Below are 70,140 nucleotides of genomic sequence, written 5' to 3'. Positions count from 1 at the left end.
TCACTGCTGAGAGCAGCGTCGTACAGTAGAGGTGGCGAGTTGGAGTAGGGCAAACCAGGAAAGTGCACGTTTGTCTTCTGGTTCTGTTGCTATGTGCAGTAGGTTGAACTTGAAGGGGTTTCTGTGCACTTGTGTTGGATAATGTGTTTTGGTGGTGTCTTTTCAAATCTTCAGAGAGTGATTCATTGGTGGGGAATGGCGTGTGACTAGGGAGGAGCGCCTTACTCCTTTCAATTATGGTAACCAAATACTAGTATAGCACAGTAGTAAGAGACTTGTTTTGTTTGTGTCACCATAACCGATAATATTTGTGGGAGGGGATTACATGACTGTCACCTGGGAAAGTCAAGGTGACTTTGATCCATTCTTGTCCGTTCGATCAATCATGTGGCTATACATGACTGTCACGTGGGAAAGTCAAGGTGACTTTGATCCATTCTTGTCCGTTCGATCAATCATGTGGCAATTCGTTGCTCCATTATAGTGTGGGTATGGTTTGATCCGTCGGATTTAGATCATCTGCAACTATCGTTATACCGACAAAAATTCGAGTTCAATCTACATTGCCGAATTTCACATGAATAGTCGTGGTCAATTAAAGCGCAAAAATTATGTTTTTAAACTACATAAAATCTTTACCGAAAGACAAACGGATAGGCCTAATATTTTAAAAATATTGTTAAAAATAGGTAGCGGATGCGTAAAAATAGGGCGCGAGAAACTCGTATGTAGCGGATGAGTAAAAATAGGGCGCGAGAAACTCGTAGGTAGCGGATGAGTAAAAATATGACACACGAAAAACTCGTAAGTAGCGGATGCGTAAAAATAGGGCGCGAGAAACTCGTAGGTAGCGGATGAGTAAAAATAGGGCGCGAGAAACTCGTAGGTAGCGGATGAGTAAAAATAGGGCGCGCGAGAAACTCGTACGTAGTGGATGAATAAAAATAGGGCGCACGAGAAACTCGTACGTAGCGGGATGAGTAATAATAGTGCGCGCGAGAAATTCGTAGGTAGCGGGTGAGTAAAAATATGACACGCGAGAAACTCGTAGGTAGTGGATGAATTTGAGCACTAGAAATAAAAAAAAATAAAAATATAAATAAGAATAAAATAAATCGGCCCGGACTGAAAGCCCGACTACCCGTACCGGGTTCGGACACTAATTTTGATATAAATAGGAGCCGCTATTATAGCTTTTATACCCTTATAAAGTAGGGCATATCTAGTGTTTGGCCTTTAAAGTGGTGAGAATTATGACTTGTGTCTAACAAGTCAAATTGTACTAGTGCATATTGTGACAAATAGTAACAAGTCCATTTTAAAGTACAAGTACTTTCTAGTTCCAAAAGTAACTGGTGTGCAGTACCTGTGACCTGTACCACCAGTTTGTGTGAAAGTGAAATCGTTTTTGGTGATGGGTCCCACCCCAAACTTCCTTAACCTTTCACCTACTTCGTAAATGTGCATAGGAAGTGGATGGTTTGCCTGACTGCTGTCCTCTAACTTTATTGCGGGACTGCACCTGCCTTTCAATTGTTTCAGTCCATCCGATTAATCCAACCATTGATATCATGTCACATATCCTTTTTATTTCTTTTTTAAAATTTAAAATAAAAATAAAAATGGAAACATGGTGCTGGTTGAACCACACAATTGATCCAATGGTCCATAACAATTGAAGTGTGTGCGGGGGAGACCAAACCTTTTTTAAAATAAAAAAACATTTTTTGTCAAAAAATAGTATTACTTTTAGTTAATTAAGCCTTCGAATGTTTATTTAACTTAATTAACCATTCTGAAAAAGAAAAAAACAGTAATTAATTAATGAGATAATGAGATTAGGAGAACAATTTCAAACACTTAACAAATACACACTTAACACTAAGTCCAAACACTTACAAACACAGTTACAAACACTTACACAAATACACAATTACAAACACTAAGTACACAATTACAAACACTTATAACAGTTCACATAAACTGGCAATTACAATGACTAAAACACTTAATACTAGCAGTTCATTAGAAACACAACATTCATTAACATAGACAACACCAATAAAGTCACTACAATTTTGACCGTCATCCTCTGATCATTAAATTTCTTTTCAACTTCTTCAGTTTTCTTCCTTCCATCTTCAATAACCCCTAAAAAAAACTTTGACAGTGCATCAATTCTGCCATCGTCAACTTCATCAACATCAAAGATCTCATCTTCTTCATCAACCCAAATAAACATATTACATGTGGTTGGCATCTAGCAACAATAATCCATAACATAAAAGTATTGAGAAAAAATTAAAATAAAAAATCGCACAAAAGTTAATTTAATTGTAAATTACTACCATCCAAAATGGACACCTCCAGAACTGTCTCCCTGCATGAATACCCTTTTTTGCAGTCAAAAGTATAGTATGAAAGCCGCAACGACACAATCTTCCCCGGCGAGAAACTGACGACGAAGGTACAGACATGGAAGAATGAGATTGGGAATTATTGCTTTCGTTTCTGCTACCGCCGCATCTTCGATTGTTGATTCGATTACCTTCCATAAGTCACAAATTCTGGAGCACGAAAGCTTTTATGAGGAGAGCGGAGAGAAAAAATTAGAGGAAGAAGACGATTAAAAGGGAGAGGGTCTGAAGAAGTGGAATAAATTTAGGGTTTTGACTTTAAAAGATATGTCACATAATAACTGGGCCGGGTATGTAACTGGGCCGGGTATATAACTGGGCCGCTGCTGATATTTTAACCTTATATTTGCATCATTTTTTATTAAAAAATTATTAATTAATAATAATGCTAAACATGAGGAGTCTAATAAAAATTATTTTTTAGATACATTGGTAGATTGATATATCTAGAGTGTATCTAATAATTATTCAACATATAAGTCTACAACCTGATTTCAAAATAATTTTTCTCATTTTTTCTTCATCTTGTTTGTTCTTCTTTTGGTTCCACCCATTCTTCATCTTCCTCAGATTTGCAAATCATACCTTATAAAACTTCAATGACAACAACAAAATCTATAATAGGGTATATATTTTACACAAGTGATGAAGAACTCGTAAATTACTACTTGAAACACAAATAATTTTGTGATGATTTTATGGTCGACAACATAGCTCATATTCATCTTCTCAACTTTGCACCATCAGAATTACCAGGTATATGTCATTAATTTTCTACAACATTTTTTTTTCTTGTTTAATGGGGTTATATATGAAATGGTGTTTTTTTATCTTTTATTTTTCTCATTCTTGTGTTTATATAAATGTGATATGTTACAGCAAAGTTGAAGATGAAATCAGATGAGAAAGAAGGATTTTTCTTTACTTGTCTTGATTTGATGAAGATGAACAAAATTACAAGGTGTGATGGAAAAGCAACGGGTGGTTATTGGAAGATTAGCGGCAAAGGCTGTATAATCAATAAAAAAGACACACTAACAATGTTATTTGTAGAAAAAATACTGTTCTTTTCTATACTTCTCTTCATGAAAAAAACAACTGGGTTATTCACGAATACCATGCAATTGAAGCAATTTGTCCTCACAACAAGGTATATGGTTTTCATGTTGTTTGTGTTGAAATGAAAAAACCTTTCACCCATCCTCGACATCTTCAGGCCTTCCCCTAACCCATATAGGTCTTCCTCTCACATTTCAGCCATCCTCGACATCTTCAGGCCTTCCCCTAACCCATAGAGGTCTTCCTCTCACCTTTCAGCCATCCTCGACATCTTCAGGCCTTCCCATAACCCATAGAGGTCTTCCTCTCACCTTTCAGCCATCCTCGACATCTTCAGGCCTTTCCCTAACCCATATAGGTCTTCCTCTCACATTTTAGCCATCCTCGACATCTTCAGGCCTTCCCCTAACCCATAGAGGTCTTCCTCTCACCTTTCAGCCATCCTCGACATCTTCAGGCCTTCCCCTAACCCATAGAGGTCTTCCTCTCACATTTCAGCCATCCTCGACATCTTCAGGCCTTCCCCTAACCCATAGAGGTCTTCCTCTCACCTTTCAGACATCCTCGACATCTTCAGGCCTTCCCATAACCCATAGAGGTCTTCCTCTCACCTTTCAGCCATCCTCGACATCTTCAGGCCTTCCCCTAACCCATATAGGTCTTCCTCTCACATTTCAGCCATCCTCGACATCTTCAGGCCTTCCCATAACCCATAGAGGTCTTCCTCTCACCTTTCAGCCATCCTCGACATCTTCAGGCCTTTCCCTAACCCATATAGGTCTTCCTCTCACATTTCAGCCATCCTCGACATCTTCAGGCCTTCCCCTAACCCATAGAGATCTTCCTCTCACCTTTCAGCCATCCTCGACATCTTCAGGCCTTCCCCTAACCCATATAGGTCTTCCTCTCACATTTCAGCCATCCTCGACATCTTCAGGCCTTCCCATAACCCATAGAGGTCTTCCTCTCACCTTTCACCCATCCTCGACATCTTCAGGCCTTCCCCTAACCCATATAGGTCTTCCTCTCACATTTCAGCCATCCTCGACATCTTCAGGCCTTCCCCTAACCCATAGAGGTCTTCCTCTCACCTTTCAGCCATCCTCGACATCTTCAGGCCTTTCCATAACCCATATAGGTCTTCCTCTCACATTTCAGCCATCCTCGACATCTTCAGGCCTTCCCCTAACCCATAGAGGTCTTCCTCTCACCTTTCAGCCATCCTCGACATCTTCAGGCCTTCCCCTAACCCATAAAGGTCTTCCTCTCACATTTCAGCCATCCTCGACATCTTCAGGCCTTCCCCTAACCAATAGAGGTCTTCCTCTCACCTTTCAGCCATCCTCGACATCTTCAGGCCTTCCCATAACCCATAGAGGTCTTCCTCTCACCTTTCAGCCATCCTCGACATCTTCAGGCCTTCCCCTAACCCATATAGGTCTTCCTCTCACATTTCAGCCATCCTCGACATCTTCAGGCCTTCCCATAACCCATAGAGGTCTTCCTCTCACCTTTCAGCCATCCTCGACATCTTCAGGCCTTCCCATAACCCATAGAGGTCTTGCTCTCACCTTTCAGTCATCCTCGACATCTTCAAGCCTTCCCCTAACCCATAGAGGTCTTCCTCTCACCTTTCAGCCATCCTCGACATCTTCAGACCTTCCCCTAACCCATAGAGGTCTTCCTCTCACCTTTCAGCCATCCTCGACATCTTCAGACCTTCCCCTAACCCATAGAGGTCTTCCTCTCACCTTTCAGCCATCCTCGACATCTTCAGGCCTTCCCATAACCCATAGAGGTCTTCCTCTCACCTTTCAGCCATCCTCGACATCTTCAGGCCTTCCCCTAACCCATAGAGGTCTTCCTCTCACATTTCAGTCATCCTCGACATCTTCAGGCCTTCCCCTAACCCATAGAGGTCTTCCTCTCACCTTTCAGCCATCCTCGACATCTTCAGGCCTTCCCATAACCCATAGAGGTCTTCCTCTCACCTTTCAGTCATCCTCGACATCTTCAGGACTTCCCCTAACCCATAGAGGTCTTCCTCTCACCTTTCCTCATTTTTTCTTCATCTTGTTTGTTCTTCTTTTGGTTCCACCCATTCTTCATCTTCCTTAGATTTGCAAATCATACCTTATAAAACTTCAATGACAACAACAAAATCTATAATAGGGTATATATTTTACACAAGTGATGAAGAACTCGTAAATTACTACTTGAAACACAAATAATTTTGTGATGATTTTATGGTCGACAACATAGCTCATATTCATCTTCTCAACTTTGCACCATCAGAATTACCAGGTATATGTCATTAATTTTCTACAACATTTTTTTTCTTGTTTAATGGGGTTATATATGAAATGGTGGTTTTTTTATCTTTTATTTTTCTCATTCTTGTGTTTATATAAATGTGATATGTTACAGCAAAGTTGAAGATGAAATCAGATGAGAAAGAAGGATTTTTCTTTACTTGTCTTGATTTGATGAAGATGAACAAAATTACAAGGTGTGATGGAAAAGCAACGGGTGGTTATTGGAAGATTAGCGGCAAAGGCTGTATAATCAATAAAAAAGACACACTAACAATGTTATTTGTAGAAAAAATACTGTTCTTTTCTATACTTCTCTTCATGAAAAAAACAACTGGGTTATTCACGAATACCATGCAAATGAAGCAATTTGTCCTCACAACAAGGTATATGGTTTTTATGTTGTTTGTGTTGAAATGAAAAAACCTTTCACCCATCCTCGACATCTTCAGGCCTTCCCCTAACCCATAGAGGTCTTCCTCTCACCTTTCCTCATTTTTTCTTCATCTTGTTTGTTCTTCCTTAGGTACGACGTCGGTGCGTACCGGGGGAGTACCATACGCGTACCGGTACCCGGTACGTATCCGGTACCGGTACTCGGTCTAAAATGGAGTACCCATGCAACATAGGTGTGCACTGTTTATTCCAGCTTGAAGACAAACCAAGCAGTTAGAGCTAGTAGTTATATGCAAGTGGAAAAGTAAAAAATTGGAAAAGTAATGGTATTTGTGTCCCACTGGAGAGAACCCTTTCCCTTTGACCAAGTAGTTAGTCACTTGTCCTACTTGTTCACGTGCCCCCTCTCTCTCTCTCTCTCTCTCTCTCTCCAGTATCTGGTTACTGTCTACCAGTCTTTCAATTGCTCTGACTGAGTTGCCGTCACTGCGCACTGCTTTCGCAGTTCAATCATTCTAACGTCAGTATTAGAATAGTGCAAAAGCATCATAACGTCAGTAACAGTAAGAGCAGCATTATCGGTGCATGTGGCACCGTTTCCAAACTGAACAAAAACGGGACCAATATATTCTCTAATTTTAGCCCATTAAAGGTAGGTGACTTTCAATGCTTATGAGCCCTTAGATCAATCATGTGCCACGTGTCATTAATGCTTATGAGCCCTTATGACCGATTTGGGCTACTTTGCGTCAAAAGCAATTCAATTTATTTATTTATATATTTATTTATTCTCATAGTATATTTACTGATGTTCTTCTTTTTTTATTATATGTGTAGGCTAGTGAGATCCATGGGGAGTACAAATCAAACAAGAGTCGCATGAAGTTTGTTATCTTTGTATGCATAATGTTATTTGTAATCTGTACAATGCTTATGTCTGCATGAACTTTACCATAGTTTATGGTATGTGTTGAGAAACATAATGTGACCATAGTTTATTTGCTTGAAAAATTATGCTCAATGTTGTCTTTGAAAAAAATTGTCTCTAAGCTGACCTAACAAAGGTAGCTGGGTACCAAAACAATATCCCAGTAACAATTTGACCAGATCAATATTTCAAAGAAATTAACGAAAGCTTTGTATTTTTAAAAAACTGTTTAACAATATTGTTAAGAGATCGGACAAATTCGAAGTTTGGCATTGCTAATGAATCTTATCTTGATGTAGTTAAAGCTTCTTATGATAATCCAACTACTTAAAAAACTCTCCTGCAAAATAAGGAGAAGAAAGAATAACAAAGAGCGAAGAGTAATATCGACGGTTGCAGTTGTCACGGGTAATATCGATCAAATATAACTTTAAAAGTAAATATATCAATGGATACACAATATGTTAAGCAAGCCAAAAAGTAGTAAATTTCACATTAGAAAAAACAAGTATTTTTTATTTTTTTTTAAATTTTAAAAAGTTAATTATACAATTTACTTATTTACCATTTTAGTTTTCGGTCTTGCTAACGATTTTCCAATGCGTCGACTTTATAAATTTCTATAAAAATTATATTAATATTTACTATTTAAGATCTTAAATAGTGTCCGGGGCACTAGCATTTGCCATTAGTTTTTTAACTAAAACTAATGACATGGACTAAAAAATATATAAAGTATGTACTCAGTACTTGTGTAGTGAATGGATGGAAATGAACACAACTTTTAGATTCATGTAACAACTTTTTCATGGATGATACATGAATGTGATCTAGGCTATCTAGCCATATATACTATAAATTTTTTTTCCAAACCTTTGTGCAGGCCGGTGCCCCCATTCTCCTCCAAGTGCCTCCGTCCCTGGTTACCGGAACACTTTGGAAAAAAGTATTCTGATATATAATTTTTTTTTACCTGAACACTTTGAAAAAAAGTGTGTAGGGATGTTTAGAAAAGTGTGTTTAAAAAAAAGAAAAAATTTATATACCTGAACATTTTTTTCCAAAGTGTTCCGGTAACAAAAAAAAAAAAACGAAAAATGCTTAATTGCACTACAGTGTTTGTCGTGAAATGTTTGGACCTATCATTGATAACCATATACATTATTACTCCTCGGTCCTACATTTTACATGCAATATCTCTACTAACTAAGTAACTATAATCACGGGGACAATTTTTTTATTTTAAAAAGTATATTTAACTTGGACGAATATTTTGTTTGAAATATTTGATGGTAAACTAACAATTATCAATTTATCACGTTAACACTTACTACGGATTATATAATAATATAATACTTTCATACAACAGTATATGAAAAAATAATAACGGAACTAGCGTGTCATGCAAATCCAACGACAGTGCAAGTCGTGCCATTTAGCATTGCCGAAAAAAATTTACATATCAGAACATTTTTTTCCAAGATGAGTGTTAGTGACTGCACCTCCCTGCAATCTGGAGTGCAGCTAATCATAACCCTTCACCAAACCATAGTTTCACTATTCTGCATTAAATACAAGCAGCAACATGTACCCCCCTTTTATGCAGCAAAGGACAGCGCCCAGCAAAATCCTGTCTTGCAACATGTCTACATTGAGGAATTGTAAATCCCTACTAAGATACTTTGCATTAAATGCAAAGTTGGTAAAGTGTTATCATATGCTATCAAACTAAAATAAGAATAAACCAAGTCAAACTAATACCATTTCAATTAAACTGATTACATTACCATCTAATGCCATATAATCCAACTAAACTAATACGTACCATAATCCAACTAAACTAATACGTACCATCTAACTATGCTACTCTAAATTACATAACTACATTACAACCTCAATTTACATTATTTACATACACTAACCGAGCACTAACTGCAGTTAGCCATTAGGCATAAACTAAGGTTGAAGTGAGATGAAATGATATATAAATCACACCCACAAGTGACCATACTTGTCTTAAAATCACATCCTCCTACCAAGTAACAGTCACCTTGATCAAACTTGCAATGTATTCTTCGGATGGCCAATCAGCTACTTCACCCCTCCAAAATAAGACGATATACTCACCCCATGATCCTCTAGTTTCACAAAGCAAATCAAACCTACATGAAACATTTAACGACTCAGACGACGAGGCAGTTGCCGCAACCCCAACTCCGCCAAAAGCAAAGAAATCATTTACATTTCAAGAAGCTGGAACAGCAACAAATCCAGTGAACGTATCATCCAGGTACACATCATATTAATATGTTTTACAGGTTCTTACCTATCTTTCTACAGGGAAAAAACCAGTGTGCATTCAGGGTTGTCTTGCATTACAATACTGACTATTTACATGTATATAAATGGAATACACAGCGGACAAAAACAGTTAAATCAAGTCAACGAATGTCATGGAAAAGATGAGGAATGGTTGCACACCAGAATATACAAGAAACATGTATGAAATTTAATATACTTTGTAATCATTTTAGACAATCTTACAATTTAAATGACACCCTAAACATGGATAGGGTAAATTTCTGGATGAATTTGCAAACCAATTTTAACAATATTATACTATTTTTCCTATCAACCATTTAGTTAATCAATCTTACAAGGTAAATGTCATGGAAAACAGGGTACAAGTAAAGATAGCGAGGCGGTGGCCAGCAAATGGACCGATGATAAAAAACAGAAGAAAGAATCCGGAAAACACCGTGTATGAAATTTACGATCCTTTGTCTAACGATTTTTTGTAGCCGTTTTAGACAAACTTATATTATAAGTTAAAAATCTTACAAGTTAAATGACATGGAAAACAGCGTACAAGTAAAGATAGCGAGGCGGTGGCCAGCAAATGGACCGATGATAAAAAACAGAAGAAAGAATCCGGAAAACACTATGTATGAAATTTACGATCCTTTGTCTAACGATTTTTTGTAGCCGTTTTAGACAAACTTATATTATAAGTTAAAAATCTTACAAGTTAAATGACATGGAAAACAGGGTACAAGTAAAGATAGTGAGGCGGTGGCCAACAAATGGGCTGATGACAAAAAACACTGTGTATGAAATTTACGATTTGTTTGACGAATCTTTGTAGCGATTTTTGACAATTTTATAAGTTAAACGACACTGTGAACAGGGTTTAAAATATCAAGAAGATGAGATGCCATCAGATGACCAGAGTAATGACACGGAACAGGAAAACAAAGCAACAACATACCAGGTATGAATATTCTTGATGAACTGTGCACACGAATCTTAGGAAATTAATGTTGGTGCCATTAATGTTTCTGCTAGTAAAATTATGTTAATCTTATCTTATAAGTTAAACGACACGATGAATAGGGTCGAAGACTAGGGGACACGATATGGATTAATCACAGAAAACGCATAAAAGAGACAAAAACACGCGTTGGGGTAAATTTCCAGATGAACTCTACATATGCTGTTCTATGCTGTTGTTCATCCTTATGTTACTGCCGGCAACCATTTTGTTGATCTAATAAGTTAAAATTCACGTAACAAGATCCAAGGTGTCCGGTTAATGAAAAGGAATCTGTTGATTGGAGCGCTCTCATAGAAAAGAATAAAGATTCAAAAAAGAGCAATGTATGACATTTCTGGATGAACTTTGTACATGAATTTAAACAATATCACAATTCATTACATGTAACCATTTAGCTAATGCCTTAAGTGCAATTACACATCTAAACAGGATTTGAGGGGAAGGATAGATGTTTTGGAGCATGGATTTGAAAGTATGAAAGAAACGATGAAAGAATCGTTTACGGAGCTGAAAGAAACCATACTCCAAACCGCGGCGCAGAACAACGCAAAGGAAGTCTCAGGAACAGGAAAAAAGAAAAGGAAGGCTAAGGAGGTAATGAAACCAGAAGAAGAGGCAGGGAACAATGGAAGCAAACTGTTCGGAGCGCCAGCTAATTGCAAAAAAAACAGAGGGCCCGTAAAGGCAACATGCACGCGAACTGGGTTTAACATAAACCCGTCAAAAAAGCATGGCAATGTCATCTCTTTCGGGAAAACCCATGTGCCCCCAGTAAGTCAACAACTTGTAGCTGAAACTATTGTGCTCATAGTAAGTCAACAATGCGTAACTAATTGTGCCAATGTTTTTTATACAGTGGCTGGGTAATACATTTAAGCTGACCAACGACATGTACCTGACTGAGGAAGAGACCCAAATAGCAACCTACATGTTCCACCGAAGAAAAAGCCAACACATTAGCGAGTGAGTGATGTTTTTGAACGACCGAATGGAAATATTCATTTTGAATTTAATTTAAATGGGATCGAATTATTGTTTCATATTCATTAGTAACATAACATAAGTTTGCTATACAGGAATGATGTTTTTATCAGTCCCGAGAATGGGTACTGTCAAGCAACCAGGCAAAAGATGAACTGTTTGATCCCCAAGCAACTGGTTGATGACGAGGTAATATTATTAACTAAATGTCATTACCGAGAATATTATTATTATTATTATTATTATTATTATTATTATTATTTGTTCAGATTCTAACCGAGAATATTATGCTGCAGATCATCAGTCTGGCAGCGTGCATGATGACGCACACGGCCAGACAATCAATGTCAAATGCAAATTGCTGGTATCTCCCAACAACGTTTTCGGTATACTACTAACATTCTCAGTAAAACTTATAAATTAGATTTTAAAAGCAAAATATAGCTTTTGTTTTGCTTTTCGCGTTAGTTTATCGGTGCTGTCCACTTTATATTGCCTGGATGTTTCCTGGTATTTCTATTGTGGTCTTTCTATACTCGTACATTAATGCCCTTTTTAATAATTTTTTTGCTGATTTTAAAAAATAACTGTAATGCGTCACAGCAATATATTCTGTCCTGGGAGTGCTCCCACACAACAGTGGCCAAGAAGCACTTTAAGGCATTCATGGGAAAGGCCGACAAACTGTCAAAGGTAATACACTAACACACAAACTTACAAAGAGCATTTGTATGGGATAATACCCATCAATTCATCATTGTTTTTTATAATATGTTTTGTATTTATTATAAAGGTTTTCATACCTTTCCACGACTCAACGTGTGGCCCACACTGGATGCTGTTAGTCATTGATTTTGAGAAGGAGAAATTGACCTACCTTGACTCTTTCCCCATGACAAAGTCTTCCCACAACATAACGCGGAGCATAAAAACTATGGTGAAATTCGGTCACTTGTCTCCAACTGTATATTAGTACTATGATAATATACGAATTATACAAATTAATAGTGTTGTAAGAAATTATTTTGGCCAGGCGCTGTTTATGGAGGGAATGCTGCAAAGTGGCATATTTTACGACAATCCGAGCACACCTAGGCCACTGGTGTCGCATTTTCACATGTCTTTCCCCAGTGCCGCTGGTTCACAGGGCATTAACTCGTAAGCGGTTATATAAACTACATTTTTATAAAAGTACATCCATTCAAGACTCTAAATACGAAGATATATTGTAGGAATGACTGTGCAGTCTTCGTCATCCTTTGGATGACATCTGCAAAGGAGGAGGAAGGATACAAAGTGGAGGTACGAAACATTACACAGTAGATTCTGAATTTAGAGTTTTGTATATTGTAGAGTTTTAAGTTTTTATCGGTTTGTATAGGTGGACAATGGATCCAGACTGCAGATTGCGATTGATTTGGTGTTGGCGCCATATAATAAACACAAGTCAATCGTAATGCAGAATGCTGAAGATTTCAATGCGCGCAAGAAAAGATCATCATTGCGTAAAGGGGTGTAATTTGTATGATTTGTACAATGTATGATTTGGACAATGGTCGGATTATGTATTATGGGACAACTTGAAAGGTTATGTTTTTTGGTATGTATTATGGTACAATTTATGGTACTGATTTTGCAGTGGGTTAGCTGTGGGTTTTGTATGATTTGGACAATGGTCGGATTATGTATTATGGTACAATTTATGGTACTAATGTTGCAGTGGGTTAGCTGTGGGTTTTGGTACTGATGTTGCTGCTGTATTATTTATTATGGTACAATTTGAATCTCTATGTATTATGGTACAATTAGAATGTTCTAATTTTATGGTTACAATTTGAATGTTATATTTTGCTGGTTAGTTGTGGGTTCTGGTACTGATGTGTGGTGTCTAGTGTATACTTGCTTCTATGCGATATATATAGGCCTCTGGGAGTGACAGTTTTGCCTCTGAAGTCCCTATTCTCCACGTTCTATGGTAATGGAGTGGTGGGATCGTGCGTGTGGTTCTTTTTTTCCGCCAATATTTATAAATTTAAAAATGTATTATATTGTATCTTAATTGTGTAATTTTATAAGATTTTTGTTTTCATGGGCCCGGGTAGCAGGCGGATAATGTTGTCCCTTACTGTGCTTTATGCAAGTTGGGCCTTTACTTTATCCCCCGATAAGCAACGGTGAAATTGTTTTCAAAACAAAGTCAGGTTGAGCGCAATTATCAACTCCTATTCATTAAGCATCTGGAATTCAATTTGGAAAAGCTTCCTAATTATTTTCAGTCTTGCTTAATGTATTAGCACATCTTAGCATATATAAAAAATAAACAGGTGTACATGGCAGCATGTTTCTATGTATATTCGCGTGTATTACAACTTATTCAACAACTATAATGATTAGAACTAGACCCTATAATTGCATTTTAGCTAAGACTTTAAAATGGCCTTATAAAATAATAACTACATGTACCTGGTATTTTGACGATTGCCCTACTCATTCTCTAAAGCTCTACGCTGGCACAACCTGTGAAAATAGAAATACACAAGCCATGATGGTAACTACCACACAGTATGCATAAGTATATAGAAGGAACCAAAAAACCAGGTAAAATGAATGACAGCAACTGCCGATTGAAAATAAAAAGAACAGTTTTAAGGGATTGCAAACAGAGGGAGTAATACACAAATCATGTCAAAGTGAACTTAATTAAAATATTAAATCCAATGTGAACTTAACCACCTTACATCAAAGTGAACATAACCAGGTAAAGTCAACAACACCCTTCAAAAACGGGCTGAATGAACGACAAAAACCAGGTAAAATGAACGACAACAACTGCAGATTGAAAATAAAAAAGAACAGTTTTAAGGGATTGCAAAAAGAGGGAGTAATACACAAATCATGTCAAAGTGAACTTAATTAAAATATTAAATCCAATGTGAACTTAACCACCTTACATCAAAGTGAATTAAGCTACCAGTGCCCACGACCCCAACATAATATTCTTGTACAAATTTAGTACAAATTTAGTGCGATTTTAAGGGATTGGCTTAACGACCTTAAAATTCATGTAACCTGTACGAGACACTTTGTTCTTTGGTTTTAGGTTGACTGACAGAGAATATTACATAAGATTGAAGGTGTGTTGGGATAAAAATAAGATTGAAATATTTAAAATAAATTAACATAAATCTTTAAAATAAATTAACATAAAAATAAGACTGAAGATTAATAATAAATTATTGTAAATTACATAAGGTGGCCAAAAGTCCTAAGCTTATCCCACGCTTCCTGTAATCACAAGTACTTGTGGTGCATGATTTCTTCTAGTTTACTAATTTTAAGCTTGTAAACTTACAGGTCATCCATCTTCCCTTCAAAACAGCCTAAGATGCAACTTCGGTCTTGAAGTCTCACCAAAGCATCTGCAATAGCCCCTTGGACTTCTGCCATCCGTTTCTTAAGAGGATGCAATTGATTCATCACATCCCGTATATCATTGTCCAAATTCCTCTTCTCTCTTTCTTTTCCAAAGAGAGGACAACTTTTCCAAAATTTGTTCAGATTTTTATCAAGTGACCGCTCCTCTTCGCGGTAAACTTTGTACGTGGAACTCCACACTTTGACATTCTCCCGAGCAGTCTTTGTTTTGTCGATCAAAATAAGCCACTCGTTTTGGATTTCATCATTTTCAGACCAAACAGCAAGAAACAAGGGTTTATCGGAAGCAAGCAGAGAATAAAACATCTCTGCCATGTGCAAGAAAGATTTTTGATCTGTTGATAGATCAGTAATCTCTTTAATTTCACTAATTAAAGAGCGAAAGCGATCGATCATACCTGGGGTTTCTAAAAGAAACAAGAAATCCTCTTCAACTAGCAAACTTTTCATGGACAAGGAGAAGAATGAGAAGAAGAACCCATGATATTAAAATGAGAGTAAGGTAGGATATAGTAGAATAAAAGAAAGAAAGATTTTTTCGCGTAAACAAGAATGAGTGAAATTAGCCTAAGTGTATGTGGGTTTTATATACGCATGAAATGAATTTGAAAGTTTGTCAACAATAACTTCTCACTGACCAGTATTTCCTTCCCACTAATTTTTTTTCACTTCCCAGTTCCCACTAGTATTTACTTCCCTTAAACCACTCAAGTTCCCACTAACTGGTTTTTAATTTACACTAACCTCTCAAGTGCACCGTTTATTGTCTTGGTGCATATTTATTCCCCACTCAACCATATTAATTGGATTTGAACAACAACCGACCACAAATTATTCAGGAAAATTATATGTAGAAAATTTCGTTTTTAAACACGCGACTTTTTAAATAATTCGTTTTTAATCTATTCATAGTGTAATCTTTCATTTGAACTCACCAAATATCTCCAGTATTACGATAAAGTAAAACGGCACAAGTGCGGAAAATCAAACCCAAACTAACAAATTATATAGAGATATTGCAGAAATTACTCTTATAGATAGATCCGTAACAGTGAAACAAATAAAACAAACCTGTAATAGCGAGAGATCCGTAACCGAGGAACCGAGCTCGAAAATGCTGGGGTTGAAGAAGAAGCAGATCCACGAAGCTGGGTTTGAATTTGAAGAACTTTTGATTGTGTCGTGAAGGAGATGAGCAAAGTCGAAACAGATCCACGAAGCAAGCTCCTATTTTTTTTTGTAAATAAATTAGAGGGAAGGTGATAATTTAAGGGGAGGTGATTAATTAGAGGGAAGGTTAATCAGAAGTTGCAAAGTAAGTAAGGGGGCGTTTTGGTAAAATCCACCCAAGGCTCATTGGTGGGGTCGAAAGGCATAAAAGCAACACATCCACATGGCAATTTGTCATTTGTGCGTACCGGTGCAGCAAAAAACCCATCCTGCACCGGAGAATTTGCCATTTAATTTACCCAACCCAAACTAAAACACGTCAAACCGGATGTGTCTTTCTGGCTTCTCTCAATCTCTCGCTTTCAAATTCACACAAACCCACGGCTCGTTTAAACTTTAAAGTCCAAAAACCCTATTTTCTGCAATTTCTGTTCACTCTCACCTTGTTTCAATTCATTCTCTTCATTTTGTTGCTCATTTTCCAACTTCTTAACCAAATTCATCTTTCGCTTCTTCGTTTCGCACTCGTTGCTCGTTTCTCTAACCCTAGTTAACAAACTTCAATTCATAGATTATGTAATTCGTTCATCAATTCTATTCGATTCACTTTCGTATTTGGGATTGGGAACCGACAAAGCACTTGGAAATATAGAGAATAACCAGAATTGCAATGTATCTCGAAATCTCTGTCTTCTTAGACGCTAATTGTTTGATCTTTTCTTGAAAAATCAATTGTTGAAAATCGATTAAATATATAACTTAGTTTCATGGTTTCTGAATTGCAATCCCTTGCGGTAAACCTCGATATTGAGATAGTTTTCTGGTTGATGCGGCAGTAATTGTGGTTGGTTATGATACCGTTGCCAATATATGAACTACGCTTTGCGTTATCTTTGAATCTAAATTCACTTTCAAGTTAATATTGAAAAACATTATGCTATTAGGATTCTTTATACTAACCATGTTTAATATTTTTCTTGTATGCAGAAAGATAATGTAAGGAACCGGCCCAAAAAATATTGGCCCAATTTTTTTTTTGTTTGAGCGGTGATCTAGAAAGTGGCTTTCCATTCCAGGGATAGAATTTTGTTCTTCACTGTTTGTACATCTTAAATAGATTTGCAATTTTTATTCATATTATGTATTCGTTGGTTCCTTTAATTGTTTGTGTATGGATCTGACTTTCAATGCATGAGCAAGACTGCAAAACTAGCGTTATGTTTGCTTATAGGATCAGAGAGCTTCATACATTTAAGTTGTTTGTTTTTTGATGCATAAAAAGCGTTTAGTTTTACTTTGAAATTGGAAATTACTAAAAGTTGTGAGAATTTGTCACCCATTTGGTAGGTTATGGTTTGTTACATGCAAGAGGCCTGTTCATCCTTTGAGTTCTTCTTTATAGGCCCACTCTTGTATGTGATAATTATATGTGCGATCAGTACATGATTGCAGTAAATAGACGAGAAAACAATCAATGAAGTCTTGAAGGTGCTAGATAACTATATCAAGTGATACCTGTGAATTCGTTTTGCATACTTGAACTGTCTCTTGCTTTGAACTAGTTTTCTCTTTGAGTTTGCTTGATAAGGTTTTTGTTCCCTGCAGTTTAGAGGCAATTAACTGTGATAGGAAGCTTATTTTGGTTTCTCTGTATTTTCTTATTTGGGGTGAAGCTGTCCGGTTTCTCTCTGAGTGCATTTGCTATATATTCTACCATGTAAGCTTTTTATTATACTGTTTGACTTATGGGTTATCTCTGCCTTTGTTAGCGCTGTTTCCTCAAATAATTGAGATAAACTTGATAATTTTTCTTTCTTTCATAAAATGGATATTTTGCCTCATATATACTGAGGTTACTCTCGTGCTCTCTGTTTTGATGGGTTTAAAATAGCCTTTGCGAAGCAGATATTTAGTCACCTGTGTCATTCAATTGGAACAAATATAAAATGACTATCTGTTTTTTTTTTTTTTTTAATATTTCAAGTGATTACTGAACATGGACAAATATTAGACTCTAATTGATTAGGGCTTCACAAGGAAGGTATTAAACCTGCCTGTTTTGAAGATTAGTAGTTGGACTGTTCTGGTAAGATTTTATTTTAAGTTTTACATACATTTTGATCGTATCTGGTAGCTGTCTGTATACTTTGAATTCGAAAGTTTAGACACAGAAAAAATAGAAATAAAAAAATTCAATCATAAAATAGAGATTTTATTTTGATTGTTTTTTATCAATAAGTTTTCAAAAAATTTGTTTCTTTTTCAGTTAAAAGAACAAAGTGTGGTTTTGTGGGATGGTTATATGTTGCCTTGATGACCGTTAAGGTCCAATAATTTTTGAGATGGTTAAATGTTGCCTCAATATCTCCAATAAATGTTGGCTCCATGACCTTTAAGTGCAATTGATATTTTGATATGTTTATGGTTGCCTCGACGACGCTTAAGTCCAATTGATATTGGCTATGTAAATTATCCTGAGATGGTTGAATAATGCCTCGGTGACTTTTAAATCCCATTGATATCGGTAAATAAATTGGGGATGGTTATATGTTGCTTCGATGATGTTTAAAGTCCAATAAATTCTAAGATGGTTAAATGTTGCCTCGATATGTCTAATAAATTTTGGGATGGTACCTGTAAGTGCAATCTCTATTTTGAAATGGTTATGGTTGCCTCGATGAAGCTTAAGTCCAATTGCTAATTACTATGTAAATGATCTTGAGATGATTAAATGTTGCCTCGATGAGTTTAAGTCTAATTGGTATTGGCTAAAGTATGAGATGGTTAATTGTTGTCTTCAGGACTATTAAGTTAAATTTCTATTCGATATATAAACTGAGATGGTGAAATAGTATCTCGAGGGCAGTTTATTCCGCTTATCAAGGCAAGTTCACTTCCTTTTTGTTTCCGTTTTTGATTTTTTTTTTCAATTTTAAATGTTAACGTGTACTAATCTGAGTTGTTTTTGAACAGGTTGCATTGAGAATTAAACTTGATACGAATGAGGAAAATTGCATAATTAGCATTGGTGTCTTTTGCTTAATAAAAGGTACCATTTTTTTTATTATTAAAGTATTTTCAATCTTCAACCCCCATGAATTCGAAAGGTTAGACACAGAAAAACTAGAAATAAAAAACATTCAATCATAAAATAAAGATTTTAGTTTAATTGAATGTTTTTTATCAATAAGTTTTCAAAAAACATTTGTTTCTTCTTCAGTTGAAAGAACAAAGTGTGGTTTTTTGCTTGAATGTTACTTAGGTTATGTCCCTTTTTCTTAATGCTAAATATTTGACGTGTATGATGAAGCTTGTAATCTGGGATGGATCCAGTCACAGTATTATGGATAAAAGTCTTGTAAACATTAAGGCACTGGTTATATAACTTTCTTCGTTAAAATGTTCAGGGAGTGTGGTCCCTGCCACCACTTCGATCCAACCTGTTGAGAGTTAGTTGTTTCAAGTCACTTTTGAAGAGTTCTAAAATTTCCCCTCTTATATTGGTTTATGCAGATGGCAAAAGAACTGGAGACACTATTTTGGATCACGGAGAAGCTGAAGCTGCGGTCAGCTGATGATGGTTGTGCAAAGTTCCTTGATAAAATCATTTGTCCTATATATGAAACGCTAGCTTCTGTGAGTTGCTTTATTGATCCTCAGCACAATGCAGTCATATATTTTAATTTCTGTTAGGCGTGAGTATTCTTTTAATTTGTTTCACGTTTGTTTGTTGGAATGAGTGTGATTTGATTTGTTGCTGAAAGCAATCACACGAGTCACATCATTATTCCCTTTTGGTGCATGCTTCTGTTGATGGGTAAAATACCACACCCTGAAGGAACACCTAGCTAAGTGAGGGGCTATTCAAAATTTGATTACTGGATCCAGTGGCTGTGAAAATCTTAGGGTCTGTTTGGGAAAGGGGAGGGGGTGTTGCTTCTAGCCTAGCCCGAATAAACCCATTTAAAACACGGGCTAGCATGTATGGGCCACAAGTAGCCCACATAAACCAAAATAAAGTCTTAAGAAAAACCAAAGTAAATAATCGTCCCTAGTCAGGCCTCTTTTTTGTTGCCTCTATATGTCCAATAAATGTTGGCTCGATGACTTTTAAGTGCAATTGATATTTTGATATTGTTATGGTTGCCTCGACGACGCTTAAGTCGAATTGGTATTGACTATGTAAATTATCTTGAGATGGTTTAATGTTGGCTCGATGACTTTTATGTGCCATTGTTATTGGTATATAAATATTAGTATGGTTATATGCTGCCTCGATGACCGTTAAGGTCCAATAATTTCTGAGATGGTTAAATGTTGCCTCGATATGTTCAATAAATGTTGGCTCCATGACCTTTAAGTGTCATTGATATTTTGATATGTTTATGGTTATCTCGACGATGCTCAAGTCAAATTGCTATTGGCTATGTAAATTATCTTGAGATGCTTAAATGTTGCCTCAGTGACTTTTAAGTCCCATTGTTATTGGTAAAATAAATTGGGGATGGTTATATGTTGCATTGATGACCGTTAAAGTTAAAGTCCAACAAATTCTAAGATGGTTAAATGGATCCTCGATATGTCCAATAAATATTGGGATGGTTAAATGTTGGTTCGATGACCTTTAAGTGCAATTGCTATTTTGATATGGTTATGGTTGCCTCGATGACGCTTAAGTCCAATTGCTAATGGCTATGTAAATTATCTGAGGATAATTAAATGTTGTCTATATGAGTTTAAGTCTAATTGCTATTGGCTTAATAAAGTATGAAATGGTTAATTGTTGTCTTCACGACCATTAAGTTCAATTGCTATTCGATGTATAAACTGAGATGATAAATATTATCTCGATGACAGTTTAATCCACTTATCAAGGCAAGTTCATTTCTTTTTTGTTTCCATTTTTGATTTATTTCAACTTTAAAATTTAACATGTACTAATCTGCGTTGTTTTATAACAGGTTGCATTGAGAATTAAACTTGATATGAAAGAGGAAAATTGCATAATTAGCATTGGTGTCTTTTGCTTCATAAAAGGTACCAATTTTTCTCGATTATTAGAGTATTTTCAATCTTCTGCCCCAAGACTTTGTCTGACACCAAAATTGGGAAAGATTATTTTCAATCTTTTGCTTCATTGGGTAATTTAAATGTTGCTTCGATGACCGTTAAATCCGATTAGACTAGTTACCTTTTATTTTATATGTTGAGGTTATATCACGGTAATCAGAACCGGACCGGTCATTAAACCGGCGTGCTTACCGGGTCAGACCGTTTTTAATTAGTTTTATATTTTTGTATTTTTTATAAGACATAAAATAATATTAAACAAATAACTACATACTATTGATAGTTTTATACTACTAAAATATATTAATTTCACATTATTAAGTATTTTATACTCTTTAGTATTTCGTTTGGTACATTTAATTCTTATGTAACCTTTATACATGATACTAATATTACATTTTTTTTAAGCAAATACTAATATTACATGTAAGAATACTAATATTACATGTAAGAATAATGCTAGCAACACACTCTTTAACAAACACACTCCAACACACTCTTTTATTGGTTGAAATTCACATGGGTCCCATAAAAAAATGTGGACCTATATAATTTTTATGGGACCCATATAAATTTTAACCAATAGAAGAGAGTGTGTTTGTTAAAAAGTGTGTTGCTCGTAATAACCAAGTTACTAATAATGGTAAAAAAAAAAATAAGTATCAGTTGGTTTTAGTAGTAATTTTTATTTGGCCCAATGAAAAAGAAAAGTATCTCCTAACCCAAGCCCACTTATATCTATTAACCTTAAAATTGCTAAATGACTAAATGAAAGGAAAGTTGAAAGGATAACCTTATTTTGCTTCTTCATAACTCAATCTATCACAAATGAACCTACATTGTACATGATTGATGACATAAACCTAGCTTTAGAAGAAACCACTAGAACGTTTTGTTTTCTAGTTTGAATATTCAATCCATGGAAGTGGAACAATGACCATATATATCAACATCCCTCCCTATTTAAAAGGGCCGGATCATCTGCATTGAATTATTCACTGCAGATTTATTTACTGTAGACAGTCCGTGTAAATCTCAATTTTTTTAATTAATATAAACAGTGTCTCATAAAAATGAAATGATAGTGCGCACTCATCATTGGAGGAGAGAGTCTTCGCAACCACCACCATCATCACAGTTACCCACTTTCTCTTACTCACAAATCAACAAATACATTGCTAATCAAATTGAGTCGGCCCTAATTCTTTTAGAGAGACAAGCTCCTCCGTCTCTCTAAGTTTTCTTCTCTTCCTTTCATAAAAAATGGGGTGATTTTGGGTCTTTTTTACCCAAAATCACCCCTTTACATCTTTTTTCTATTTGCTTTAATCTAAATAGGTGATTTTCACATAGATTAAATTTTCTTTTGTATGTTTTTTTTGTGATTTCGTCGTCTCGTCTTTGTGCAGTGTTTGTATTCCTGTCTTGTTGCGGTGTTCGTTTGATTGAATTGGCAGATCAACCTCAGTCAATTACTGATTCACACGGTGATTAAGTTCGTCAATGATGCAGATCCGGAGGCATAGGTATTCTGGTTACTTTAATTTATCACATTATTTGTAGGCATGAGTATGCCGTTTTATGCTATTAACTTGGATGCTGCGAGTTTACTCAAAATTTAATAGAAAATTAGATGAAATTAAGTCAAAATTTAACGAAAAATACAAAAAATTAACATAAGTAACATAAGAGACCAATTTAAAATTATTTAAATATATGGGACCAAACTAAAATTTAAAATAAACTTAAGGACCAAATATAGAATTAAGTCCACAATATTTTCTGGAAATGGGCCCACACAGTAAAATTTTCTCAAGCCAAAGGACAAATTCCATTTACTACTACCTTTTATAGTTTTATTATTCACGTATCATGAGAAGCAATTGGGCCAGCTGACAAGTGATGAAAAATGAACCTAAGAATTGAACTATAATCTCTTATTTGGGAGTTGATTTAAAGTAAAATGGTGAAGAAATCAAGTGGGTTTGAAGTTGTTTATGCGAGTTGATTTAAAGTAAAATGGTGAAGAAATCGGTGGATTTGAAGTCGGGATTTACGGCGGCCAAGATAGCTTGACTCTTATTGCCGTCATAAAACATGTTTAATTTAATACATTCTCTTAGGCTAAACGAATTCTCAGAATGATTTCATCATCCGCAGTGAAGAATCTCTTATCTCAAATGATCTGCCATCAACTTCAACAATCTCATATATTCTGCCACTAGAGCCGTCCCTGAGATTTTGGGTTCCCTATGCAAGTTATAATTTTGGTGTCCCATTTATTTTATAAGTCATATAAAAATATATAATGTGAAAGAAAAGTTAAGATTATACTTTTAATTGTTAAAATCTCTCTGATAACTTTTAATTCTTCAAATAGATTTTATTATCAAGATCATAAAAGTCTAAGTTTATTTTAAACTTTAGTTTAATAATTATTAAATTTATTTATTTTAACACACGGACGCACGCACACATGATTGTACGCACGCACACACGATTGTCCACACGCACATAAACACACACTAAGTGGAAAAAAATTGGTGCCCCTAAAATTGTGGTGTCCTGTGCGGACGCTCCTCTCAAACACTCTCTGGAACCCTCCTGATCTTGGTGCTGCTTGCACACATTTCTTTTCCATTAAGTATCTTTGAGATGTTTTAGTTTAGGCACAAATGTATTCTGAAGGTGCACAATCATTCTCTTGAATGAAATCTTATGTATTTTGCCTAATCTCTTTTAGATATGATTTAAAGATCAACGTAAAATGTATCTGTAACTCTTTCTGGCGTTCTTCTTCTTTCTTGAATCTTTAAATAATCATCTTATAATTTCAATAAATAGTCTTTTGATATCATCATGAAGCTTGTGATACTATAGTGTTGTAATTTTTTTATGCTGCTATGAATTTTTCATCGGTGACTATATGCAATGCACTTTTTGATGGGTGGCTTCAAGCTTCCACTCATGTGATTCTAATTCTTTAGACAAAAACTAAAGTGCAAATATTAATAGATCTCACTATTTATAAATCTTATCATTTATTATTTCATAAATTTTGTTGTTGTCATTAAAACATATACAAAAAGGCCATGCACTTAGTTTTACTAATTAGTAAAGAAAATAGTTTATCTAGATTGAAAAGTGACACACCAATTGCAACATGAGTCTTAGTAAAGGGTTTTTAGATCACAATAATATTGATTATAACTTATAAGGAGTTTAAAAATATCGGATTAAATGATAGGACATGTCACATGGGAGCCCAACATTGTTTTACAACGTTTTACAACGAATTTTCTTCATCCTATAGCCAAGATTAGATCACATTGTTTTATGCAAAATGATAGAGATAAACCCTATTAAGCTAAGAAACTCTACACTAATGAGTATTTTGCACAGTATTTTTTTTTTTAACTAAACTTTTGCACAAGTATTATGTCTATTAAGAAGTTTCACATCAGTTGTGGGATGACATGAATATGTGTTTATAAGTAAGAATAATTCTCTTAGTGAAAAAAAAGTAAGGATAATTCTCACCTTACAGGCCGATTTTATTGGGTTGAATTAGACCCAACTTTCAATTATAAGAATGTCTCATTGTGTATTAATTATTTAGTATTTCATTCCTTATTAGGAACTTGCATACACACATACATTAATTCATACAAAATATACATCAAATTCTTTTTAATCCAATACATCCAATAAATTTCTCTATACGTAGTTTTGTTTTCTTTATGTGTTATACATCATTGTCTCTACAACAAACAACAACCGATTTTAATTGGACACAAAAACAGAGTAATAATTGAGGTGCATGCAATTGTAGTATTAGGGACCCATCCTCAACGGCAATGGACAAAGACAAACCCATTGTTATAAGAAATTAAGTTACAAGGTTCCATCTTTGTGATGTCATGTGATATTTTATTGGTAGAAACAATTAATATATGAAATTAAATTAAACTATAAAATAGCACCCTTTCACCTATTAGCTACATCCATAAAAAATCCTGACCAGTTTTCATGATACAATTGAAGGATTAAAACTGGTTGCTGCTTCTAACCAAACAGAAACTTACTTACAAGATCCACTTTCACACCAAAGTTGCTAGCTCTGATCCCTTACACAATCTCAGTGACTCCCACAAACATAAGTATCAATGGAAGTTGCATGCAAATGAGCATATTCCAACCTCTTGGCAAAAAGATATTTGCTGCTGGTGTCATATTATCAAAGGAAGCCAATACCATGTCAGTGTCGGCATGGCGGTTGATTTTAACATGACATGATAGCAAAATCTTTCCAACTGTGATGGCCCAAATGTGCAGCTCATGAACAGCTACTACTTCTTCCATTTACAATATCCCCATTTCAAGCTGAGTAGCATCGATCTCACGAGGCAAGCTTTTCATCAGAACTTCCAAAATGTTTCGCAGCATATTGATGGTTCTGATGGAAAGCATGCCTCGCGACATCAATGCTACTCAACTTGAAAGGGGTTATTTGAAATGGAAGAAGGGGTAGCTCTTCATGAGCTGCACATTTGGACATCTATCGTTGGGAGGTACTCCATTTGCCACTTCGGCATATGGAGTTGGATTATTTGGCGCCATTAGAGAGTGAAAAAATGAAAATAATAAAGATAAGTAAGTGCAAAGAGCGAGTGAGAATTTGGTTGAATTGTAAAATAAGAATGCAATATAAAAGTTTTTTCATTTATGTAGACTTTTTCATTATCACTTGAACTTGAACCATAATCATGTTTGACATGAAACATAATTTAGAGATATCCCTTTTCTTTATTTTCTTCGACAAGTGAATATAAGTTAATTGACACACTGCATATTATACAGAATCAAATCTTTAAGAATGATGAAACACAGATAATAAATCAATGACAGCAACAACTTCAAACAAACTCTTTAATTTATAACTATATAATAAAAGAAAATCATCAACATCTTTAAATGAACAATTTGAAACTAAAAGAAAAACTAACTAAACTAAAAAAAAAAAAAAGCTTCTAAGCCCATTTGGCCAAAAGAGACATACAACCAGCTCCTAGTAGAAGAGATAGATTGCATCCTAATCTAAGTCTACCACTCTTTTGCATTCTTGGATTCATAAAATCAGCTGCAAGAAGATCAACAAGTGCCATATAGATTAAGATCCCAGCTGAAGCTGCATTGAAGATTCCTTCAACAATAAGGGCAGTTGAACTGTTCTCATCATAGACACTACTGATCGCTATACCAATTCCAATCCCAGCTGGAGTTGTCAAAGCAAAGAATAATCCCCTTAGTGTAATTGATAGATTCTTGAAATTAGCCTGCAATGATTCCACTTCCAATAAGTCAACATGTAAAAGAGTGATTATTGAGTTTCTCATGTATCAAAAATATTTTTGTAGTTCAGTTTTAATATATTGTTTTCTTGATTAATTTCTATAAGTTCAATTAGAAAAGTTCATGTTTCATCCAAAATAGGATATATTTTATAACAAACAAATAAGTAGTAACTGTATAAGGATATCAGACAATTTTGGCCATATTTGAGTCAAAATTAATGAAAAATATTATAATTTAACAATCTTTCAACCGTGAAATATACAAAATAAGTTGAGACTCTACAATGATGTTTAAATAGTGCAGTGACATAAGAGTGTCCTTTTATATTGTTTGTGAAAGTTTTAAAATGATTTCACACGCCGCAATAGCCGCATTATATTGGGCATTGCAACAACCAGAATGACCACAATGGCAATGACCGCTACTGCATCCGCAATCGCAATGATCAATCCAATTTTGATAAAAAGTTCACATACTTAAAATTTAACTTCAAGAAACCAACGATTGAAATGTCTTAATCTTATCCTAATTAATTAACTCATAGCTTTATGTTTTACACCAACCAATGGCTTTGCTACGAATTAAATCAGTTTCCATAATTTGAATGATATATAGCAATATATACAATAAAGTTATGTACATTACCTGAGTTATACAACTTCCAAGTCCCATGCCTTCAAAAAATTGATGAAAAGTCAATGCAGCTACTAGTGGCCTTATGGTTTTTGGAGTCTCACAAGCACCTAAAGAAATTCCTATTATAATAGAGTGAACAATAATTCCCAACTCCAACACCTATAATCAAATTAAAACAATTCATCACAATGCAAGCTAAGAAGTACATATTTATCAATCAAGGGAAACGGATATATATTATTTTACATATATTATAATAAAAATTGAATATATTATTATAACTAGTACCTCTGATATAACCCTATGACGAAGAAGTTCTAACGACTGATCCGAGTTCTGATCCAAAGAAACGCGGCCATGTGCATGACCATGTGATGCATGAGTATGAACATTCACATGTCCATGATGCTCTCCGGCTTCCTTTTCCACGTCCGAGACCGCCACATGACTCTCACCCTGTGCCGGAGCCTTTTTAGAATATTGATTCTGAAAATAAGCAGTGGCATAAGTTTCAACCATAAGAGTCCCCATAGCGGTACACATAGCCACAAAACCGGTGAACGGAAAATCACCCCAAGGATGTTCATTTAAACAAGGAGAAGTAAGATTCTCAAAAGCATCAGGTAGAACATGAATGAAACCGGTGGATAATATCACCCCGGCCGCAAAGGCTTTGATGACAAAGAATATATTTTTTTCAGGGCTTAATGCCGGTATCACTTTACCAAGAAGTGGGATGAAAACACCAATTGCACTTGCAATTAGTATCGATATCAAAGCAGCTATTTTGTAAAATAGAGCTTTGGCTTTGTTTCTATCTTCATCTTCCTTATCACATGTGCATTCAGCGGCGATTAGAGTCGGAATTATTAATAGGATCAAAATAGTAAAAACAAATTGATTAATACTTTTTTTGAACCCCATTTGAATATGGTTAGATTAGATCGACGAAGAGAGTGTGTATGTGTATAGTGAACAAATGAAATATGGTTATGTGAATATGTTTTCTAGGGTTACGTGAGTTAGTTGTAGATACCTACGTAATGGCGGCAACATAATGTATGATGAGTTCATGTTGTTTAATAAGAATGTAATTAGAATGTCGACATAAATTGAAGTAATTAGTAAAGTTTTCAAGTGTTGAAATATTGAAAGTCAACTACTCATGTAATTGTGTAGAAACTTATTTCAAAATGGCGACATATCTGTTCATAAAAATAAAATAATAAATTTTTTAAAAACTAAAAATAGATGACTAGCGCGTGAAGGAAGGGATGGGATGCTAGTGGTCCCGCATGTGAGGGAGAGCAATGTAAAGGAGTTGAGTTCGCTCCATTTAATGTATATAATATATCCTTCGTTTACCCGATTAATTGTATGGATGTGACATCCGTTAAAAAAACAATCTAATGGCTGAGATCACAACAAAACCATTTAGTTTCTCCTCACTGCATTGTTGCCTCTTCCATCTTCTTCTCAACGTCGCCGCCTCTGCCATCTCCGGCTTAAACCAGCGTCGTTTACATCTTTCATCGTTGTTGCCTCTTCCTTGTTCCTCCGGTAACCGCCGTCGTTGCAGCTATCTTGCCGGTCGAACCAATCTACCACACACATTCTTCGCCGCCGTTAGAAAGTAAATGATTTGTCGAAAGCGATTCACAAAGGAACATTAGCAATTTCTATTATTCACAATTTTGCAACAAAATGGATGCTATTAGTTCTGTTTCAATTTTCAATCTTTTGAATTTTTTTTCAAAAACAACATCACAAATCATATTGCAAAAAATGTTGCAAAGAGAAAGAAGGAGTGATGAGATGAAGAAGATGAAGTGGCCAGCGGCGGCGGCGATTGAAAACTGAAGGCTACTGTTGTTATGATGGGTAAGAAGAAAGAGAACAAGAAAGGCGTGTATTGTTGTGATCTCAGCCATTAGATTGTTGTTTTACACATGTCACACAACCATACAATTAATTGTCTAAATGGATGATACATTAAATGGAGGGAGCCTGGACTCGATGTAAAGAGGAGAGTCAAAATTCTCTCTATTTTTTTTTTAACAAAATTCTCTCTATTTATTCTACCAATTACTATAATTTTGAAAAAATTTAGAATATATACATATTAAATAATATGACACACAAAGTATCACATTATTTCAATTATATTTTTAAAATTTTTAGTAATTATAAAAATGGAGAGGATTGCGTCAAAAAAAAAAAAAAAAGGAGAGGATTTTGACTCGAAGAGGAGGAAACTAGGATTTCTCTATTTTTCTCAACAAATTACTTGCCATTTTTTTTTCATAAAACAAATTTATTATATCTATTTATATAGTGTAAATATCTCACCAAATTAAATACTCTCTCTATCCCAAAATAAATGACACGGATTTATCATTAAAATTATAATAATTTGTTAAAAAATATTGTTAAAATTAAAATATAAGTGACACTATTGAGTTCTTTCCCGAAAAATTATTAAATCAACACTTGTCCCGTAACATAGGTATCAACCACAAACATTTATCCCGTAATTTTTTTAATATTTATCAATACATTACTTTTATATTTTATTTTTCATATAAAATTAAATAAAAATATAGTAAAATTGAGTGACAAAATGTTGTCTCCTTCTAATATAATAAAATTGATTATCACCAAGTTTACTAATTTGTCCTTATTAGTTTTAATAATATTCTAAATTTTATATATTTCATTGTAATTTTACTCTATTAAAAATAGGGTTAAATATATTTTTAGTCCCTACATTTTGTTATATTGTCAAGAATAGTCCCTATGTTGGTACACTTTACAGTGTGTTTGAATGCTATGTTTTTTCATTTTGATAGTAGATTTTGTGTTGGTTTTGTGTTTTTTTTTTTTTTTTTTTATGCTTTAGCTATGGTAAAAGTGTTTATTGATGGTGTAATGTTGGTACACTTTATAGTGTGTTTGAATGCTATGTTTTTTCATTTTGATAGTAGATTTTGTGTTGGTTTGGTGATAGCTTATTTTTTATTATGCTTTAGCTATGGTAAAAGTGTTGTATTGATGGTGTAATGTTGGTACACATTACGGTGTGTTGAATGCTATGTTTTTTCATTTTTATAGTAAATTTTGTGTTGGTTTGGTGTTAGCTTTTTCTGGTTATGCTTTAGCTATGGTTTAATTTTTACTTTGTGATTTATAATTATAGTTTGTATGTTTAGCTCACCTTGTGCTTCAGATATCTTTCATCAGTATATTTCTTTGGTTTAGTAAATAAATAAATGTTATATGAAGCACTGACACATATACGGACATCTGACACTACACCGACACTGACACGTCGACAACGATAATAATTTTAAAAATAACATAATGTAGTGTTATCATAAAAGTCGGTGTCTGACACCGTGTCCGACACGGACACGCCTAATATAAAGAATATAAAGCTTCATAAATGTAGTTTCCCTGTTTGGTCCTATAAAGCTCTATGTAATTAAAGCACTAATTTTACAAACAGGTAATAGTATACAGTAGTGAACTAGGCGTTTAGAAATGATTTGAGCTGGCAGCATCGACTTCTGAACAACGATGTCTCAGCTAGTGGTAGAGTGTTGATGATGGTGATGAGCTTGACTATTCCGGCTTTTGTGTGTTGGGGGGAAGGGTACCTGTAGTCATGTTAGCACTCTGACGCTCAAGTCAGTATATGAAAGAGGTTTAAAGAGTGTAAATGGAGGCGCATAATGTCATACTTAGGGATTGATATATGAGCATATGTATATATGGGAGAATATTAAGGTTTACAGTACTGTGGGGTCCTTCATGTAGAGTGGATCTACCACTAATAACACTTGTATTGTCCTTTCATACGAGCACATGAGGACGGTTTAGGCTCTTCACCTTTAGTCCGTGCTCGTTTGTATGTTCGTCGTGGTCATTCTGCCACATGCTTCTTATCTCATTTTGATGGACCTTCTCATATGTTGGGCTTTTAGCCGATCTAGAACACATTGTACACCATAGGTAAGTGAAATGTGCGGGCAGTGCACCATAAGATATGTTGTGTGCCAATGAGTTTATAAATAAGACTCATTAGGGCGCTAAATTATGAATTATTTAGTTAGGACAAAATTTAGAAACCCTAGCCGCTCTCCAAATCTTATTCTTTCTAAAGCTCCATTTAAATTTGGGTAGCACCGATTATCGGATAAACTCTGTTCGTGTGGAATAGAGACATTGCTACACCTGCTTCGCTGTTGATCGATGGAATCGTTTTTTAAATTAAAGCATGTTACAAGAGGTAATCCTAAAATTCATTTTATTTAATTTGTGATTAATGGTTTAATCAAAATTCGTTTATTGAAATTATTCTAATAAAAGAATTAATAAAATTTTGAAAAACTTTCTTAAAACCTGACAAAATTGTCATGCCACACCGTAAGAATGTATGGTATTAATTTCCATTTTAGCAAGTTAGTTGTGGATACCACGTACAAATCTGCTTATATAACTTGTTCTCGTTAGTTGTTGGATACATACTCTCAAATTATCAAGCAAGTAGGTCTCACATAAAATCAATAGCGACTTTAAATGAAAAATTTGGAAGGAAATGAGAAATCAAAACTAAAAAATATATATACACAAACACCTAAGCCCATTTGGCCAAAAGAGACATACAACCAGCACCTAGTAAAAGAGATAGATTGCATCCTAATCTAAGCCTACCACTCTTTTGCATTCTTGGATTCATAAAATCAGCTGCAAGAAGATCAACAAGTGCCATATAGATTAATATTCCAGCTGAAGCTGCATTGAAGACTCCTTCAACAATAAGAGCGGTTGGACTATTCTCATCATAAACACTGCTGATCCCTAAACCAATTCCAATTCCTACCGGAGTTGTCAAAGCAAAGAACAATCCCATGATTGTAATTGATAGACTCTTGAAATTAGCCTGCAATGATGTTTGCACTTATGGTAAGTCATCAACTAACAATGTAAGTTAATCTTTTCTTCTTTACATTGAATTACAAGGTATACAAAAGCTTTTAAAATATAATAAACACATAACTTAATTCTAAGATTATGAGTTTTGTTTTTTATATGATATGATGCCTGCATATGTTGACACAACGTAATTTCTGCCTAATGTTTTGGAAGAATTAGTTTTTTTTTACTAATTCAGTTTATATGATTTTATAATATAAATGAATAATATAAACTTTTTCTCTAAAGTTATTTTTAAAGGGCTTTTTTTAGAATCCTTAATATGTGCTCATGTTAACATGACTCTTTCTTATTGTCAAAACAAAAAAAAACATGATCCTTTCTTTAAAGTATCTATGCATAGTTTTTTCTTTAATGACTTTGTTTTAAGCAAAATTGGTCAGAAAGATTGGTCCAGTGGTGATTGATGCCGAACTTGGTAGGAAGGCTTATGATTCGATTCCCACAACTGCAATCAGGAGGGGGCTGAAAACTGACCTCCCGAACCAGATTAAACGGTCTAGTGAGCCGGATACTGAGGGTAAAAAACAAAATATATTGAAGAGAATGACATAATGGTAATGCAACGACGTCTTCTTCATTATTATAAACAGAATAAATGTTACAAAGACATGTTTAACGTACTTTTTTCAATTGGTTGAATCTTTTTTCAGTTCCAATTTAGTGGAACTCATGAATTTTAATCAATAAAAAAGAAATGGATGGAAACTGGCTATGGATCTTAGGGCCCGTTTGGTGCGCAGGATAAGATAGTGACAGGATAAGATATACAACAGGATAGTGATAGGATAGGATATCAGCAGGATAACAGTTATCCTCAGTTATCCTATCATGTGTTTGGTGCACACAGGATAACAAACATGATAACTATTATATCATATTTTTAATATATATTTGTTCATACCAATATGATAAGATACATAACATATTTAAATGACAAAATTACTCTCGTAAAACAATTGTTATTTGTTAAAAATTATATTGTAATACTTTGAATTTTATAAATAAAAATATAAATAAGTAATTGTACAAAAAGAAAAAGTAATCAAATAACTTTAAATTTTAAATACAAATTATGAGAAAATAAACAAATTAAGTTTTTTATATGAATCATGATCAAATAAATAACTCAATTATACATGTTAGATAAGCTAAATAAATATATGATATATTTAAATAATAAAACTACCATTGCAAAAGAATTATATTTAAGTTGTTATTAAATTTAAATTAATATTCTTATTTTGCAATTTTTTAATAATTATTTTAATTTAAAATATTGTAATTTTAGGAGAATTTTGATTTTTTAGATTATATAAATTACAAAATTACCCTTGTGAGAAAATCACATATATATTTAAAAATTAATTATTTTATTATTAATTTACTATCAAATTATTTTATTAATTTTCAATTTTTTATTTTAAAATATATTTTTTAGAATAAATCAACGATTTTTTTTTTCTTATCCTATCCTGCTGGTAACCCAGCTCAAATTCAGGATAAGGATTTTAACTAGAGAAACAAGATAGGATAAGCTTCAGGATTAACTTATCATATCCTGTTGTGTCACCAAACACTGGATTGAGACATAATATGATATAGTTATCCTATCCTGTCTCTTATCCTGTGCACTAAACGGGCTCTTATGGTATAAAATAGGAATTGGATGTGGTGCACAAATTTAAAATCACTTGGGCAGGCTAAGTGTCACCAATTAAGATATACGCATACTAAAAATGGTGCATGGCCAGGAAAAAAAAAAAAGGTAAAGAGAATAAAAAAAGTCAAAGTTCCAAAACATGATCATATCTTTAAATAAACAATAAGAGTTTTGGTATCTTTTCAACATATATAATAGAAGGTCATAAAATGCTTGAGACGTCGAATAAGTTATCTAATGAAAAATAAACATATATAAGTCAAATAAGGTACCGTTTGGCCTAGCTTATTTTGAACTTTTTTACTCCTTAATAAAAAAGTTGGGCCAAACAGTTTTTTTAAAAGTACTTAATAAAAAAAGCAACTTATTTTATATGTGTTAAATATGCCAATAAAGTACTTTCAATTAAGTTAATCCATGTAACTTTTTCTAACAGAAATTAGCTTTTCGGTGGTTACCTCCTTCGATTCCCGCATGAGACAATTCAATCGGTATTTTAAATATTTATTTTATTTTCTAATTCTAACATGCATATGATATATCCGGCCTGCGTAATTGTTTTGTTGTTGTTTTATCTACTTATATATTAAAACAAACACTACTCGTCAGTCATCATCATTAGTAAAAAAATCAGTCATCATCATATCATTTTTCCTATTTGTGTTTTTATTTTAATTTTTTCATTTATAATTATAGTTAATAATCATTTTAAAGCAAACAACTTTAAATAATTACTCTTTTAAAATATTTTCATTTATTTAACATAATTATTTGTAAAATTAATTTAACACTTATTAAGAAAGAAAATATCATATTTCTTGGTATTCATTTTTTAGAATTTAATTAAATGATTCATTTATAGTAATTATTGTGAAAAAACAGCTTCTAAAACAAAATAGAAAATAAAATGACCAAACAACTTTAGCTTTATTTTTAAAGTTCTTCTTTTTAACTTTAAGTTTAAAGTAGCTTTTATTGCAAAAAAAAGCTAGGCCAAACGGTACCTAAGTACTACTACTATATTAAAGTATCTTATCTTTATAGTCCAACCGTACATATATTTGAAACTTATTCCTGACTAATAGTTCCATTTCATGTTTCACACCAACCAAACAATTGACACATGGTCCCATGTACATTCACAAACATATAGCTTGATAAAAATTAAATCATTTTCCAATAGTTTATGGATGTATATTATACGAGAAAGATCGTCTGTATGTAGTGCAATTTTCACAGTAGATTGACCAGTTTTGATCATTAATTATCATCTAATTTTTTTTAATGTTTTGAACAATCAATTGTAAAAATAAAATGAATGGCTGAGATACCCTCAAAATACCTGGGTTATACAACTTCCAAGTCCCATGCCTTCAAAAAACTGATGAAAAGTCAACGCAGCTACAAGTGGTCTTATTGTTTTAGGACTCTCTGAAGCACCCACAGAAATTCCTATTATAACTGAGTGAACAATAATTCCCAACTCCAATACCTATAATCAAATCAAAACAATATTTCATCACATGCAATTGATACAAATTGAAAATTTCAACATTATTTATCAATCAATTATATGTATTATTGTGCATGATATGATTATAAATTAAAATTAAATATATTATTAGAGTTTACTATTATGATGGGTACTCAAAAAGAATTTTATACATACATACATACAATCATGTAAAAATATCTTACACCGTCAATATATAATAATTAAATTAAATTAACATTTTTTTACAATTAAATTTACATTATTAATACCTGTGATATAACTCTATGACGAAGAAGTTCTGATGATGGATGCGAAGAAACAGGACCATGTGCATGACCATGTGATGCATGAGTATGAACATGCACATGTCCTTCATGCTCCACATCTGAGGTTGCCTCATGATCATGACTCTCAACTTGTGTTGGTGCTTTTTTAGTATAATGGTTCTGAAAATAAGCAGTAGCATAAGTATCCACCATAAGAGTCCCCATAGCAGTGCACATAGCTACAAAACCGGTGAACGGAAAATCACCCCAAGGATGTTCATTTAAACAAGGAGAAGTAAGATTCTCAAAAGCATCAGGAAGAACATGAATGAAACCGGTGGACAATATCACACCGGCAGCAAAGGCTTTGATGACAAAAAATATATCTTTTTCGGGGCTTAAGGCGGGTATCACTTTTCCAAGAAGTGGAATGCAAACACCAATTGCACTTGCAACTAGTATCGATACTAAAGCCGCTATTTTGTAACGTAGGGCTTTGCTTTTGTCTCTATCTTCATCTTCTTCATCGCACGTACATTCTGCGGCTATTAGAGTTGGGATTATGAGGAAGATCAAAATAGACAAAACAAATTCTTTGATGTTAATTTTAAATCCCATTTCGATGGTTAATTAGTTAGAAACTCAAAGCATATGAGAGAAATCGAATGAGAGAGAGAGAGAGTGTGTGAGGAAACTATTGATATAAGATGCAACATATATAAGGATATATAGCTTAGGGTATTTTTTTTAGTATTGGAAATAATAGAGATTGAATATTTCATATGTTAATTTAGAAGTTACACATTGTAACGTGCATTCTTCAAGTTAATGACGGCAACAACGATGGATTTGTTTGCATTCATATGGTTTGATGTTTATTTTATTAGATTAACAATGTTGTAGAATTAATTAAGAAAAAAAATAATGTTGTAAAATGTCGACATAATAGAGTAGCTACTAACATGAGATTGGTTGTGAAGTGTTTAAGTATAGAAAGTCAACTAGCCAAAGGGGAAACTTATTGACATAATGTCGAAACTATATGTTGAGTGTGCAAAATGACGTATTTCTAATAAATGAAAAAAAAAGTACAACTCAAAGTTATAGTCAACGGTTTCGGTTTGAATATTTGAAAATATGGAATTATCAATCTCTAGTAACCAATAAAAACATAAAGAATAGGGACCACGAAAGAAAAAGACACACAAATCCATGGGAATGGTACTTTTCAAGCCTGATTGATGTTTCGGAAGGTGTGCTGTGCTACTATGCTTATAAGTTATATGCTATATGAATCTATGTATTTATTTTTGTTGTAAAGGCTTTCTCATTAATTGACAAATTGCTCAATACACGCCTTTATATAGGCATTACAACATAAGAGCAATGGGCTTGATACAAACGCAAGGCCCAAAACTACTAGACTAAGCCCATATACTAAAACAGCTACTAACATACTACTAACACCCTCCCTTAAACTGAATACTCATTTGACAGTCAAGCATATAATGCACAAATTCAGTTTAAACAAACCAAATCAATCATTCCCAAGCTACTTCTAAGTTTGCAGAAGGTATCCAGCTTCAATGGCTTAGTCATAACATCTGCCAACTGATCTTGAGACTTGCAATGCACCAATTCAATGACTCCATCTTTAACAAGGTCTCTAAGAAAGTGGAATCTAACATCTATATGTTTACATCTTCCATGTAAAATGGGATTTTTTGACAACTTGATGGAGGAGCTATTATCACAGTGAATCATAGTAGACTTGTTTTGCTTAACCTTCAGATGCTTCAGCACATTGTTGATCCAGGTACATTGACAAGAGCATGAGGCTGCAGCAATAAATTCAGCCTCTGTTGTTGAAAGAGTCACAATGGGCTGTTTTTTGGAAGACCATGAAATAGCACCATTTCCTAACATAAAAACATATCCAGATGTACTTTTTCTGTCATCAAGATCCCCTGCATAATCAGAATCTGTCCATCCATTGAGTTGCAATTCCATACCAGTTTTCTTGTATAGCAAGCCATAACCCACTGTGCCTTTAACATACCTCATAATCCTTTTGACTGCTGCTGTGTGCATTTCAGTTGGCCTTTCCATGAATCTAGCTACAAGACACACTGAGTAAGCTAGGTCAGGCCTAGTAGCAAGCAAATACATCAAACTTCCAACCATTTGCTTGTACTGAGTTTCATCACTAGCTTTACCTGCCTCATTTTTCACTAGCTTACAGCCAGTTACAATGGGACTGCTGACTGCATTGCAATCTTCCATTCCAAATTTTGCTAAGATTTCTGAGGCATACTTCTTCTGGTGAATGAAGATTCCTTCATCAGTTTGACATACTTCAACTCCAAGAAAGAATTTCATTTTACCCAAATCTGACATAGCAAATTTCCTTGTCATTGACTGCTTGAAAGAATCAATAAGGCTTTGATTACTTCCAGTGACTATTAAGTCATCTACATACACACTGACTATAAGAATGTCACCATTGTCACTGTGTTTGACAAATAGTGTATGTTCAGAAGGGCACTTTTCAAATCCTTCAACTATGAAATGAGCTTCAATCTTGCTATACCAAGCCCTGGGAGCTTGTTTCAACCCATACAATGCTTTCTTCAATTTATACACCTTCCTTTGATCACCATCCTGGTATCCTAATGGTTGTTCCACATAGATATCCTCAGATAGATCTCCATGTAGAAATGCACTTTTGACATCCAGCTGATACACACACCACCCTTTACTTGCAGCTAAAACTAACACAGTTCTGATAGTTTCCCACCTTGCAACTGGTGCAAAAACTTCATTATAATCAATTCCATACTTTTGTGTGTATCCTTTAGCAACTAATCTGGCTTTGTATTTGTCAATCTTTCCAGTTTCATTGTATTTAGTCTTAAAGACCCATTTGACTCCAATAGCCTTTGAACCTTCAGGCAGGTTTGTTAGTTCCCAAGTGTTGTTGTCCTCTATAGCTTGAATTTCAGCATCCATAGCATCTCTCCACACTTGCTTTTGACTGGCCTCATCATAAGTGTATGGATCCTCAAGACTACTGTAGACAGCAAGATTTTGCAATTCTTGCTCCTCTTCAGCTTCTGGACCCATTACAAAATCTTCAAAATGACTAGGTGGTTTTCTTATTCTCTTTCCCAATTGCACATTTTCATCTTCACTATTGTTGCTTGTTCCTTCTGTTGGTTCATCTTCAGCATCTGTGCTGTCATAACCAATATCCATATCTATATCTTGTATTGGAGTATTATTGTTATCATGAGCTTCATTATTGTCTACTGCAGCAACTTCTTCATCATCAACTGGTATTATACCTTCAGTGCTAACCTTTTGTTGCTTATTATCCCAATTCCATGATTTTGCCTCATCAAAGACAACATCCCTGCTTATCACAATCTTGTTGTTACTTGGATCATACAACTTATAGGCCTTTGATTCTTCACTTAAGCCTAAGTGAACACATTTGATGCTTTTATTGTCCAGCTTTCTTCTATGATTATCTGGCACATGTGCATATGCAATGCATCCAAATATCCTGAAATGATTCACATAAGGTTTAATACCACTCCAACATTCTTCAGGGGTCTTATTTTTGACAGATACAGTAGGACTTCTATTCATAATGTGAGTACTCCATTTTAGTGCTTCTGGCCAAAATCTCTTAGGAACACTTCTACTGGCCAACATGCTTCTAACAATGTTCAAGAGGGTTCTATTTTTTCTTTCAGAGACTCCATTTTGTTGTGGAGTATATGCAGCAGTTAATTGTCTCTTAATACCATGTGATATGCAAAATTCATTGAAATCATTTGATGTATACTCCCCTCCCCTATCTGTTCTTAAACACTGTATCTTACTGCTAGACTCATTTTCAACCAATGCCTTGAAGTTTTTGAACATATCAAAAGCTTCTGACTTTTCTTTTAACAGATAAACCCAAGTTTTCCTAGAAAAATCATCAGTAAAGGTTATGAAATACCTTTTACCACCATTTGAACTTGGATTTATTGGTCCACAAATGTCTGAATGGATAAGTTGGAGTTTTTCTGTTGCTCTCCATTTGGCTTGTTTTGGCATGGCTGCTCTTTGTTGCTTGCCTGACAAGCAATTTGAACATTTTTCTTCCATATCTCCCAATTCAGGCAGTCCATTAACCATCTTCAATTTGGTTAGAAGTTTCAGGCCATTGATACTCAAATGTCCATATCTATGGTGCCAAAGTTGAGTTCTCTCTTGTTTTGATGCCTGCAGGCACATTGGAATAATGACAGGTGCAGTGAGCAAGAACATCCTGTTTGCAGTCATTGTAGTTGAGAAAATCAGTCCTCTTTCATTAACATATCCTTTGCAAGTATTGTTTTTGAAAACAATTGTCACATTTCTTTCTTGTAATTGGCCTACACTCAGTAGATTTGTGCTTAAACCAGGGAGATAATACACATTGGTAATTACATGCACCTTTCCATTGATAAGCAATTTGACATTCCCTTTTCCCATAACAGCCATCTTTGCATCATTACCTAATTTCACGGAATCTTTGAATGAAGCATCAAAATCAAATAGCCAATCTTTATTCCCTATCATGTCATTGCTGCATCCTGAGTCCAAATACCAAGTTTCTTCTCTGATTTCTTGATTTTGTTCAGTTGTAGCCATTAGAAGAAATTCCTCTTCCTGATCAAATTCAGTATAGTTGATGTAACACCCCGAACTAACTACCCTTAAAAACGTGATCTTAAAAACTCTTTAAAGATAAGTAGCCGGAGCGCTACGGAAAACATTTTATAAAACGATCGTGCACATGACACGAAACGTCGCAGCGGAAAACATAACATAAAGGATTTTCAAAACAATGAACATGATAGTTCCAAAGATAATTCATTAGCATAAAACATAAGTTAAGATGTTCGCATCGATATACGACGGAATACAAACGATCCCCGACTCGATGTTACAAACTACCAGAGCACTAATATACATCTCAACCAAACTAAGCTTAACAAAACTATACAAAGGTAGCCTACACTAGCTCCTCACCAAAAGTGCTCCACACCAAAACGATCTACAGCTAAAGCTCGATCGAAACCTCGACCTGAATACCTGAACCCCCAAAGGTCCAGCACATAACAATTAGGTAGAGAGTTAGTAAACATAATCACATACATACGAATATAGAAACGCACCTATATTCAACCTATCACGTATTACTAACTCACACACATGCCTCAATAAGCAATACACCAGATAACACATACTCACAAATACACAATCAGATAGTTTCACGTCGTTTCGGACAACACAAAGAACTCACATAACACATAACACATAATTGCACATTTACTCAAATGCGACTAATGCCAAACATTCAATGTCATGCCAACCTAGACACGACTAATGCATGTGGTACCATCTTCTTTATCAAGGAACTTACCATTGATATTCTTCTTTATTGGACAAGTCCAATATCCTTCTTTATCAGACAAGTCTGATATCCCTAAATAATGCATGAATTTATGAATGCCATGCATTTACCAAACATATGATAATCACTTAGCACGAAGCTACTGCTCACTACATGGATAACATAATCCATTAAACTTCTTTATCAGACAAACTGATATTCTTCTTTATCGGACAACCCGATATACAAAAATACATATACTTCTTTGACATTTTATATAAATGCCATCACACAACACAATTATTAAACATATAATAATTCAAAACCAAAACAAAACCATGTTACAAGTGCCTAGATACACTTATAAACATCAACAAAAATTGCTGTCACAGAGGCCTTCGCTAAGCGAGGGCTTAGCGAGACTTGGCGAACCTCACCAGGAAGTCACCTGCTCATGGCGAGCATTAGCGAGCTTCAGCGAACATGTTCGCTACAGCGAACTCCTGGTCGCTTAGCGAACTACACCAGAAAAATATCTGTTCTTGAGTTTTCCAAAGGCGGTTTAACACTCAAATCCATCCAAAATACATTATAACATGTTATAAATGCATAACAAGTGATCAATCATGTATATACCATACATATATACATGTATTAACATTCACAAACACCAAAACACATCACACATACAAAATCATGCCAATTTCTTGCAAAATAAGCAAAGTTGCATAAACATGCAAAACCATCATCAAACATATACATATTCCCTCCTAGATGTTCATTAAGCATACTAAGATGAAAAGACATGTTTATGATAAAGAAACTTCACCCAAACCCCAAAGAAATTGGATGAGAGAGTTCAGGAATGGAGGCTAGACACCTCCCCTCTCTTGGATCACCCAAGCTTATGCTTAACCACTCTCACCTTGGATTGAATGATGATTCTTGGCCTCTAAATCTCTTCTCCTTGCTCGAGTTCTTCTTCTTGCTCTCCTAGGGTTCTTGCTTCTAAGCTCACAAACTTCAAACTTCTCATGAAAAACAAATTATGAGACTATTCATTGGTTTGACTTGGTTACTTATACTACTCTCCATGGACCTTGAACCAAGCCCAATGGCTTAGGCCCATTAAGCTCTCACACGCCCCAAGCCCACTAACACGACAAAGGTTTCGCTCACAAACTTATGTTCGCGATAAATAATTATACGTCGCGTAAATAAATATTTAACACTAACCCAAAATATATGCAAATATATAAAATATCGATTTACTAAAAATCGGGTCGTTACAGTTGACACTATCACCCCAATCTGGGCAAGCACTTTGATAGTGTCCAAGTTTGTGGCACTTGTAGCATTCAATTGCTTCAAGATTCTGCCTTCCTCTCCCCCTACCTCTGCTGGAATTTCGACCTCGACCCCTTCCATTACCAGATCCTCTACCACCATTTGAGATCTTAAGAGCTTGTTCTTCAAGATTAACTTGTTGGCCACGCATGCGTTGCTCATGAACCAAAAGATTACTCTGCAATTCTTCAATTGAAAGACTAGTCACATCATTTGATTGCTCAATCGAGCAAACTACATAGTTGAATTTAGGTGCCATAGATCTAAGAATCTTCTCCACTATAGTGTGTTGCTCCATTCTTTCTCCCTGTGCTGTCATGCGATTAGCTATAGTAAGTGTTCTTGAGAAGAAATCATTCACTGACTCACCTTCTTTCATCTCAAGAAGCTCAAACTCTCTTCGCAAGTCCTGTAACTGAGCACGTTTCACTTTGGTTGAGCCTTGATACCTAAGTTTCATCGCATCCCAGATATTCTTAGCTGTATCACGAACCAACATCGTTTCCAAAATCGTGCGATCGATAGACTGAAAAAGATAGTTCTTGACTTTCAAATCTTGAAGCTTGCTTTCATTGGCAACTTTGAGCTGCTCAGCTGTGGCATTGGGAGGAGCCACCGTGATACCAGTTTCTATCAAATACCAAAGTTCTTTCGACCGGATTAGATTTTCCATAAGCATTGACCAATGCTCATAGTAGCCATCAAACTTAGGTACAGAGGTTTGAAGAAAAGTGGAGTTTTCTGCCATGAATGGAGTGAAAAGAATGAACAAGGATCGTTGAGAATGCAAGAAGAAAGAGTAGCTCGCCGGAGAAGAAAGAATGAGTGGTTATAACGGTCGCCGGAAAAGTGAAAAAACGGTTACAACTAACCAAGATGAAACTGCAGTTTTCTTGGAGCTAGGCCTGGTCTTTAGGCTCTAGATACCACATGTTGTAAAGGCTTTCTCATTAATTGACAAATTGCTCAATACACACCTTTATATAGGCATTACAACATAAGAGCAATGGGCTTGATACAAACGCAAGGCCCAAAACTACTAGACTAAGCCCATATACTAAAACAGCTACTAACATACTACTAACAATTTTAATATTTTTTTAAAAATTAACCTGTATGTATTTAATTCTGATATGAAGTATAAGAGGTAGATGGCTTCTCTCGTGATATAAGGTTGACGGTGGTTGTAAGCTTCAGATACGGTGGTAACAAATATGTTAATATTTCAACGCTTATGTTAGTAACATCTTAATATAAGTGTGTATGAATTTGGTGAAATGTGTGTATTTTGAGAGTCAGTGTATGTGTATTTGTAGGAGTGGTATCAGATAACCGATTATCCCAAAAGTTTAAGCTGTTAGAATAGAGCCACATCAATGGTTTCATATTATTTCTAACACGCTCCATCACGCAAGAGTCCACTCGAGCTTGAAGTGTGGATAATGCATAAGCTCACATACCATATGCTTAAATTCCACTTTTTAATTAAAAAGTGAGAGGAGCGGGGATCGAACTCTAGACCACTTAGTCATAGAGGCTCTGATACCATATCAGATAATCAATTATCCCAAAAACTTAATCTGTTATGATAGAGCCACATCAATGGTTTTATGATAGAGCCTCATCAATGGTTTGACACAATCCCTCCCAAAATATAAGTTATAAGGTGGCCTATTGGTATTGGATGAGAGACTTAAAACAGGGATTAGATATCACATAGTTACTACTTCGATGCGGTAACTGTTATAGGCCCTATAAAAAAGAATGGATGAGATCAAACATTATGTTAAAATGTTACATGAACGGTGAATAATTGGAGTTGTCCAATCATAAATATATGAACGAGATATCCAACTGCGTGTAACTGCTTTAAACAGCTAAAGCAGCGAATCCAAGTCTCGTAAAAGATTGAGGTATAAGATGTTGGCTTCGATATCGACTCACTAACTTTCTAACATTAATAACAACATTATACTGTATGTATTTAATTTTTGATAGGTATGCTTGTTAAAAAATATATATGAATTGTAGGCAACTGCAATGGCCATAGATTTCTTTTTTGTCAATAAGCTGATATTTTATTCATTGCGATAGCTAAATAATTAGAGATTAATACACCATGAGTAGAAAAATCAAATAAATATATTAAACACTAGAAATACTCATAAGTCATAACATATGCATTATGGGTAACATATCTAAGAGGAAGATGATCTCCTCTTGACTCTTGAGGGAGATAAATAACTTAGTCGGAGAAGAGCGACGCTAGGAAAAATCTAACTCTAAGCTAAGTTAGCTAGGAAACATATAAGTAAGCATGAGCCATATACGTAGTTTTTACTTTGTCAAAAATGCCCAATGAGTCAATGAACAACAACGCTAACAATGCCTTGTGTTTGGCCCAGACACGGATCCAGAAATCAATCACACGGGGCCGAATTTCTTTTTTTAATAAATAAATAATATGGTTAAATATATTTTTTATCTTTATAAAATAACGAGTTTTTATGTTTAGTCTATTAAATTTTAGGGTTAAATATGCAAAAGGTCCTTGCACTTATGAGTCATTTGAGTTTTAGTCCTTGCGTTTTTAAATCCTTTCATTTTGCCACTACACTTTCATTTTACTTTAAAAATGGTCCCTAGACCTTTTTTTTTGCTGAAATGGCACATTTTTGCTGATATGTCAATGTTGACTGGATTTAGAGTTGTTGACTCATTTAATTTTGCAGTGAATCGACCAAAATACTTTTAAATAAGTAATTTTTTAAAAGTAAAATAAAATTGACACATCATAAAAAAAATGTGTCACTTCAACAAAAAATGGGTCCAAGGACCATTTTTAAAGTAAAATAAAAGTGCAGTGGCAAAATGAAAGGATTTTAAACTGCATGGACTAAAACTCAAATGACCTGTAAGTGCAAGGACCTTTTGCATATTTAAGCCTAAATTTTAACTGAAAATATCCTCTAAAATATATTGTAGTTTGATAAGAATAATCCCTATTTGAAAATATTTTTTAAAAAATTGATATTTTTAGTCCTCAAAATAGTTCTTATAAAATACAAATATAGACTTAAAGTAATTTTTTGAGCGATAAAATTTAAAAACTTATAATTTTATAAGGACTAAAAACATATTTAACTAAAAATTATTAAATAAAATCACAATAATTTATTTACAAGCACCTCAAATAAGAGTGAATAAATTAAAAAATGTCATTAACAACCCGTAAACATGAAAGCTTATACATGTGAAACATGTATGCATTTGGGAGGGGGGTTGGAGCCCCTGCTTGCCCCCCTGGGTCCGTCCCTGGTTTGGCCCCAAGATTTCGTTCTTCGCCCCCAACGCCCTTTCCAATGCCTAAGTTTTTTTATTTTTTATTTTTTATAGGCTTAATTAGTAAAATGGTCTCTTAAATAGTAAAATGGTCTCTTAAAGACATTCTTGATTTCACATTGGTCCCTTAAAGATAAAAGGTCTGAATAGGTCCCTTAAAGAAAAAAAGGTCTGAATAGGTCCCTTAAAGACATCTCCGTTAATCAGTTTGGTCCTATTCGGACCTTTTTTTAGGGACCAAACTGATTAACGGAGATGTCTTTAAGGGACATATTCGGACCTTTTTTTCTTTAAGGGACCTATTCGGACTTTGTTTTTTTAAGGGACCAATCTGAAACCAAAAATGTCTTTAACGGACCATTTTACTAATTAAGCCTTTTTTATAAAAGAGGGACTAGCTAGCACCAAAACAAAAACTGAAACAAAACAGAAAACTAGCTCAAAAAAGAGCCAAAAGACCTATTATCCACCAACAAGGCAGCAGTGACAAAATTAGGAACATAAGAAAAACTCGTAAGCCTATAAAGAATATTCAAACCAAACTTTGCCAAACATCTTCATTGCCTAAGCCTATAAGGCTATAACTCTCCGAATTTGGAGTATCCTATTGTCACAGGATAAAGAGACAAGATAAGATAGTACTATCATATCCTAATTAAATTTGACTCTTTGTTATTCTTATCCTTAGTTTTTGGTGGGTTAGCTACCTCATAGGATAAATCTATCATACGCATACTTTTACTCCTAGACCTTCTTCGACTCCCACTCTCAGCAAATTCTCATTCATGCCTCTCTCCACTCCACTCCACCCCTGTCTCCACTACCTGATTGAAAAAAAAAAAACATTTTTGAAAAAATAGTATAATGAAATCATAATTATTATACAATAATAAAATAAAACAAATATCAAAATTATTTATTAAGATATTAAAAGTACTGTCAAAAAAAAAGATATTAAAAGTAAAAAATAAAACAAAAAGATTCTTCTAAAAAACCAAAAAAGTTGAATAGGAATGACTGGGGTCAGTGGGGTGTAGCTAATAATATAAGATATATTTCACTATAATATACTGTTGAAATTTTTAAAGTTAAATATATTTAAAAAACGCCAATATAGGGGAAAAATTTATTTTAGCCTAAGATAAGTTTACCTTGGTGGTTGGGGTGAGAGAGTAAAACAGTGGAGTCATGAAGATATCTATCCAACTCAACATAACACTTACATACTAACAATTGTTATTAGAAAAACAGCATAATATGAATTAAAGGTTTGGTAAACACCAATATTTGATTGGGATGGTAGAGTCAAATGACAGCCATGAATAAACATCTTTGCATTTGTGCAAAGTCAAAAAATGGGGATGGGGAATAAAGTACAACAGACCAAAACCTGAAGAAGAACTACAACAGAAACCCAAAATGTCTAATCTAATCCACTTTAAATCTCAAAACTATGATGCTTAATTTAAACCGGAATACTTTTCATACAGTTGCCGAAGATTTTTTACTCCACTTTCCAATTCGGCTCTCTTCTGGGGAGAGATAGTGTGCCCTGACTTCTCCAGGTCTGCTTGCATCATCTCCAAGTTCAGCTTCACAAGCTGAAGGGGAATTCGCATAGGCCTAGTTGGTTGAGTTGGGGTCCTGAATCGCTCTGATGGTGCAGCCACTGCAGGAGGATGATGGAGCCTGCAGCCCACAAGAGTTGCACCAAATGGGTTGTTCTGCTCTAAATTACGAAGTGCTTCTGCAGCATCTGTGTTTCTAACAAAAACAATTTGAGCACTACCATTGTCTTTGATAGACTGAGTTTCAGATGCTTTCAAAGGACCAAACCGGCAAAATGTTTTCAGCAAATCATCTTTTGATGGGATATCAACTCCTGGTCCTGGAGCAAATTGTAGGAAAAGAAAGGTTCCGGATGATACACCATTGTCCTGCACTCTATCAAAGTTGACAGTTTTGGTACGGTTCGAACAAGCAGATAAGCTTCTTGGGTGATCTGACTTCAATTCAGGTGAAAGGAAGTTGACAGTTTCAGATTCTTTTCTTCTTGAACCGGACTCAAAGCTGATGTTGTTCAAATCAGGTATCGCTCTAGCATGTTCAGCATTGGGATGCTCATGTGGTGCAGTATTAACCAACAAGTGATTAGTAATATTTCCTACACGTCCTTCCTGAGAAGCAGTACCAGCCTCTGGTGCAGTACTCACTAACAAGTTACTGTGAGTAACATTTCCATCAAGTTTATTTTGGTAGACACGTATCTCTGGATTTGAAACTTTAGAAACTAGTCCTCCCTTACTTTGACCATTACTTTTCCCATGAATATCAACAGGTATAGGTGGGGTCAGCTGCAAATCTATTACTATTGAGCTGCAGCCAATGCTTTTTGCATCCACACGTGAAGCAGATTGAACACCTTGATGCACTTGTGCAGCTTCCAACTTTTGTTTCTTTTTAGGCCCAGTCATTTTCGCAGAAGCAAGGAAATTGTGATTTTGCGGAGTTTCAGGAACTGAGCTGCATTTATTGCCACTGTCATTAATAGTTGTCTCGGCATTTTGCAGCTGATGCATTGAAGTTATTTCTTCCACCTTCCTCTTTTGTTTAAGCTTTTTCCCAGAACTTGTGCAGTTACCTGTAGAAGTACTAGCCTTCATATCTGATAGGCCAGAAAGAGGTTTAATCTTACACCTTGCTGCATTTTCCGTTTTACTGTTCTTTCTCTTCTTTTCACTTTTGGTATCCACTAAATCGTTGGCCACAGGTTTCTCTGTTTTCCCTCCATTCTCATTAACCAGGGAAATGGCAAGTTCAGCCTCGTCACGATACTCTGATATTCTACGTTTGCAGAAGAACCACTCAACCATATCGAAGTTTTTATTCTCGATTGGAGACATACAATCAACAGCCATAGAATATAGTCCTGAAAGTAAATCGCCGGAACTTGCATTGATGAATTCTGGACTGCTAGACATAATACTACAGCTGATGAATTTTCTGTCCCAGTTACTTCGGAACCTCTTGCCACCCGATTTAGCAGATGAAATAGATCCATTTGAAGCATTCCTAGTTCTGCGTGAAGCCTTTGCTTTAACAGGAGGACGTGGAGTTTTCGATTCTTCTGTTTCAGCTGGCAAATCTTTATGTCCTGGTCCACCATCTGTGTAGGGGTAAGATAAATACTTGCTTCTTCTCCGAAGTCTGGAGTCAACACCTGTTATGAAGGAAAAAATTGCCCGATAAGTGACTTGTATCCAAACTTGGGAAATCAAACACATTCAGGACATTAAACAATTAAGGACCGATTTAAATGATTCATAACCAAAACAATGTACAGAGCTTCGGCTATTATATGACGCTCTCTTACACTTCTACATGTGAATCAGACACATCAATTTCATATAAACAAAAATTGTCGTTTTATCATAATCATGAAATCAATAAATGATGCATAAGCTCTACAAATTAAGCACGTGTACTTTTAAAAATCAAACTGGCACAACTATTATTAACACAAAAGACATTGTAATTTAATAGCCTGGTTGTTTTCACGCTGTGAAATAAAATTCGACACGCGTCCTTCCAAAAGTGCTTTTGTCGCTTCACTGAAATCGTGGTAATATCATAATAATACATCAAGATGCGGGAATTCGATAAACTACTGACTTTCCAAACATAAAAACTATAAAACTGTATTTCCATTTCGAACACCGGTATATACGAAAAATATTAACAAGCATGACATAACAAAGTGCAAAATCTGAATATCCTACCACCTCCGGTTTTCTCCAAAGTGTTGGTCATTTGGGTGTTTCCAGTCATTTGTTGCACATTACCAGAATCAACAATTTCAGTTCCAGCCTCTGCATAACAAAGTTAACAAAGTGCATCAATTTCATATACCAAAAATTTTCATTTTGTCATCATCATGAAAATGAAATCAATAAATCATACCTAAGCTCTACAAATTTGCCACATGATCTTTTAAAAATCAAATTGGCACAACTATTATTAACACAAGAGACTTTGCAATTTAATAGCATTTTGTTTTCAAGCGCGGTGATAAAAAATTCGACGTGCCTCTTTCAAAAAGCTACAAACTGTTTGTCAATTTGCTGAAATCGCGGAAAATATCATAATAATACATCAAGGTGCGGGAATTCGATAAGCGATAAACAACCGACTTTCCAAACATAAAAACTACAAAATCGTATTTCCATTTCAAACACAGCTATATATGAAAAAATTAACAAGCACGACAAAACAAAGTTAACAAAGTGCTTAATTTGAATATCTTACTGCTTCCGATTTTCTCCAAAGTGTTGGTCATTGGGGTGTTAAAAGTCATTTTTGCCTCATTTGCAGAATCAACAGTTTCAGGTCCTGCCTCTGCATGACATAACAAAGTTAACAAAGTGCATCAATTTCATATACCAAAAATTGTCATTTCATCATAATCATGCAATCAATAAATGATACCTAAGCTCTACAAATTAAGCACATGAACTTTTAAAAATCAAATTGGCACAACTATTATTACCACAAGAGACTTTGCAATTTAATAGCATGTTTGTTTTCACACGCGAAGATAAAAATTCCACGCGCGTCTTTCAAAAAGCTACAAACTGTTTGTAGGTTTGCTGAAATCGCGGCAATATCATAATAATACATCAAGACGCGGGAAACCAATTAACGATAAACGACCGAATTTCCAAACATAAAACCTAAAAAACCACATTTCCATTTCGAACACAGCTATATATAAGAAAAAACTAACAAGCATGATATAACAAAGTTAACAAAGTACACAAATGATATAACAAGTTTAATCCAAAAATCTTACCACCTCCGATTTTCTCTGAAGTGTTGGTCATCGGCATGTTAAAAGAATCAACATTTCCGGTTCCTGCCTCTGCCTGAGGCACAGACTGAGTCACAGGGGTGTTTTCGGTCATTTTCACCTCGAAACCAAAATCAACATTTTCAGGCCTTGCATAAGCCTGAAACACATCCATTGCCACCTTCTGATCAAACAAAATCAAACACAAAAAAAAATCAGCAAAATGCTTGAAAACAATTCAACGAAAAAAAAATCATCATGCAAAAATTTTAAAAAAAATTTAAGTAAAACACTAAAAACTAAAGATTAATTACAAGGTTTAACGGATATAAACGGATATACGAACTTAGTTCAATTTAAATGCATTAATTAACCTAAGTCGTAAATCGATCCGCTATAGTACGCAATTGCGAAATCACGATGCGGAGTGGAGTACTGATCCGCTGCGACGCAATTCTATGAAATTGCGATGGAATCGCACGTCACGCGAAGTCGCGAATTGCGTGAAATGGAAAAGAAAATTGGAAAATCGAAATGAAAATGAAAAAATGGACGAAATTCTCACCGGTTATGGTGGCCGGCGATGAAGTTTGGTTGGGAAGTTTCGGTTTTTATTTTCAGTTGAGTTCAGAGTACAGTGAGAGAATGCAATCTGACTTAAGTATGTATTGTGTTGTGATTATTTATGACTTATGACTTATGTGTTGTGATTATTTATACAAAGTACAGAAAGGGCAAAGAGGCAATTTTTGTTGTTGTCTTGGAATGGAATCTTGCCCCGCTGCTGAGTCAGTTTTATTGTTTTAGGGTTTTTTTTTTGGACAAAGTGGGCCTCTTCTAGTAAAAGTGGATTGGGCTTAATGTTAGAATCTTATTTGTGATGATGTGTTTGTTTCTTCATGATCAATTGAGTTTCATTCTGGTTGTAATTCGTCGAAAAATTAGTTTGCATTGTGATTCGTCGAGTTTTATTATGGTTGTAACTTGTCGAAAAATTCTTGGTCAAATGTAGATTCAAGTTGTGCGTAATGCCTTAGTAATAAAAGTTGCGTGTAATGCGTATTCCTTCATGATTCGTGATTGTTGAGGAGACGTTGACATTTTAGGAATATATATCAAACATCAGGTGTTTTTGTTTGAGATTATTTCGGTTTTAATGAAATGTTTAGCATATTTTGTGACGGTGAGGTTGATACTGTTACACCGTCTTTTAGATTGGTTTATATTCGTTAAAAACACGATGTGTGTCAATCTTTAAGTTTACGTTGTGATTTGGGAGATCAGACGTTTTAACAGAACTCAAAAATTTAGGTGTTAGTTGTTTGAATCCATTATTTTTATTAGTTTCATATCAATCAATAGAATCAGAATTGAGATACTCCATTTCATCACGATTGGTCTGGAAAATTGCATCAATAAGGTCTTCAAAATGTGAGATCAATAATACAATGTCTAAATATCCATCTTTAGCATCGCCCTCTTTTCCATCAATTTTCAATATTCATTCACTCTGAGAATTTCTCAATTTTGCCGGAATTGAAAGTTGTAACTCCATGTTGCGGACACTTTTATTTTGTTAGTGTTAAGATTTTACGGTGATCTCAACTTTATGACGCATTAATTGTTACGTGTGCAATATCAGAATGACGTTCTCTTTGAATTATCACAAAAAAACAATTACTTGATCTCCAAATATCAACTTTAGACTCTTTTATTTATCTCATTATATCTCTTTTATATTTGAAAAACATGTAAAAGTTTACATGTAAGAATAATAGATAGACCTTGTCAAGGTCTATCTACCTTGACATCCATAAACACAATTTAAAGGTGTTCGTTGCCAAACTTGTTGGTAGATGTGCAGTGTCAATGATTCGTACACTAAACTTTCATATTTAATATGAATCTTCATCGGTAACAAAAGAAATTTGAATCTCCATCTTTTACAAAGTATCTTGAGTCAATAATTATAGACTTGTTTATTATCAATCAATCAATTATGATCTATCTATCTATTTATCTATCTATTATATGTAAACCTTCTTGGTCTCCATGCAATCTAACCCTAATTTCATAAAATTGTGTTGCTTAATAATGCTACTTATAATGCTCATAATGTTTCTTAATGAACAAAGGTCTTCATACTTGGTTCCAATTCCACAATAAATTATAGTATTTGTGTAACATTTTAGATACTTATATTTTTTTTACTAATAATAGATACTTATATTATTATTTTTTTAGAAACAATAGATACTTATATTAAAATGGTGGATTCTAAGGTGATGGGTCCCTCGCCGGTGTGCCACTTAACCTGACCATTGGATTAAACAAGCATACATGATCTAAAATGTTCCTTATCACACTGGATTCAATTTCTTCTTTTTTTCCTCTCCCTCAACCGATCTCCCTCTTTTCACGTTTGCATTTTCCATGATCTTTCGCCACCGTCTGCAAACAATTACCCATAAATTGATCTTTTATGTCATCTAAGTGGAAGTTAATTAGTGCCTCTACATAACCAACTTTTGCTACAAATAAAATAACATCCTGCTGCAATTGCTTTAAAAGGGGATTCAAGTTTATGTTTCCGAAGCATAATATCTTCTATTATTGTTGTTCCATCCATTTTAATTCTAGGTGTATGTGGTTAATGTCTTAAATTTTTTGCTATCAATTTTTATGAGTTGTGTTTATGCAAAATGTAAGTTTCATTCATTCCCAAATGATCCATCATGGTTTGATATTGTTATAAACTAATGTAAATAAGAGCAATAGTATAGATGGAGAAGAGAGAAAGAATAGTGTATGTTATTCACCACTAGGATTAGGGTTAGGGTTACAATATAGTGATACATAGTATCTATATATAGGTAAACATAATGGGCCAATTACATGGGCCAGGACATCCACTAATAATATTCATAACACTCCCCCTTGGATGTCCATCGAGGATATGCCTCATTAAAACCTTTACTAGAAAAAACCCGGCGGAAAAAATTCTAGTGAAGGAAAAAGAGTACAACATCCTTTGTGTTTGAACTACCTCATTAAAAACCTTACCAGGAAAACCCAATGGGACAAAACCATGGTTAAGGGGAAAAGAGTGCAGAACACAATTATATCTCCCCCTCATGAAGACAATTATATCTGAGACGAATAAGAGCAATTAATCTTCAATATAGTTAATCAGAAGTTTTACTTGATGATGACTTTGTAGAAAGATTTGATTCTTCTTCTTTTATATAATCTTCTCTGAATTAGCTGTTGATGCAGTATTATCTTCTTCAAATTTCTTGTATGTGTAGAATCACAAACTTCAACAAAACCGCACTCTGAACTTTCTGAATGTAGTGTTAAAACTTTCACATAATCGGATGATATTGTTGTATCTCTAATATACAAATTATATACTTGACTTTATTCCAATATCTTTGAGTTTATTGATATCATCAGATACATAATTAGCAAAATGCAATAGTGTTCTCAATTGAACTAAAATATGGTCCTTCAAGATCAACTCAAGTAAGTGATCATTTCCTTGAGACATGAAATGATCTTTGTTCACTTCAAGTGACAATAAATTATATTTGTTAATATCAAATATATTTCATTTCAACCTTTTCTTTAATCAATAGATTTCAAGAACTCTTCAGGAGTTTATGTCATCATATAACAAATTCATTTCCAAAAGTGACTTATTCATTTCATTAAGTCATCTCTTCGATAGTTTGAAATGTATGTCTCGTAGAAATTAAATCCTTCATGGAGTTTTATATAATCCACGCTAACAAGTGACATATAAATATAGCGTAACACATTTTTCAAATAAATTGAATCTTCCATGTGTTAACAAACTTAATCAAGTAAGAGAAGGATTTTGATTTCACTTCAGGTGAATATTTCTCTTCACAATCAATGACAAACTTTTACCAATATGCTTGAATAAAAAAAAATCAAGCTTTTAATGTTTGTATTTCAACATTTTCTATTCACAAGAAAATTAATTCGTATCTCATCATGTTTTACATCTTCAGGTGTATGGACTGCTGGTCCAAAAATCTTCACTTTGCAAAGTGACTTTAATTACGTAGCAATTGCGTTTTCATTTAGACAATCATTGTCTATAATGCTCAGTAGAATTTAGTTCATGATCCTCATTAACTCTTTTCACATATAGCGCTATATTACATATAAAAATATCATCAACGTTGACTTCCTTTCGGTTCCATCATATTCCATTCATGACATAATTTTCATTCATGACATAATTCGTCGAGATCTCTTTATTATCATAAATTTCAGGTACCTGAGAAGTTCTTCTGGAACTTAAAACTCAATTATGTCAAATACTCTTTTGAAGTTTTCATATTCTCACTTGGGTCATCTTTCTTTTTAGCTCCTTTTCTTATTTGAGGATTTTTATCGTTGGAACCGACTGATCTACCACACTTCAGGGTGGTTAATACTGATTTGCAATATAAGATTGTCCAACAGGGACATCCATTTTGTTTGGAGCATTAACAGCTAATAGTTGATTTTCATAAATTTTACATATGATTTATCTTTTGAACATTTGATTCAAACTTGAGGATCAATGTGAGATAATAACATTAATTTATTTCAAGTGATTCATTTGAACTTCTGGTTCATATTTTTCAGCTGCTTATTCTCCCCCATAATATTGGGAAAATTAATTCATCACTTGAAAATCAGCCTACAGGGCTGTAAATAATTCTCCAATTTTTGGCTCAAGATGATTTATAATAGATGGAGATTCATATCAAATACATTTTCCCAATATTCTTTAAGAACCGTTTAAATGCATTCTATTGGAGCAATTGCACATACACAACACATCCAAAAATGCTTACATGGGAATCATGTTTATAAACATAGTTCAAATTGTAAATTAGGGGAGAACTTATAATAACTTGTTGGCTTGATGCGAATTAGTATCTCAATATACATGTTTGAATGTTCCCAAAATATAAATTAGAAGTTATGATCTCATAAGTATCAGTCATGTAATTAACTTTAGACGTCTAAAGAATGGATCTTCAAGTCCATTTTTTTTCTTGTATGACCATATTCTATTTGATATCAATTTCAACTGACATACGATACTTATCAAATATTTCCTAAGAATTTAGAAAATGAGATCTTAGCAAAACTATTTGAGAAAATAATCTCACAAACTTCTAGTTGTGAGTAAATATGCATGTGACTAATTTAGTTGATGCATCAATTCAAGTCACAAAATGTCTAAATGGTCCAATTTCTCAAATTATCAATTTTTTTGGGAACTAGCAACACATAAAAAATTATTAGAATGAAGGAACTTCGGGCCCTTCAATACATATCTATATTTTTTTTTTTGCATCATAAAATCCGGGATGATCCAACCGGTCTTGCCAAAGATAAATTTAATATGACTTGTAAACTCCTGGTTTACAATAATTTGTGTACAATCCTTCAGGAATGCGTAGACTATTGAATTATTATGGAATTCATATAGAATAAAAAATACAAAAGATTATCATCAACCATTGAGTTCTTCAAGAACTAGATAATAAATCATTATCAATTTACAATCCTTCAAGGATATAGAAATATTGAATTCATTTGGAATTCATTGAAGAGAAAAAGAATTTATTTTATTAGTTCTTCAAGAACTATATAATAAATAAAATCATATCTATGTGCAATCCATCGGGGATGCATGATTATTGAAATTCTTCCGGAATTCATAATATGGTGACACTTCATAAGTTCTTCAAGGAACTAGATTAGTGAATTCTTCCGGAACTCACGAGAGAAAAAAATTGAGTTTTCTAAGTTCTTCAGGAACTAGATTAGTGAATTCTGCCGAAATTCATAATTAAATTTATAAGTTTTTGAATTCTTCTAGAATTCATAATAAAATTGAGATTTTGTAAGTTCTTCAGGAACTATAGACCATTGAATTCTTCTGGAATTCAGAATGGATAAAAAGTTTAGTTTTCTAAGTTCTTCAGGAACTAAGAGTATTGAATTCTTCGAGAATTCATAGATTATATTTCTAAGTTTTTCGAGAACTAAGATTATTGAATTCTTCATAAATTCATGGATTAAATTTGAAGTTCTTCAGGAACTAATTTTGTTGAATTCTTCAGGAATTCATAGATTTGATTTATTAGTTTTTCAGGAACTATATAATTGAATTCTTCTGGAATTTATAGAGAGTAAAGTTAAACTGATAAGTTCTTCGAGAACTATGTATTTATGATAGAATAACAATCTCTTTTGCAATCCTTCATGGATGCATAAAAATATTTATTTTGACATATATAGACTAATAAATTACAAAAATGAAACAATTAAAGGAAATTGTATATTCCTTCTCTGTGAGCATGTCCAGACATATATATTGCTTTTCTTTTTCTTTCTTTTTTTCAAATAAACAACACAGTTGAAATAAACCAAATAAAAGGTTGCTGGAAGCCAAAACAAACCGATTGAAACTTTCTCAGCAATGGTTTTACTATACAAATTCATATAAATTGAAACCTCATCCTAATAATAACAAAAAAAACATATCAATGATGCCAAAACTTATGTGGCCAAAATATGTGATGGCCAAAAGAAATTAGTCCAAAACCACTGATCAAAATCGTGACGAATTCATTTATGTAAAATTGTGGGTTTTGATGTTTTTACGTGGGATCGTTGAAAGAAGCATGATTAACCGGAATTACAAATACAGCCGAATAAAATCAAACATGTTGTTCTTTTGGATGATCGAAGTGTCGATGTTTCACCATACAAGTGTCGGTCATGAAACATAATGATGTTTCACCAGACTGTTGTCGGTCACGAAACTCAAACAATATCAAACATCCAAGATACATATTATAAATAAATAAATAATTGATCAACATTTTATGTAATATTAATGATCAAAGTGTTATGTTTCACCATACAAATGTCGGATATCACGAAGCGTAAACAACATTGAATCAATTAAATACATAAAGAAATGATGCTTATTTATTTATTTAATTTTAATTATTATTATTTGATCTTTATAAGTATACAAGGTTCAAACGATTCATAATCATATAATAATCAAAAATAAAAACTACTTGTGATTTCATAAAAATAGAATAAGAATTGCGTACCTCAGTTGGTAAGCTCGTGCTGATAACGTGTTATAAACTAATGTAAATAAGAGCAATAGTATAGATGGAGAAGAGAGAAAGAATAGTGTATGTTATTCACCACTAGGATTAGGGTTAGGGTTACAATATAGTGATACATAGTATCTATATATAGGTAAACATAATGGGCCAATTACATGGGCCAGGACATCCACTAATAATATTCATAACAGATATAAATTTGTTTCATTTTTTTTTTGTATAATTAAGAAAATAATCTTTTGAAGACGGAGATCGGGAGAGAGGGAGAGAATGCTTGAAAATATTGTGCAATGTTTAATAGAATTGGAAGGAATTAAGGGCAATATTGTATGAAGGATAAAATTACATCGCCCAAGAGAAAGAGGAAGAAACGGGATCCGGTGTGGTGATGAATTATTAGATCATACAAGCTAATTAAATCTAACGGTAGATTTGAGTGGTACACCGGTGAGGGACTTGATAGAACCCTCACCCTAGAAGCCACCTATTAAAATGAGATAAAAATGTGTTTGTACAATGCATACTTCAGAAGTTATAACAACTGTAAAAACGATTCAAATATTTCATTGATTCCTCATAATATGCACTAGTTGGATTTGTTTTCTTTTTTTAATAGACGAAATGACAAAGTCATTGAAAACCTACATACGTATAAAGTAGAGTGACAGAGGTTTGAACTCCAATCATTACGTCCAACACTAATAATTTCGGCATTTCTACCAGTTAAACTATAATTTTTGGACTGCACTAGTTGGATTCTAATAATATGCATTAGTTGGAGTATTAAACACCAATGAAATATCATCTTTTCATTATTCTCTGATGCAACCCTAATTCCATAAAATTATGTTGCTTAATAATGCTACTCATAAGTTATAATGCTTATAATGTTACTTAATGAATAGAGTACCCTGTTAGAATTATGAAATTAGTACCCCATTTATTTTATAATTATATAATTTTTTTTATGAATTTTTAAGTCATATAGTTATATTTTAAGATTATCCTAAAAAGTATTTATGCTAGTTATATATTGTAGTTTTTTATTTTAGCATAAAAGATTAGCGGTACAATTTGTTTTAGGCTTAACTTTAGTCATGTGTGATTATTTTGAATATATATACGGGACTGCTAACTTATTCCCACCTAAAAATATGTGGAATGATCGAGGTTCAAACTTCAATCTCCTATATATATATATATTGTCTCTGCCAACTTAACTAAGTTCACGGAACCGCAGTTGCATCTTCTTACTCTTTTTCTTTTATTATTTTTTTGTTGATTTTCTATTACATTTATATTTTTGAAGGAAGGAGAATGATGGAAGAAGAGGGATCACGTAGCTATTCTGTGTACCACCTTTTATTTAATTAATAATAATAGTAATAATTAAGGCAAGAGAATAAAAAACAAAAGGAATATTCTTTGATAAAGGCACCGTAAAATTAAAAAAAAAACAAATAAAAAAGCGAAATTAACGCGGAATCGCAAATGAGCGTGAGGAAATTAGAAGAAAAGAGAAAGCAAAGGAACAAACAAATATCGATCAAGACGGAAACATGACATCATCCACCACCATTCCTCATCTTCCTCCGCCAGAAGACCGCCCTGTTCGTGTCTACGCCGATGGCATCTACGATCTCTTCCATTTCGGTCACGCTCGTTCCCTTGAACAAGCCAAGAAATCGTACTCTCCTTTTTCAAATCCAATTCATTATCAACTTCATTAATCATTACTTAATTAATCGATTATTACTATAATCACTTTTTTGTTTTTGAATTGTAGATTTCCGAATACGTATCTTCTGGTTGGATGTTGCAGTGATGCTGTAACACATAAGTATAAAGGAAAAACCGTTATGACTGAGGATGAACGTTATGAATCTCTCCGTCACTGCAAGTATAATATTAGTATTTGTTTCGTTTTTCTCATTATCGTTAACTTAATTGTGTTCTGAGAGATGAAAATTTATGTATAATTTTTTTTTCATTGTGAACAGATGGGTGGATGAAGTGATCCCGGGTGCACCTTGGGTTATCAATCAAGAGTTTCTTGATAAACACAAAATTGATTTTGTAGCTCATGATTCTCTTCCGTAAGATTTCAATTCATTTCACTTTTTGTATATTTATAAGAATTTTTGTTCTGGGTTTGGCAATGTCAAATTTTGACCATATAGTTTATAAGCTCATATTGCAAAATAAGACTTGTTTGGTAAATTATTTTTTTCACAAGCTTGTAGCTTATTTTGATAAAAAGCTTCTTATTTATCATTTTTTTCTCAATTTTATTCTTGTCAACTTATGTAAAAAAATTAAATATTAATTGAACATATATTTTATATTGTAAGCTAGCTCAAGCGATAATTTTATCAAACACTACAACTTCAATCAGTTAGCTTATATGCTTATTTAATGTATATGGATTGAATGACGGACACAATTTTTAATTCAAAAAATCATATGAGAATTTACATAAGATCCATTTCCTGTTGCAGCTCCCTAACTCTTGGATCTTTGGTACTGTTTGAGTTTGTAATCATGGTTTTTGATTTTAGGATCATGCTAACTAGTGCCCCTGGCCCCTAGGGCACTAGTTAAGGAATCAAAAAGGGAAATTTTGCATTGGAAATTATAATTTTTATATTTTAAAATATTGACTACATAAACATCAAGATAACTTTACTATATTGGGTTTTCTTAACTAGTGCCCCGGGGACACTAGTTAGCATTATCCTTGTTTTTATAGAGCTGTATGGTTATTGGCTTGTTGATTAACCATTTGAATGCATTATATAACTAATTCCTTGGGTTTGTGAATGAAATGTTGACAGATATGCTGATACTAGTGGTGCTGCAAATGATGTTTATGAATTTGTATGTATGAGTAATTTTTTATTAATTTTTTTTCTTTATTGTTTTTAAAATTTCAATGGGACTTTTTTGGCTACATATGTAATGTGCTGTATGATTTCTATGCAGGTTAAGGCAGTTGGAAGATTTAAGGAAACACAACGGACTGAAGGTATATCTACATCAGATATAATAATGAGGGTTGTCAAAGACTATAACCAGTATGTGCTGCGTAACTTGGATCGTGGGTACTCAAGAAAAGATCTCGGTGTGAGCTACGTTAAGGTGTGACTTTGGTTTATATATCTTTGATACTTGTTATATGATGCGTTATTGAGTGAATTACCCACTTTTATATTGCCTTTAATCTTGTCTACCATTTGGGGAGGAGCTCATGTTTTACTGTGTTGGTATTTAATACGAACAGGAAAAGCGATTGCGCGTGAATAGGAGACTGAAAACTTTGCAAGAGAAAGTAAAAGAACAACAAGAAAAGGTTGGTGTAAAAGGTCTATAAATATAGTTTATTATATGCCATATCATTTGATTAAGTTGGAGGGTGCACTGTGCATGCATGTTGGGACGGGACATGGGATGGGATGAGGTTGTGAAGTGAAGAATGGGTTCATAAAATGGTGGTTCTGGCAACAGAGAAGCAAAAATGATGCACTCTAGCACTTTGCTTCTCTTCCCTAAATAGTACTTTGAAGTTTGAAGGAGCAGTAGCTCTTCCACACTGTCTCTTTCCTTGTCAACAAACTTACATTTGTATTTTGTTTGCGATGGTTGTTTAAGAAACAGTTAATGCTAAACAATTTTAAAGATTGTTTTTTGTTCTCAACCCTTAAGTTGTATAATTTTGTGAGGTAAATAATAGAGTGGATAAATGACCCAAATACGTAATGACTATAGAAGTGGAGACACTCGCTTTGCTAAATTTAGATCTCAGTGAGAGGGAGTAAGGTGCATGGGTACTACTGTATACGGCAGCCACAATTTTAACTTTGTATGGCAGTATAGATGAAGGCAAGGTTTAAGGATGAACATTCACTTGCAACTATAATTTATGGTACCATACATTTTAAACTTACCTGTAGTGTTTTGGAATTTTGATGATGTACACATCTTTATTGTTCATCTAGATCCAAACTGTTGCAAAGAATGCCGGTATGCATCGGAATGAGTGGGTGGAAAATGCTGATCGTATGGTTGCTGGATTTCTAGAAATGTTTGAAGAAGGTTGCCATAAGATGGTGAGCTAATTTATATGCAGAAACATTATGTGACTTTTATTATGCAAGAAATTTATAAACTTGTTTTGCTGTTGGTTTTCACTGCATGGGTATATATATCAGGGGACTGCCATATGTGATCGAATTCAAGAAAGTTTAAGAGGCCAGCAGTCAAATGATGATTCAGTTCTTCTTCAAAATGGCAAGGATGATGACGATGAAGAGTATTATGATGATGAGGAGGATAGTGATGAAGAATATTTTGAAGAATATTTTGATAACAATGAGCTTAATCCCCAGATTAATGCGAAAGACATGAACAAAACGTAAATGAATTTGCTAAATTCTTGTCAGAATATGCTTAGCAACTTCCCATGAGATTTATGCTGCAAAATTCTGTGCTTAGCATTGTTTCAAGAAACATTCTTCTATGTTGCAGAAGGGACCTTCCATTTTGCTGGCGTGGTCCAAAATTTCAGCATTACGTCTTGATATACATGAAAATATTGTTTGTGTACCTGCCCTGAACTTTTGTTTTTGATTATAGTCATGTAATTGACCTAATGATAGTGAAAATTCTGTCATTTCCTTTTCATTTATTATTTAGATTTCAGCCTCAAAAGGTTCACCCTATTTTACTTGCTTTCATCCACACTGGCTTGTAACTTGAGAGATAAGCCCCTGAAGGGTTAGAATATATCCATTTGCATGTTGCATGGTTTTGGCCATGTTACAGTGTAGTATGAAAATATTGCTCAAAGTGTTTGTAGTGTCGGTATTAAATTTGATTGCTGTAGAATAACAATTGGAATATGACAATATGTTCAGATTACTAGTAATGAGAAGGATACTTTCTCCCAAATTTGGGTTTAGCAATACTTGTACTCTTATTTACTCCCAAATTTGGATTTATTAATACTTTGTAACCTAATCTTATCCATTATTATTATATTCATATTTTGCTGCTCAAAAAAAAAAGTAATGAGAAAAGAAATATGTTTATGCAAATGAGATGTTAAATCTTACACAAGCCAACCAGCGGTAGTAGGGTTACTAGAAGAATATAGGGCTCTTCATGTACTGCACTACTGCTTCATGCTCATAATTGCCACTTACCCCTTAAAATGGAGCAATGCAATGGTGATGGCGACAAAGATGATACAATGACACCAGCTATGATGAGAAACTATCTGGTACGTACTCTATTTATTAACTACCTGTCTTTCTTTTCCCAATTTTTATTCCAGCATATGCAATATACTTTGAACATGATTGAATGAATGGTGTTAAACGTGTTTTCTTGAGCTGTAGTGGAATGATTTACTTTCTGTACATTTTGATGATATTTGTGCTGGGATTTTGATGAAGTCTGACTGATATACTGCATCCGGTAATTTTAGGTTAAACTTGCATTTGATACGAGTATTTAAGCTCTACTATCTTTTAATATCTAAGCTATGTTTCAAACACACCCTTTCTTCTATTAGATTTTAATTCCTATTTGAGCTATTTTTTGGGTTGAGATTAGCACTTAATAATTTGTGCATTGTGGAATTGTGAGTATTTCTTGCAATATTGTTGAAATGCCTACAATCTTTATTTCCTGTGATTGAAATCGTTGTCTGAGAGCTCTTGCGGCTAATAAATCTATTGTAGGCTCTGTATGATTCATTCAATTGCTAAATGGTTTAATTTCCATTTTTCATGGTCAATTATACACTAACATTATAGCCACCCATTTATTAGAAACGATCTCAGTTAAGTATGTTGAATTTGCTCGTGTATAGAAATGTTTTACTTCATGTTTAATTGAGTAATTGACACATCTATTAGCTAAAGTATTGAGTAATTTTGGTTTGAATGAAATAAGATCGGAGTGAAGAGTTTCTTATCATTCTCTTGAGCAGTTTCAGGTTTATATTTTTCTCTGCTTTTAGAAATGAATGTTATTAAGTGTAACCATTTGATGTGCTGTGGATATTGTAATTTTGCATTAAGATTTTTAAATAAGAACTGTTTATCTTGGTTTTCCATGTAAAAATATGATTGTTTTAGTAGATATCTTGGTTTTCCATCAATATTCCAAGAGCCTAAAAGTTAGCACTGGTTGGGAAAAGTAGAGGTAGGAAAATCCTGTGTTTAATTTGATTCAGAGGTTTTAGTAGAATCTATTATGATGCTTTCATCAACACATGTATATATTTACTTCATTTTTGACATTGGATTGATATTTGTGAAGTGAAGTTGAATGGTTATATGGCTTATTACACAATCTATACAGGATTTGATTATTTTGCATGATGGATTTTTATTATATTTTTTTAATTTGTATGCATGTTGGCCTACATTAATATCTTGGACACTGATTAAGTTGGAATAAGCTCATATTTTGTGATTTATACCAAATTGTTGTATTTTTCAATACAATAATTTTACTTTTTGGCTCTTAACATGCTTTTAGGGTACACAGGATCCTAAATTTTATCATGTAGATAAAATAATATGTGATGTGACATTTAATTCAATTATAATACTTATTAATAATAGTGAAATGTGAAAACATGTTTTTTTTAATAGCAAAAATATTATTAATAATAATCGGGTCTTTGTACAAGACGAACAGAGACCCGTAAAAGAGAGGCTACAAACAAGGGCGCCGTATATAAGCGGAACGCCAATGAAAATACCAAAACAAACATCGCATAATAGAAGTCTAATACTAATATCATTCTTAGATAGACACTCCTCAACTTCCAGACCACCAGAGAAGACAACAACCCGACGCGTAGAGATGCCACTAGACACTAACTCCGATCTCGAATCAAAAGTGATCGGTCCATCAAAATCCAAAAAAACTATTGTGAAAACATGTTTGTATTCCATGAATGACTTATTTCACTTGTGTATAGATAAAATCGTAAATACATACTTAATTTTTGAAAATTAGGCAATACTAACCCATCATATAGTATTCACCCCCTCCACCCATTCCTGGTCACATCAATCAAACCTTGTGACAATAGACAAATACCAAATCAATGAGATAAATATAGGTGTGGATGGTAAGGATTCGGAATAAGTGCAATTGGAAGTCATGCATGCGTGCGAACGAGATTTGAATTATTCGATTAAAATCAAACGGTTTAGTTTTTAAAGTTAAATTTTTTGAATTTTATAAAATTAAAACTGCATCAAAATATTGGTCATTCAATTTTGACCAGACATCTAATTTCAAAAAACTACTAATATACCTGTAGTAGGCTGTAAGCTTTTGGCGGTTTCGCACTATCAATATATATCGCACATGTAATTTATTTTTGTAGGTAGGTGTAATATTACATTCAGTTTCATATGTAAATGAAAGTTTACTTTTTAATTTTATTCAATAACAAAAATGTATTTGACCTATAATATAAATTATTTATTGAATGAAACTAATTTTTTTTTTCTGTCACACTTACATGAATTGGATTTTTCTTAGATGGTGTCACAATAGTTTAGACACTTTTTTTTTGTCACAAACACTAATTATATGATTTGTGATTTTTTAAGTGCGTTTCACACAAGAATTGTCACAGCAATTTTTTTTTCCTTTTTCATTTTGATAAATTTTAACAAGTAAAACTTGCATGATAATACTAAATTTTGAACTTATATTTAACATTGACTTAGTGTCAATATCATGACAACATTTTATCTTCTTTTTTTTCCACGCAAATATCACCTGCAACACTTGTAATTCTTGCACACAAAACAATCTAAAACTAACAACGAGGAAGAATGAAAGGGATAAGAGATGGAATATTGGTATAATCACTCACCCATTAGTTATAAAGCAAAAATTGATTACAACCCTTTATTTATAGGAATAACGGAATGCTTAAAAAATACCCTAGAAATACTCGTTAACGAAAGGACCAAAAAATAATCAGTTACGAGGTATATATCTAAGAAAAATTACATAAATAAAATGTGCAGAAAGACCCATTATAAATGAAAGGACCAACTCTAATGCAAAGATTATAAGAGAATCTTTAATGAGAGTCGTTTTAATTACTAGAGACCCAACAAAGTAAAAAACACCTACTTGATTTTCTTCGGTGTTAATTTTGACGGATTAGTTCATACAAAATAAAAAATTCTAACTTTAAATGAGGCCTCAGCAAGTAGCAAGTGGACGGTAGAATTAGTCTTTTCGAATTAGTCTATCCTAGAACAAGATACCGAGTTTTTTTTTTTAAAAAAAAACTATTTGAGAAGGAAAATGGAATGGCTTAGGGACGGATTCAAAGGGGGTAGGCAATGTGGCCAAGGCCCCCCCTCCCCCTCATATATGTATATAATATATATATTATTATGTCTCAATTATCTATCTATAACACTTTAGTTTAGTATTATGAATTATACTATGGTAAAAATAAATGACTAACATAAAATATATTGGTCCTTAAATAAATGAAATATTAATTGTCAAATAAAGTGTATTGAAATTACAAAATATTCTCAAATGTGTCTATTATTAGTAATTTTTGGACAAACTGACTAACATAAAACATATTTGAGGACCAAACTAACAAAGGAAAGATAAATTTAAAAATCAAAATGACTAACAAAAAATATGTTTAAGCTCAAAATAATTGTTCTTATTTCCGGCCCCTCGTACAATAAGTTTCTGGATCCGTCCATGGAGTTACTAATAATAGACACCATTAATTTGAGGATGCAAATGGGGTGGCTAATAGACACCAAAAGAAAGAAAATATCACAAATGAGATAATCAAGATTTAACAAATAAATCATTATTTAAATATATTTATATAAATATTGGCATATATAGATCAAAGTGTAGTGAGTGTAAGAGTCTCCATGGGATAGAAATGGGGATATTGGGAGGTCGCGGATCCAAGAATTTTAGTTGGTGGAGGCTAGAAAAGAGTGTTTATATTTTTTCCGATAACAAACAACTTGTATCATATATCATCAATGTAAAATTCAATATCATTTAATTCAACAACCAGTCATATTTGAACCTAGTCACGTGGATTAAATAAAATATATTACTACTATTGAGCATAATGTTAGTGAAAATATTCATGTATCTAATGTTTTGAATTAAGATGTGAGGTTGAATCCACTTATGTTGCTTAAATTTCCAATGTGACAATCCCCCCTAATGTTTCATGCTCTTCTAAAGTCCCAACAATGACATTAGATTGTGGATGGTTTGACTGACTCATTTTGTCAAAAGTTTTTTTCGACAATGGTAATCAGACGATGTACACATCGATATTGAGTGTCAACAACGATGCAATTGCATGTGAATGAAAAAATTTCATTAGAGAAAGAATAAGCTCCCTAAGTCCCAACATTAAAATAATTAATACAACTCATATTGTTAGAAAAGTTGAGTTATATATAGTAGAAAGTAGTGTATTGAGAGGATCCAGATCCTATCTAAATAACACGTTACGGAAGACAATTTATTATTAGTACTAGCAACAAAGGAGATTATAAAACGGTTAGGATATATAACTTCATTTATATTTTTACAAGAGTCACGCATTTCATTTCCATTTTAGTGCAGAACCAACAAGAAAATCCAGTCAACTTAATTAAGAGATTTTGTGAAAAGTTTAATTAGTACTCCTGGCTATGCAATCACCTACCTACGTCAATGGAATTTGGTAAGGGTAGCTTGCAAATTCCACATACCCAACTGCTAAAGTAACATTATTTAATCTATCTATATTATTTTTTTTGACGAAATTAAATCTATCTATATAGTACAACTAATATATGACTTTTCATTGATGGGCTAATATCTTTTAGAAAAAGGGTCCCAATTGTATTATTATTGATCATCATCAAACAAAAAAATATAGAGTGGTCATTGTTCATCATCGATTAGGAAAAGTCAGCAACATACCCTAAATAATATATATAAACAAAATAAAACTTAAACTATAGTCCACAAATAAAGTGCTTGACAACACTAGAAAGTAAATAATAAATAAATAAACGTGTTTGTAACGCCAAGCAAAGGATCTAGAAGCATAGCCTAGTGCATGCACACCAAAAAAAAGTTATTATTACAAAAGTTAAAAAAGAAACAGTACTAGTACTAGTAATAATAATAGTAAATAATAATAAGAATAAAATATTAAATATTTGTTGAAGTAGAATGGTTGGTCAACAATTTCAGGCCAAGTTAGCAACCTAATTCATTTGCTTTAATTTACGTGTCACTTTCATTCCTCCGCCTCCCCATGCGACCAAAGAAAAATAAAACAAAACAACTTCTTCTGTTCCTACCGGAAAATAATCGATTATCAACTCAACATGAAGAAGTGCTTGGAAAGAAACCACTTTCATCTTCTCCTTGAATTTGATCATTAACAACATTATTATTAATATTGTTTGAAGGTCTTGGGTTGCTTATTATTCTCTGAAAAAACATGTTTTCATCTCCTCCTACTCCACTTGTTTGTGTATTAACGTTGCCACTATACATGTTATAGTGTTGTTGTTGAAGCTGTTGGGGGTGTTGATAGAAAGGATGAGACATGATGGATTGATTGATAGGAAGAGAAGCCCGTGGGCCGAGTCCAAGGCCCGCCAGAGTTGAAAAACTGGGTGGTGATGATGTTGCTGCGGCGGCAAAAGGTGCAATTGGGCCTCCGGTGAATTGTTGTACCATGGCCCGGAAATTGGTAGTGTCTGTGTTTAGTAAAGTGGTGGGGGTACGTCTTGAAGCCCGTGATCTTCTTCTTATGGGCTTTGATACTCTTCCTTCTGGGCCCAAATTGGTGGCTGAGGTTGGTGAGGTTGGGTTTATTGTCTCCGGTGGTATAGTGGAAGAGGGGGTGGTGTTAGTAGTAATGGAGGTGTAGTTAGGAGGAGGGGTTTGATTTGGGAAATTTTGATGATAGAATTGAAAAAACTCATTTGGTGGAGGATCAGACATGGTTTGGATCATGGCAAGGAAAAGAGAAAGAGAGAGAAGGAAACATGTGTGTCTTGTTGGGTATTTATGGTTGGTTTTTAGTATTTTTTTGTTTTTTTTTTTTTTGGTCAAAAGTGTGAACGTAAGTGAGGATCCTAGTTTGGATTTAGGAAAAACAGTGTTACATGCTTAAGGCGGCATCATGTGATATGACACGTGACATTACATATTTTTGGAATATAAAAAAGTTGAACTTTATTTTGTGAGAAATAAAAAGAAAAGATGAACTTGATTGATGGCAACACTATATATAGTGTGACCACTATGGTAGGGTCGTTAGAACTTAGAACCAACTACATTTTGGTCTAACAAAATTCTGTAGTGTTGCTTGCATTAATATCTTTTTGTAACTCCAAATTTAGTGGAGTTTGATTATGTGGAAAGCTAACTCGATTATGGTCATTTCGGTATCCGTTTGGTGAATTATTGATCCAAATTGAGTTGTGTGCGAAGCTTTGAAGTTGTGACTTGAAAGCAGATTTTGTGCAGAATTTTGGAAGACATAACTTCACTAAAACGGTAATTAATCTCTTTTTGTAACTCCAAATTTAGTGGGGTTTGATTATGTGGAAAGATAACTTGATTACGATCATTTCGATATCCGTTTGGTGAATTATTAATCCAAATTGAGTTGTGTGCGAAGCTTTGAAGTTGTGACTCGAAAGCAGAATTTTAGGGAGGGCAAAATCCAAAAAATTATCAAACGGGAGGGGGGGGGTAAAAGTCCGCATTTTAAAACACGGGAGTAAAATTCCAATTTAATCAAAACAGGGGGGCAAAATTGCATTTAAGCCAATCAAATATAATATAACTAAAATTGTTCTGCCTAACTCATTACTCATCTCTTAATAATCTTTGGTTCTTTTAACTTTTTGTTTTTGTCACAAAACTTTAATTATTTTAAAAAATTAATATACAATGATGTAAATTTTATCAATTGTACCATTGCAAAAACCAAAAGTATGCATAAACTTTAACAAAATATTTCTACATTAGATTTGATCTAGTGGTGAGGAGTTTGGGTAGTGCTATAAATCCTGAGTTCGATTTCCAGCTCATTACAAAAAAAAAATGACTCCTCATTTGAGTCATTTCCTATTACTATTTAAAATATCATTAACATATGCGGTTAGCCCTCTAAAAATACATGTTAGCATGATCCTATGTTTGGATTGATGAAATATAATGGAATGAAGCAGAACGAGATGGAATAAAATAATGTTTCATTGTTTGAATTTTAAAAATAATTATAATGGAATGAAATAAGATTGAATGAATTTCATCTCATACCACCAGTTTTAAAATATCCAAACAATGAAATAAAAGATTTATTTCATCCCGCTCCATCTCATTCTACTCCGCTCCATTCCATTATATTCGATGAATATTTCTA

At 33.8% G+C, this 70,140-nt stretch overlaps 5 protein-coding genes and 1 long non-coding RNA gene across 9 annotated transcripts; 2 read left to right on the top strand and 4 right to left on the bottom strand.

Annotated features, from left to right (window-relative positions):
• Positions 1-8,925: 8,925 nt before the first annotated feature.
• LOC123911209 lies at positions 8,926-16,279 on the bottom strand. The gene is made up of 3 exons (XR_006810401.1): positions 15,934-16,279; positions 13,891-13,944; positions 8,926-9,274 (listed from the first exon to the last, which is right to left on the bottom strand). It is a non-coding gene; the product is annotated as an uncharacterized LOC123911209 (long non-coding RNA).
• On the top strand, positions 12,224-13,006 carry LOC123911208. Its single transcript, XM_045962579.1, has 4 exons — positions 12,224-12,364; positions 12,461-12,585; positions 12,660-12,729; positions 12,809-13,006. The coding sequence occupies exons 1-4, from the start codon at positions 12,263-12,265 to the stop codon at positions 12,944-12,946; spliced, it is 435 nt and encodes a 144-aa protein (XP_045818535.1). The 5' UTR covers positions 12,224-12,262; the 3' UTR covers positions 12,947-13,006.
• A 9,853-nt stretch (positions 16,280-26,132) lies between the features above and the next one.
• Positions 26,133-28,115, bottom strand: LOC123911207 (zinc transporter 8-like). Its single transcript, XM_045962578.1, has 3 exons — positions 27,382-28,115; positions 27,103-27,252; positions 26,133-26,438 (listed from the first exon to the last, which is right to left on the bottom strand). Exons 1-3 carry the CDS (start codon positions 28,015-28,017, stop codon positions 26,133-26,135), a joined length of 1,092 nt encoding a protein of 363 aa, XP_045818534.1. The 5' UTR covers positions 28,018-28,115.
• Positions 28,116-31,679: 3,564 nt separating this feature from the next.
• On the bottom strand, positions 31,680-36,372 carry LOC123911206 (zinc transporter 8-like). Its single transcript, XM_045962577.1, has 3 exons — positions 35,516-36,372; positions 35,094-35,243; positions 31,680-32,035 (listed from the first exon to the last, which is right to left on the bottom strand). The coding sequence occupies exons 1-3, from the start codon at positions 36,128-36,130 to the stop codon at positions 31,730-31,732; spliced, it is 1,071 nt and encodes a 356-aa protein (XP_045818533.1). The 5' UTR covers positions 36,131-36,372; the 3' UTR covers positions 31,680-31,729.
• A 10,518-nt stretch (positions 36,373-46,890) lies between these two features.
• Positions 46,891-51,245, bottom strand: LOC123911205 (serine/threonine-protein kinase ATM). Of its 4 annotated transcripts, none has more exons than XM_045962574.1 (5): positions 51,044-51,245; positions 50,482-50,662; positions 49,938-50,027; positions 49,415-49,501; positions 46,891-48,852 (listed from the first exon to the last, which is right to left on the bottom strand). In XM_045962574.1, exons 2-5 carry the CDS (start codon positions 50,651-50,653, stop codon positions 47,093-47,095), a joined length of 2,109 nt encoding a protein of 702 aa, XP_045818530.1. In that variant the 5' UTR covers positions 50,654-50,662; positions 51,044-51,245; the 3' UTR covers positions 46,891-47,092. The 4 variants fall into 4 exon arrangements, with proteins under 4 accessions (XP_045818530.1, XP_045818529.1, XP_045818528.1 ...); XM_045962573.1 differs by having other exon boundaries at positions 49,412-49,501; positions 50,485-50,662; positions 51,044-51,196; XM_045962572.1 differs by having other exon boundaries at positions 49,412-49,501; positions 51,044-51,195.
• Positions 51,246-59,060: 7,815 nt separating this feature from the next.
• Positions 59,061-62,622, top strand: LOC123911204 (choline-phosphate cytidylyltransferase 2). The gene is made up of 8 exons (XM_045962571.1): positions 59,061-59,346; positions 59,446-59,559; positions 59,660-59,755; positions 60,494-60,536; positions 60,642-60,797; positions 60,940-61,008; positions 61,655-61,765; positions 61,868-62,622. The coding sequence occupies exons 1-8, from the start codon at positions 59,219-59,221 to the stop codon at positions 62,072-62,074; spliced, it is 924 nt and encodes a 307-aa protein (XP_045818527.1). The 5' UTR covers positions 59,061-59,218; the 3' UTR covers positions 62,075-62,622.
• Positions 62,623-70,140: the final 7,518 nt, after the last annotated feature.

This window comes from Trifolium pratense, linkage group LG2, assembly GCF_020283565.1.
Source record: "Trifolium pratense cultivar HEN17-A07 linkage group LG2, ARS_RC_1.1, whole genome shotgun sequence".
In the NCBI taxonomy this organism is placed as follows: domain Eukaryota; kingdom Viridiplantae; phylum Streptophyta; class Magnoliopsida; order Fabales; family Fabaceae; genus Trifolium; species Trifolium pratense.
This window is presented reverse-complemented; position numbering and strand designations above follow the sequence as displayed.

Excerpts from the sequence above, each read along its gene's own strand:
- LOC123911208 (XM_045962579.1), top strand. The coding sequence starts at position 12,263 with ATGCTGTTAGTCATTGATTTTGAGAAGGAGAAATTGACCTACCTTGAC. Across the intron at positions 12,365-12,460 it reads CGCGGAGCATAAAAACTATG|GCGCTGTTTATGGAGGGAAT; the intron begins GTGAAATTCGGT and ends TATTTTGGCCAG. Across the intron at positions 12,586-12,659 it reads GGTTCACAGGGCATTAACTC|GAATGACTGTGCAGTCTTCG; the intron begins GTAAGCGGTTAT and ends GATATATTGTAG.
- LOC123911205 (XM_045962572.1), bottom strand. The coding sequence starts at position 50,653 with ATGGATGTGTTTCAGGCTTATGCAAGGCCTGAAAATGTTGATTTTGGT. Across the intron at positions 50,028-50,481 it reads TTCAGAGAAAATCGGAGGTG|AGGCAGGACCTGAAACTGTT; the intron begins GTAAGATTTTTG and ends TATGTCATGCAG. Across the intron at positions 49,502-49,937 it reads TTTGGAGAAAATCGGAAGCA|AGGCTGGAACTGAAATTGTT; the intron begins GTAAGATATTCA and ends TTTGTTATGCAG.
- LOC123911206 (XM_045962577.1), bottom strand. The coding sequence starts at position 36,130 with ATGGGATTTAAAATTAACATCAAAGAATTTGTTTTGTCTATTTTGATC. Across the intron at positions 35,244-35,515 it reads GTCATAGAGTTATATCACAG|GTATTGGAGTTGGGAATTAT; the intron begins GTATTAATAATG and ends ATTTGATTATAG. Across the intron at positions 32,036-35,093 it reads TTGGAAGTTGTATAACCCAG|GCTAATTTCAAGAGTCTATC; the intron begins GTATTTTGAGGG and ends ACATCATTGCAG.
- LOC123911207 (XM_045962578.1), bottom strand. The coding sequence starts at position 28,017 with ATGGGGTTCAAAAAAAGTATTAATCAATTTGTTTTTACTATTTTGATC. Across the intron at positions 27,253-27,381 it reads GTCATAGGGTTATATCAGAG|GTGTTGGAGTTGGGAATTAT; the intron begins GTACTAGTTATA and ends ATTTGATTATAG. Across the intron at positions 26,439-27,102 it reads TTGGAAGTTGTATAACTCAG|GCTAATTTCAAGAATCTATC; the intron begins GTAATGTACATA and ends GAATCATTGCAG.
- LOC123911204 (XM_045962571.1), top strand. The coding sequence starts at position 59,219 with ATGACATCATCCACCACCATTCCTCATCTTCCTCCGCCAGAAGACCGC. Across the intron at positions 59,347-59,445 it reads CTTGAACAAGCCAAGAAATC|ATTTCCGAATACGTATCTTC; the intron begins GTACTCTCCTTT and ends TTTGAATTGTAG. Across the intron at positions 60,537-60,641 it reads CAAATGATGTTTATGAATTT|GTTAAGGCAGTTGGAAGATT; the intron begins GTATGTATGAGT and ends ATTTCTATGCAG.